Raw genomic sequence first — 72,089 nt, forward strand, 5'->3', positions numbered from 1 at the left:
GAATCCTAAGAGGGGCTGAGATATACTGGGTCCAAGTGTTTGTGTTGTGTGCTTCTACTTATGGACAAAGATTAACAAAGGAATACAAAATAACTCACTCAACTCAAGTCTTCAAGAGTCTACAAAGTCACCATTGATTTTTCCTCACTTTATTTGTATACATTTTTCCCTTTGAACCACTAAATCCAGTGGCCGCCAAAGAAGAGTCTGGACCCAAGAGTAAAGAGATCTGTGAGCTGGTTGCCTCTATCAATTGCATTTCTTTTACTTCATTTTACTTTCAATCTCTCACCACATCTCTTTCTCTGCCTTCTAATGTATTTTGCTGGGATTTGTTAAACACAGTAGCTCATTTTCCCCACTTGTACTTAGGTCTCTACAATCTCCAGCCCTCCTAATTTACCACTCAGACACTTCCCCAAACATATGGAGATTCACTACAAGGTGAATGTAAGGCTTTTGGAAAATGAAGGCAAGCTTCTCTTCATAAAAAGTTTATGTAAAATATAAAATTCTGTGCTCTAGGATTTCTTGCTTTATGTGATTGTATTAAGCTTTATAAATGTTATCGATTAAGATGTCTAGGAGGAAGTCAGATAATTGTATTAGAATTAATCAAGAAATATATATTAAGGGCATTCTATGACCTGAGTATGTTGCTGCTTGCTATGAGAGATAAGGATCTCATGTAGCTTACAATGTGTTTGGGTAAACAAGACTAACACTCAGCAAAGAAAAATACTGAAAAACACAAGACTGTATAGAATTTCCTGTGTGGTATGGACTTAAGTGACACTCTAAATACATATGTGGTCATGCCACTCTCTTTAAAATAATCTTGAGGGATAAAGTCCAGACCCCTTTACAGTTCTTGGATCCCTAAGAGCTTTGCAACCTGGCCCCAACTCACCCAGCCATGTCTCCATGCCAAGAAACTCTGTGTTCCAGTTTCACTAAACACACCTAAACCACTATTATGTCTGTTCAGGGATGAAGAAGCTAAAGGTAAATAACTTATATAAGATCACAAGGCATATTAATTACAGTTACTTGACACGTATGGTCCTTTCCAAATGTATTACCTTATTGCCTTTATCTTCCTTCGGTTTGGAATATCTTCCACCATTATCTCCAACTAGCAAATATCAGTGTCTCAAATCGTCCCAGAGCTGAATGAGTTATTTCTTCTCCTTAGCTCATATAGCAGTTGCTTCTACTTCACTGCATTTTAAGTTACCTCTTTAACATTCTCCCCCACTAGACCATGAGCTTTTTGAGGGCAAATACTGTGTTTGATTCACTCTGGATTCCCCAGTGCCTAGCACCAGAATGTTTTATGGGTGTTTTAAGGGTGAGTATATTCTCAGAAAGTGGCAGCATGTTCTCCTAAGTGAGTAGGGAGTGCAGCTACTTCATGAGGTCTGAGAGCTACTAAATAGAACCTTCACATTAAAATATTAAAATATCCCCCTTCATCCTGTCTCTGTAACAAGAGAATCCATGTTAACCCTTGGGGTTAAGGTTGCTGTGGTCCTGATCCAGTGATCTAGGGCACATTACTTACCCTTACTTTTATCATAGTATCTTGTATTGCCATTATCTGCATCATTTTCGGCAACTGCAGCAACAAGGCACATGTCTATGGGCCCCTGTGCCAGGTATATATAAGGATATTGTAGGTGCCAAATGAGTGAGTGATTCATACAGTGGTTGCTATAAGAATTGAGATGAAACCTCATTTAGGGTTTGTATGAATTGCGACAGCCTCCCAGTGGTTAAGAGCCAAACTTCAGCAGGACCTTCCCTATGACAGGATGGGCAAACACTTAACAATGGCCATGTATGTATTTGTATTAGAAGAGCCACAAGGAGAATAAAGCTCTGGGAATAATGCTGCAATTCACACACCCTAGATCCTGCTCCCCAGCCCTGAGGGTGCTCTGTGACCTGGAGAGGGAAGCACTGTCGCTGGACCTGGGTAAGTCTGGCTCCCTGCAGGGTCTTACCAGAGGGGTTTCCTTAGCAGGACTGATGTTACCGTAACCTCCTCTTAGGGACTGAGCTCTCACCTTGGATTTGAGTTCTGTTTTTCTTCTCACACTCAGGGACAATATACAGCTATTGCTGCAAGAGCCTGTGAAAGAATGGGACAGCCGACTTACACCGGAGCTGGACCCGGCAGGTAAGGAGGCTCCTCACCAGCTTGGGGACCTCAGAGGGCACAGTCGGCCCGCCTGCCTTCCGTGGGAGCCATCTTCCAATGCGCAGCCACCCCGAGAGCGCACGGAGGGCTGAGACCCTCTGGGCGCATGCGCCTTGGTGCCCACTTCCGGTCTCCTGGGCGCCCTCCAGTTGTCGCGAGAAGTGGATATGTTTTTCCGCGGGTCCTCCACCAGCAAGCGTCCTGGGTGAGTTCCCCGCTGCTGAAACCACTCTCTCCAGGTCTGCCTCTATCCAGTCCCTCTTCGACCTCCGTGTACTCCAGTTTGGAACTGCATCCTGTAATCGCAGAGGTGGTGAACCAACGGATGTCAACAAATTTTCCTCATGTCCGTTGCCCTTTCAACTAATTTTATATAGGGACAGAAGCTGTTCCCAGCCTGTGCTTAAATTTATCATAGGGGAAATGTTTGTAGAGATTTCTTGTTTCTTGGAAATCTTAGGAGTACCGATTTTCCCAGGGCGGTTTCTTTTCAGACCACTGAGTTCACTAGTCGCAGGGCTGCCCTCCCAGGGGTGTGCTTATCTCCCAGCCCTAGGCTGCCCCTTGCACAGACCTTAGTCCTTCAGAGGAGGGAGATGTCAGGTGGGGTAAAGAACTGTGGACTGAGAAAATGCACATCTCCACTGGTAGCTTTCTTGGCCCATAAGGCCTGCTTCCCAGGGAATTCCTCTCCAGACCGGTAGGTGGGATTTTTGGTCAGTAATTTATCCTGCGGGATCACATCATTTGTGCTGAATCACTGACTCTAACAATTTTTGGACAGGGCCTTCTATTTGTTTTCTGTTATTAAAACTAGTAGTGAGAAAAACAGAAGAGAAACATAGGGACACTACGATGTGGTCAACATTGCATGAAAGAGGTGTTAAATAACAGAAAAGAGGAAAATGGATACAATGTCGAGTTAGTTTTTGATAGAATAAAAATTAGTTGCATTTTAGGCAATTTTTTGCCTTCCACACACCGCCCCATCCACCTGAGCCTTGGAGCCTTTTTATTACCTTCCAAAGTAGTCTCCATCCACACTGCCCCATCCTCTGGTGAGAGCAGCAAGAGAAGACTGAGGAGATAGGATGGGTGGTCCTTTTAGATGAGGTTCATGTTCCATCCTTTATTCATCTATTTATCATAGACATAAAAAATATACCTGAAATCATAGAATATTAGAAACTTTCCTTATTATATATCCTTTTCTTTAAAAAAGATTTTACTTATTTATTTGACAGAGAGACAGCGAGACAGGGAACACAAGCAGGGGGAGTGGGAGAGGAAGAAGCAGGCTTCCCTCTGAACAGGAAGCCTGATGCGGCCTGGATCCCTGGACCCTGGGATCATGACCTGAGCCGAAGACAGATGTTTAATGACTGAGCCACCCATTAAATATCCTTTTTAAAAAGATGTTTTATTTATTAGTGAGAGAGAGACATCATGTGGGGAGACATCATGTTGAGTGGGGGGAATGTGTGGGGGGAAGGGCAGAGAGACAGAGAAGCAGACTTCCGCTGAGCAGGGAAACCCATGCAGGCTCGATCCCAGGACCCCAGGATCATGACCTGAGCCAAAGGCAGACGCTTAATGGACTGAACCACCCAGGTGGCCCCATATTATGTATCCTTCTACCTTCATTTCACAGACAAGGAACCAGGCATTTTAAAAAACGAAATGCCTTTTTAAGTTCATAGTGAGTTAGCTGTAGGACCAGAGCTAGCATTCAGCTTCCTGGCTTCTTTTTAGCCCATTACCCTGTACCCTGGTGACTCATGAGATAGAGAGGCAGTGACCTGTATGCATGGTCTTCTCCCAGGAGAACAGATTATTCTCTCCCTGTGGAATGCTATTCCCCCAACTTCTACCTAGCAGAATGTCTTCCTCATTTCCTGTGTTTAAGGTAAAATATGACTTCTTTGTAGAAAGTACTCCTTTAGCTCCAGGTTGCCTTCACACTTCTTTTAGAAGGACCTTGGCTTTCTTTGCCACATGTTATACTTTTGATTACCTGTTATCTGTCCGCCCTCCCTGCTCTACTGTGGGCTGCATATGGGTACAGTGCCTGACGCATAGTTTATGTTCAATGGTTGAATGAATAGATATGGATCAAGCCCTTAGGTAGGCCTATATGTTTCAGACATTTTCACAAAAACACACTGCATATAGCTTATGGGCATATTATTGTTCTTCTTCTTTTTTTTTTTTTTTAATTTGGTTTTTTTTTTGTTGTTGTTGCTCAGGCAACTCGGCTAACTAAAGCAAGAATGAAATTTAATGGAAGGATACAGCTAAGTCACAGAGAAGACCAAGAACTAGTCTTGGAAGAAGACAGGAACTAAGCCAGTTCTGGAGGAGCAGAAACAGTAATGACTGATACAGTCTCCTAGCAGGGAGAGCTGGGTCAGGGACTGTGGCTATAATCAGTGAATTCCTACTATTTAAAATCTCTTCCGTCATCATGAACAAGTTTCTGTCTCAGGGAAGGAACACCCAATTAGCATAAGGTTGAGTCTGCTTCTTGGCCCATTGTGGAAAGAGTTGATTTTTTAAAAGAAGATACTATTGGGAAAAAGGAATGAATGCTGAGCGAGTTGGGATGGAAAAACAAAATAAGACATGTGTCTACTCCATATATACATAGAAGAGCTGCCTCAAGTCTTTCTGTGCTTTCAGAGACTGGAAGAGGTGTTTCCCAGCATGTTGGGCACCCCTCACACAGGGGTACAATTCTGCCAAGATCTCTGCCTTCTCCTTGAGTGTGTGAGCTCTTGAGGCCTGGCATATAGTTGGCATATCATAAATGTATGCTGAATGAATGAAAGGATAAATTTTAAATAGGTGAGATGGTGATCATCAGAGACACCCCTCAGAAAGGATGCCAGAGACAGCGATATAACGTAGATATGGGCAATAATAAATATTCAGCTTCAGATGTATATTCAGTTCTTAGTTATTTCCCATAACAGTCTTGTGAAATAGGAAGGACAGTTATATTCCTTATGTCACTGATAAAGAAATTAGACTTAGAGTAAATGATTTATTCAGGGTCACAAAACTAATTATTTGCAAAGCTGGGATCAGAATATGGGTCACCTATCTCCCGCCCCAGTGCTTGATATAATGGTTGAGTAATTTTTTTCATGTTTTTATTCAAATGTTTGGTGATGGATGATAAATTAGAGATGAATATGGGGTTTTGTAAGGGAACAAAAGAAGCCTGAGGACATTTGAAAATAATGAGCAATCTTTGGAAGTGAAGCTAATGAGAAGTACCATGTTTATGTGTAAATAAGGTATGAGAGCAGAGTGAGGTATGAGAGCAGAGAGGGTATTGTATGTGTTTGTGTGTAAGGAAGAAGTTACAGGTAGAGATTCTCTTGGAAATAGGACTCTGCGAAAGGGAGTAAAGATATAAAAATGTGGAGTCTTTTTTTTTTTTTTTAATGTTGTGGAGTTTTTAAAAGTTCCATGTCATTGCTTCTATTTCTGAACATTAAGGGTTTTTTTTGTTGTTGCTATTGTCATTGGTGTTAAATTATTATATCTCAAGGAATTATTATTGAAATGGATGTCTTTGGTTTTAGTTTATATAACCCCAGCAACAACAGAAAATGAGCAGCAATTATTGAAAAGAGAAACTTGTGTTCTTGGAGAAATTTTTTTGTAAGGATTTTATTTATATGAGAGAGAGGGTGCAAGAGCTGGGGGAGGAGCAAAGGGAAAGGGACAAACAGACTCCATACTGAGTGCAGAGTCTGATGTGGGGCTTGATCTCATGCCCTGAGATCATGACCTGAACCGAAATCAAGAATTGGACTCTCAACCAGCTGAGCCACCCAGCACCCCTCGGAGAAACACATTATGAAAAGAGTGGACTCATAAAACACACATTCAAGATATTTTAGATTGAATATTCCTGTGATACACAGGCATTGCCATCTAATGAAAAGCCCCTTACAGAATACTTGTGAATACCCTGAATATGGACAGAAGACTTGCAGGGGCACCAGGAAAGTTTCTAATATGCCCACAGCACAGTTTGGGATCCTACAACTCTCCTGGATTGGGGCAAAGTGGATTTTTGCCTTAGAAGCTCATGTGGGTGGGTTATCTCCCCTCCTTTTGTTGTTAGCTGCTGTTGTGAAGATACCATGTTATGTAGAACTCTCACATCTGCCAGCTTTGGCAGGAAAAACAGAAAGCATTTCAGTTTAAAAGTTTATTTTCTAGCCAACTCATTCTCAACTCCTTGTTCTAGGTTAGACTTGTCATCTTCAAACATTATTCAAAAATCTAAATTCTTAGGCTACCTGTGATGATTAATGTAAAATGAAGAAGCAACAGTTGACACTTGCTTTTTCCTAGTCTTTTTCAGTAACTCCAACATGCATATCCATTTTGGTGAATTGACTTCTGTATGTAAAAGAGAAAGGGGGAATACTAGAGGAAAACAAGGATAGTGAGTAAGATTAGCCCTAATTCTTTAAGATCATAGGACAAGAGTATGGAGGTTTTTCAAAAAATTAAAAATGCAGCTACAAAAAAAAAAAAAAAAGATTTACTAATTTACTGTATGATCCCATAGTCCCACTTCTTGGTATATAAATGAAGGAGATGAAGGTAGTATCTTGAAGAGACAGCTGTATTCCCATGTTCATTGCAGCATTATTCACAATGGCTATGATACACAAACAACCTAAGTGTCTATTGAGGATGAATGGATAAAGGAAATGTGATACACACACACACACACACACACACACACATACACACACAAATATTCAATCTTAAAGAAGGAAATCCTGCTATTTATGAAAATATTGATGAGCATGGAGGACATTATGCTCAGTGAATTAAACTGGCACAGAAAGGCAGCTATTGCGTGGTCTTGCTTATTGTGGAATCTAAAAAAAGTCAAGACATTAAAAACAGGGAGTCGAATGGGCTGGGAGATGGGGGAGTTGGGGAGATGTAGGTCAAAGGATATAAAGGTTCAGTTATGTAAGATGGTTAAGTTCTGGATATCTAATGTATAGCATGATGACTGTAGTTAATACTGCATTATATATTTGAAATTTGCTAAGTTATTTGATATGAAATACTCTCACCAGGCACTTACAAAAATCATAACTGTCAGGTGATGGGTATGTTAATTAGCTTGATCATGATGCTTACCTTACAATGTATGCATATATTAAAACATCACATTGTATACCTGTATAATATATATAACTTTTATTTATCAAGTATACTTCAATAAAGCTAGAAAGAAAAAAATTGGAGCAAACTAATTCTCAGTTAAGATATTCCTAGACGCAAAAAGGTCAAGGAAAAGGCAAGAAAGAAAACCAGAGGCATATGGGGACCTCAGCATGAGGTGAACATGACCTGTAGGCAATAACCCTTGTTGGAGAAGGGACCCCAAAGAAATCTTCTGCCAGAACAGGAAAAGAAAATCACCATGTTCCATTGGATCCCTGAGAAACTCACCTTCTGATGACTCTGCTAGTTAAGGAAGGGGGTGTGGGAAGGAAAAAGAGGAGGAGAGAAAACGTTAGAATTCATTGCTGGCAGCATTTTGATAATGAGAGCAAAGATTCTATTCAGAGGTTCAACTTAAAAAGGGGGGGGGGGTTCTGTCACTGGCGGTACGTAAGTTTGGTAACTAGTATAAAGAAGGAAAAATCAACACCTGAAAGTGGTGTTTTACCTTCTCCCCTTGGTTCTTTTAGCCCTAGTTTTTCTGAGGCAGAAGAGGAAACTCCCATTTCCCCTAAAATTCTTGTAGACTGTAAATGTAAAGAGGAAAGGATTCCTGAAATGTATGTTTTGCCTTTCTATAGGGAGCAAAAATTAGCATTCAGCCTCCTTGTTACAAGTCCCATTTTGATCTTTTTTTAATTGCCAGGGAAAAAAGTAATGAATAGCAATTCTAATTTAGCCACAAAAATCGTACAAATGATAAAAAAAAAAAAAGGCCGAGCTGACAGGTGCACTGAAAATGGTCATGTCATTCCTCTCACTTTGAGGCTAACTACAGCTAATAATGGTCTGGAGTCATCCTTTGAACTGCTCATGGTGTCTTTCATCTGGAGAGTTCAAAGCCCTTTACAAACAGTAAATTAGATCTTACAAAAGTCCTCAAAGTAGGAACACGGGAATTACACCGTACCCATTTTACAGTTGAACAGTATGGATCACCCCTGGCCCAGAGCTGGCCACGAAACCCAATAGTCTCTGAGTCCTTTGCCCTGACTTCTCTCTCACATTGAGGGCCTCTCAGCCCCCCAAGAAAAGCCCATCTCAACATTCACATCTTTACCCTGTGCCAAGCCCACTGATGGAAGCACCTTACCTCCATCTCCTGTTTCCGATCTTCCCTCTCTTGTTTGCTTCTCAAATATTCATTGTCTCTGCTGCTTTGTGAGAAATATTATATCTCTGATGTACCCTGTACTTATGAATTAGAATAGGGCTTCTACTTCTTTTTAGGAAACAGTTAATGAGTAAGTGTTTCTTGGTTATCTCCTATGTCTGCAGCATTGGCCTGAGCACTGCAGGTGCTACCAAAGGAGCATAAAACATAGATCTGACCTTGTGGCTACTTCAGGCAGGTGAAGAGACAGGCCTGAGATTCAGGGTGCAGCAAGGAGCCAGGCCCTCCATCAAAGGCTTTACTGTGTGTTACTGAATCCTAGGGATCTAGGAATTCAGAAGGAAGGTCTGGGGAGTCAGATAGGCTTCTTGAAGGAGCTTAGGTTTGGTGGAAATTTTGGAGACTGGGTAAGTAGATTTAGGAAAGCTTTCTAGGTCCAGGGCCAAAAGGTGCCCTGATCAGCCGGGGAGATGGGTTGTTAGGGGATGATAACAGAAAAAATTAAGTTTTTCTGTAGAATGCAGCATAGGCCCTTGAACATGTTAGCTACTCAAGGAAATGGGGTGCATGACTGATAAGTGTAATAGTGACTATAGAGCTCAGCACAGCCCTGTTCACAGTGATTGGAAACTTAATCTAGTAACCTGCAAAGAGGAGATTTGCTTCCTATCAGACAAACTAAAGGTAACCTTCTTTTAATGAAATTGTTGATTCTCATTTTATTTTAATTTCAGTCTGATGCTTGGGATCTTGAATCTTGCTTCATGTATGTCAAAACAGAGGGAGGGCTCTGCTATATAGCAGCATCTCTAAATATAAAGCAGTCTAGGCCAGGGTTCATATATAAATGAAGTATCTAATATATATACTCATATATAAATGAGTAAGCAAGAGAATGTTTCTTTTCAAGGGGGCTTTGTTCAGTGGGGCTTCTGGGAGGAGATAAAGTACAGGCTGAGCTTGGGTAAGGACTGATAGCAGCAGGGCGTGGGTCCTGGGAAGAATGTAATAAGGATATGCACTGGGGCAATAGGGGGTAGTTATCTGTAGGAATATGCAGCATTTGTAGTTTTCAGAAGCTTTTTTTTTTTCCCTTTGATCCTTTTGACATCTTTGAGAAGTAGGCATGAGAAGTTTTATTATCCCATTTTATAGATGAAGAATGTGAGAATGGAAAGTTTAGGTTTTCCTTAAAGATGATATATCAGGCTAACAACAGTGTAGGTCTGAAATCTGACTTTGGTCTCTTAATCCAGGGTTCTTCCTGCTAGTAACCTGTGGCAGGCTTGGAGCAGAGTGGGGCAGTGCAAGGAGCTTGCACTAGTCAGGTGTCAGAGGTGTCAGATGATGTTTCTCTTTTGTCTCTGGAAAAGGAGAGATAACCAGAGAATCCAGGAGGCAAAGCTGGTCCAGGATCTGTTGGCTGAGACCTCTGCCTGAACTAGTATTTTAACAATATTTCCCTGTTAGACAGCGAACTTAGTGCAGGGCCACACACACAGTAGGTGTTCCATAAATATTTGTTGATGCTGTGGACTCAGTACAACTGGCTCACAGCAGGCCCACCATACCTAATCGCCTCAGAAAGAACTGGAAGACATTGAAAATAAAAATCTCATCAATAATAGAATCTGTTGTTTTCCCTTCTCTGCCCAGGGAGACTTTTGTTCCTCAGTTGAATTTCCAGTATTTTAAGATGGGAATAATTTTCACAGTGGCAGGTTCAGCTGGTGAGACGCTGTTTTAATACGAAGGAAAATGCTAGAATAGAATTTAAGAATATTAAGAAGGGATTTGGTTTCTGACAGAAATATTAGCTGTAAAGGCCGGTATGAAGATTTTAGAGAAATTTAATTAAAATTTAATCTTCTTTCTAATTAAAGTTTCCTTTAATTAAACTTAAAATTAAATTTGCTTTAATTGGAGGAATTTAAGGGGTATTACCTTTTGAGTGTCAATCATTTTGAAAGAAAAAAATTATGCTGCTTTGTCTAGTTTAAAATGAGGATTGGTGTCAAATTTCTAGAAAAAGTAATAAAAATATTGTGTTTAAATATAAATCAACCTTCCTTGGTGTTGGTTCCCCATTTGCCTAGTTCAGAAAAATTTGGCCTTATGTTGTGGCTTCCCTCTATGTGGGGTATCTCTGGAGAAGGTCAGGTTTGGACTCTCAGGTGCCCCAACATGACAGTTCTACATTTCTTTCTCCATTATTCAGACTCCCTGAGGAGCTACCTCCCTTCTGGCTGCATTGTTGTAAGCCTCCTTCATGACTTTTTTGGCAAAGCTGGTCAGTTGATAAGCCTGGGGGATGGTTACCTCCTGTTTTTCTCTGGGGCTCCAAACCCCTTTCATCCTCATTCCTTTCTCAAAGCGTTTTCTATGTAATATTGTGATTAATATTAGAGTATTTTCAAGCCCCAAATGTCATCCCTTCAAAACCTGAAGCTAAACTGAGTTAATTTCTTCTTCTAGGATGGCTCCCATTTATGACTTCACCATTTTCAACGATAGCATTCTCATCATTTGCTAAGACTTTCATTGTAGCCAATGGCCATAGCTTCAGTAGACTCTTTTCTCATTTCTGGATGGGTGAGAGCCATAGCTTCTAATAGATTTTCTCTGTTCTCTAGTCTCTCTCCCATCTATCCTGCATGCTTTTGTCATATCATTAGTCTAAAAATCTCTCTCCTTGTCTCCTAAGTAAACTCCAAACTTCTAACCCTGGCATTCAAGGACTCGAACAGCTTGGCTTCAATTTACCTTTTCCACATTCATCTCCCTCAACTTTGCTAACACATTTCTTTTTGTTAGAGAGAGGCAGAGGGGCAGAGGGAGAGGGAGATAGAGAATCCCAAACAGACTCCATTCCCAGCATGGAACTCAACTGGACTCAGGGCTCCATCTCACAACCCTGAGATCATGACCTGAGCCGAAATCAAGAGTTGGACACTCAACCAATTGAGCTACCCAGGTGCCCCTTTTACTTTTTTTTTTTTTTTTTTGAGAGAATGAAAGAGAGAGGACTTTGCTAACATACTTAGTCTGCTCCAGCCATGCTCGTTACTCACTGTTCCTTAAACATACCTCAGGCATTTTGGCTTCTGTGCTTTTTTCCACTCTTCCAGCCTGAAATGTTTTCTCTTTCTTTAAGATCCTGATGAAATTATAAATCATTCACAAAGCAACCCCTTACTAATTTGGCCTTGCATGATGGCTTATTGTTCTGTAGCTCTATAATGTTTATTCTGCATACTAATGTTTATATCCTTTATTAATATGTATCCTATATTTGACAATTTCTGAAGCTTGAAATGTGTTATCTTCCCATTTGATCTCTTGAGCCAGCTGTGACATATGTCTCAGAAGTATTATTATTTATATTTCATATCTGACCAATATGAGGCTCCAAAGGGCTTTGGTTTTCTTAAGATCTCCTAGCTAGTGAGTGATAGAGTGAAGATTAGAACTCAGGTTTTCTCCATCCATACAGTTTCTCAGCAAAATGGTTTTGGCTATTCTGTTCAAATAGTTTAAATGCTTCAGAAGAGAGGACAAAAGCCTTTTGAGAACTCAGATTTGAAAACTGTTAGGATTTGCTGAGCTAGTTATACAGATAATCTTTTGCTATTTTATTCAAACTAAGTATGACACAAAGATCTTTAAAAGAGGATATATGACTGACTTGTCATCACTAATGGAGAGAGAATACTATTAAGGGCATTTCTCTCTCAGTTTCCTTTCCTCCTTCCCTCCCTTCCTCCCTCCTTCACTTCCTCCACTTTCCTCCCTCTCCCCCCACTTCTTCCTTCCTTCCTTCTTTCCAAAAAGAACAAATGCAATTGCAGTAAAAGACACAGAATGCTATAGGAAAGATAAATGGTTAAAGTAGTAGATAAAATGAACGAGGCTTTTAGGACAGTTGTGTAGTTGTTGGAGTTTCTGCTTTGAGTGTTGAGCACCTCAGAAACTGCTTTCCTGATTTTGTCTGGGTCAAGGAATAGTCTCAGTCAAGGGCAGCCATGAAAAGGCGAAACGTACAGGAAGCTAGCCACTGCATCTTGTAGAATAAGGCATCAGTCCAACCAGATAGTTTCTCTTGGGGGAATGAATGCTGTGAGTGCACAGGGCTGGTGGCTTGTCTGAGGTCATGGAAAGTCCAGGAGTAGATGAACTGTTTTCTTTGGAAGTTGGAAGCCCTAGGACCCAGAATGACTATACTGCTCCTGAGGCAATTGCCTTGCTGTCCTGCTTCCCTTTGTGACCTTATAATAAATGATCATCACAGAAGACATCTGAAAATCTCTTAAATCTTAAGCACCTGGGATCCTGATTATGTCACTTTATGTCTCAAAATCCTTTAGAGTTCTGGATCCAGGACCTTTCAAATTATGATTGATCAGCCATTTTGAAAACTGCCTGTCACTTACATACATTCCTCTATTACTTCTCTAGATCAGGAGTCAGTAAGCCTTTTCTATAAAAGACAAGTCAGTAAACAGTTTAGGCTTTTCATAGTCTGTATTGTAACTACTCAGTTCTGAAAGTATCTACAGATAATACAAAATGAATGAACATGACTGTGTTCCAATAAAACCTTATTAATGAACACTGAAATTTTATTCAAAGTTTGTGGATTTCATATCATTTTCACTTATCCTGAAATACTCTTTTAGAAGTATTTTTCAATCACAAATGTAAAAACCATTCTTCAGTCACTGGCTGTACAAAATATGTGGTAGGTCAGATTTGGTCCCCCTCTTCCCCTCCCCCCGGGGAACTTTACCATCCCCACTGTCTCCGTAGATACTGTGCTCTTATCTCCCTGGGTCCCCTGGGGATACCTCTTATTTTCTCACTTCTGCATCTTTGTTGATGTTGGACTCTCAAACTGAAAAATCTTACCCTTATCCTGGGTTTGTTGAAATTCTGGCTATGTTCCAAATCTAGCTCAGATACAGAATTCAGATTATATTCTGGATTTCCTATTCTCAAGCTATACTAGGAATAGGAAGTGGTTAAGACTTTGAAATCACACTTCCCTAGGTCTGAATCCTGGTCTCACTGCTTACTAACTCCATCATCTTGGGCAGCCTAATCTTATTAAACCTCATCTGAAAAATGGAGATAATAACAGCACTCAATTCACAGTTCAGAGGGCTATTGTAAGGATAAAATATTATAAGCTAGTAAAGAGCTTAGCACCGTACCTGACCAGGATGAAGTAATCTGTTCATGTTAGCAGTTGTCAGCTCTTTGTCCTGGGTCCTGCACTTAATGGTATATTGTCCTTCTGCAGTTTCTAGAAGAAACAGTTTTGCCATGAGAACAAACTCTATGTAATATTCTCTGTTTTAGCAAATGTCTTCATTCTTACATGTACATTCTAATTTCTTCAACTTGGTTTAGAAATAACTTAAAGAAACAAATGTATTTTTTTCTTCCCTTGTCTGTACTCACTTCTACAAAGGAAATGTAATTTTCTCCTTTCTATTTTTTTTTAATTTTAGGTTTGTTATATGTGGTGATAGAATTAATGTAGTTTCTCCCTTTAACAAAAATTTATGCTCTCACAGTCTTATCCTACCACCACATCTTGGTTTGGATACTAGGACCATCAATTTATATCAACCCAGTTCCAGGAATAATGTTGGTTTATTAATTCTTTCTGTAGAGTATAGAAGCAGGAGGGCCAGGAAACTGTGGAAAGAATTTATTTCCTTTCACTTGCCTTTTGATAAAGTGTAAAGAACATCAGGTAATCAGGAGTAGGAGGGTAAGATTTTTCAAAAATTTAAACTTATGTTAAACCATGTCAGATACAAGTTGGAAACGAGTTTAAACTTTTTGAATTCAAGTGTAGTTTTTCATAATCAAGGATATTTACCTTCTGTGGTTACTTCATCTATCATTTCATTCATTCAGGGCATTTAATGAGCACTTAGAGATCACCTTAGCTAGGCTGTCTAGGGGAAAGAAGATAAATGAGGAATAATCATGATTAACTCAAGTAGCTTCCAGGCCACGAGAGTGCAGAGCCATACAAACAATGAACTATAACATCAGGCAGAGTAAAATGCCTGGGATAGGCACACAGCCACTATATGGTAGGAAGAAGTAGCTAATAGTGATGGTCCAAGATGAAAACAATCCAGAGAAGTTGGATATGTCTGAGGACTGGTTAAAGGTCTCCCCAGCTAATGGAACAGCATAATGTGAAGGTGTGTGGCAAGTTCAGGAAACAACAACAGTGGTTTGTATGTGAAGAGCAAATAAGGTGTACAGGGATATAAGGAGGGATGGAACTGAGAAATTGACACCCACCATTGAAAACCTCATTGCATCCTTAGAAGAAGACAAGGATACCCAACTGAAAGATGATAATTATCTTTTCAATTCAGAAAATGTTCAGAAAACATTATAAAACCAGATATGGAAATACTAAATTCCTAACTTTTCATTGGTGAACTGGGAATTGTGATTGTAATTGTGATCACCAAACGCAGTGACAAGCACACACATTTTGAAAAGCATTGCCTAGTTCTCTGTCTCTGCTTCAAGCCAAAGAATCGTAAAAGCTTGGAATAGGGGGTCACCTGGCTGGCGCAGGTCAGTAGAATGTGATTCTTGATCTTGGGGTCGTGGCTCAAGCCCCATGTTGGGTGTAGAGGCTTACAAAAAAAAAGTTTGGAATAGAAAGGAGCCGTAAATGGCCTCTGATCCAGTATATCCAGACATTTTCTATGTGAGGATCTCTTACAAATACCATAAAATTTCCTAGATTCTCCACATAATACCATACTCTATGATGAAAAAATTCATAATTACAAAAAGTAACTGTGAATTTAGTTGAATCTTATTCACCTTTGCATATATATTATGTTGAAGAAAAATTATCATGAAAGTGTATATATAAGCTATATTATTTATTCAGACTATAGCCATTGCTCGGGCCCAGTAGATTTGTGATGTTCTTGCATAACTTGAAGAAGTGTCTTCCCATATCCCAGGCCTCTAGGCCTGTCACCTCTGCTAAGTCTCCTAAAGTGACTTGTTGCCTGGTTAGCCAGTGGTACAGTTCAGGTTAGGACTTCAGAAAGATTCGGTTAAATTCAGCTTTTACTGGGTGCCTGGGTGGCTCAGTGGTTTAAAGCCTCTGCCTTCGGCTCAGGTCATGATCCCAGGGTCCTGGGATCGAGACCTGCATCGGGCTCTCTGCTCGGCAGGGAGCCTGCTTCCTCCTCTCTCTCAGCCTGCCTCTCTGCCTACTTGTGATCTCTCTCTCTCTGTCAAATAAATGAATAAAATCTTAAAAAAAAAAATTCAGCTTTTACTGATCAAACACTTCCCATGTGTTTAGTATTGTACCAAGACTCTAATGCACATGGAAGAGAGAGAAGGTGGGATGCTTGCCCTCAAGGAGTGTGTGGCTTGAGTGTTGATGCTCAGTGGTATCCCTTCTACAGTATATTACCTTTAAAATTTCTGTATGAGGATTAAATACTAATTAATGATGTAGATCAGTAACTGGCAAAAAAAAAATTGGAAAATAGGTTGGGTTTTTTTTTTTTTTTTTCTTTTGGAACCACAGCTTTAGCTTGTGAAACAGAATCTTCATACACAACACTTCAGTTTGCACATTCTCAAGGGTATAGCTCAGTGGTAGAGCATTTGACTGCAGTTTGCACTTTCTCTGGTCTTCCTCCTGTGCAAATGCCCTTCCCCAGACATCAGGGATACCTTCACTCTGGCTCACCACCAATATCTATAAGGGGTGTTTGGGCAGTAGTGTTACTTATTTTCCTCACCAAAGATCACTTTTAATGTTGGTATGTTGGAATTTAAACAGAGTATATGAGCAGTGTTGAATTATCTTGACGAGGTTGGGTCAAGTTTTTAAGGACTCAGCAACAGATGTTAAACAAGACTCAGTGGAAAATCACTTCTAAGTAATTACTGAATCAACAAATTATGCTGTGGTGGAAATGGCATGGGGCTAGGTGTTTGATAACCTAGATTTTCTTCTTGAATTTTAAGTTCTTTTATCTGAATGGTATTTCAAAGTGATAAAGAACATAGTGCCCATGAATGAGACAATGGGATGCAAATCCCAGCTTTGCTCCTTACTAGCTCTACATTCTTTGATTGTCTCTCTGTGTTGGTTTCCTCATCTGTAAATGGCTGTAGTTCATGTAGTAATATTGCTTGCATCGTAAGCTAGCTCATGTATCTTAAGCACGTAACCCAATGACTATTGCCTGATTTCCAAAAAAGTTAGCTATTACTATGTGCTACAACATAATAAAGGTGTTGGATTCTCTGACTTTTGGAGCCAGAACAGTGGCATTAGGTGGGTTTTAGTTCTAGCTCTGTGACTTGTTAACTGTTAAGTTTTTTAACCTTATTTCTCTAAACCTCAGTCTCTTCTATAAAATGGGGGAAATAATAAGTATTACAGTGCTCTGAAGATTAGGCCAATTTCTTATCACATTCTCTGATACATAAACAATGATTTGTACTCATTTCCATTTATACTAACATTTAATGATAGTGATTTTTGGACATGTTTGGCTACAATGTCAAAGGTCCAGTGCTAATAGTTTTGAGGAACAAAGTATCCTCTGACCTCAAAGAACTGACTAGCTAGCTAGGGAGGTAAGAAATACAAATCATCAAGGGCACCTGGGTGGCTCAGTCAATTAAGGATCTGCGTTCAGCTCAGATAGTGATCTCACGGTCCTGGGATGAAGTCCCATGGGGAGCTACCTTCCCCATGGGGAGTCTGCTTCTCCCTCTGCTCCTCCCCCTGCTCATGCTGTCTTTCTCTCTCTCTTTCTCCCTCTCTCTTTTTCTCTCTCAAATAAATGAAATCTTAAAAGAAATAAGTATAAATCATTAACAATAAAAATGGTATATATACCATGCAAAAGATGGGACAAAACATAATATGATTAACTTCAGTTGTCTTAGGAGTTCAAATAAAGCAATGAGGAGCAGAGACCTGTGATTATGTAATAAATGAAGACTCTTTCATAGAAATCCGTATCTGGGAGATGGCAGCAAGCAAGCCAGATTTTACCCCTTATGAGTCTTAGGGATTTTTCATCTTGTACATTCTTTGTAAGCACTGTATTGTAAGTGGAAAATGCAATGTCTTAAATAAAACTGTATTTAAAGTAGGCATCAAAAAATGTACAAAAAAATGAATAGCAGTTTTCCCCCTGCTCAAAATCTGAGACTGACAGATGTCCACATTGGGAAATCTGCTGTTACCATGTGCTAACCAAATTGGGCCCTGACCAAACTGAGCTCTTAGAATAGAATGTTACTTCCAGTTTATTTCAGGCACTTTGTGAGTTCGACTTTAATGACCCTGCTGCTGCCTCTCTTGCCATTCCCCACAGAAGCCATCCTGCCGTCTCCACTCTTATTTAGGATTTCTTCCCTTACAGTAGAGCATATATTTACTTTCTTTCAATCTCATTTTGTTGTTCTGACTCTTGGGTGACATAGAACTTTTTTTCACCTCTTTTGGTACTTGTGATCTTTCAATTCTCTCCCTAACACTATCCCATCTAGATAACTTAGCTCTGATATTAGTAAAATGTTCTCAATTTAAATGCTCAATCACTAGGTTATTTTTAAAGACTGTATGCCAGGAAAACTGAGGAGGGAACAAGAAAAGGCTGTTGATTTAGAGGAGAGGAATGCAAGTCTGTAGAGGTGAATGACTCTGTGTGTCTTGGTGAACTACCTGCCATGTTCCTCGGCTGGTGAAGAGGGGAGAAGTGGCAGTAGTCAACAAGAGACCAATTAAAGTCTGACCTCTTCACTGGCACAGGTCCTAGCTGTGGGTGTCTGGGCCAGGGGGTGGCCTCTAACTACCTCTCAACCTACGCAACTGGTTTAGAAGCTTCTATTCTGAGATTAGATGAAGGTTGGGGTGGAGGGGCATGCTGTAAAGACACCGTGGCTTGGGAATGGTTTTCAATAACATGGTCCCCTTTGGAAGCAGACAGTGAAGATGAGTAAAACCTTCAGGGAAAAAAGCAAGCAGAAGGTACTAGGAGGAAAAAGTGCAAAGAAGCAGAGTAGGCATTGCTGGTTTGTTTTAGAGAACAAGAGGCAAGAATTTTCAAGGACAAAGGGTGAAGAGCAAAAGAGGAAACAAATACACACCACACACACACACACACACACACACACACACACACACACACACACATTCCAGGGGGTTCTCTGAAGTTCTGTGCAGCAGGATTGACAGGTCCTTGTCTGCAGGCTGTCTTTGTCATCCAGAATCTATCAAACAGGCAGTTGCGAGAAGGCACTTTTCTGGGATGACAGTGTTAATGATTAAGGACTTTCTTGTTGAGTTTAGTTTTCCTGACAAACTGGTGTTATCATAATTAAATTCACAAACCTCCCTCCTACCTTTCAAATTACCATTGCATGAGGTTATTTTTTTATTTTTTTATTTTTTTCTGTTTGCTTCAGTTGCTCTTGGCACCTCTCCCCTTGAACTCCTTCCTCTGAAAAAAATTTCTACAGGCTTCGGGACTTTTTTTTTCCCTGAGAAACTACCTTGCTTTCTTAATCTGGCTGAATAGAAGTTGGTTTGCTAAATATTTCCAACACTATTGTGCTAGAAATTTCTCAGGCTGGCCAAGCGACCTGGTGTCAAAGGTGAACATCATGCAAGGCCACTACCAAATTTTCTGAAATCATATGCCTTGACTCTAAGAGCTTCAACCTTAATCATTAATTAGTTCTGCATTTTGACCCTATTGAGTAGGCATGTTATAGCATAAATTAGTAAGAATGATTGATGTTTTAATTTTAAAACAAGGACCTTACCTTCTAGATTTATTTCTAAAGACTTCAGATTTATATCCGAGTACCTTCCAACATGTTCCTTTTGATAGAATGAGGATGGTTTCTGTGAAGTCCAAACATCTGGGCTCCTGGCCTCTGCTCATTGTAGTTCTCTGCTTTCACTAAGTTTGTCCCAATTCCACCCTCTCTCAAGTACCAAATCAAGGTCTACCTCTTCTTCCTTTTTTTTTTTTTTTCCCTTTTCAAGATTTATTTATTTATTTGAGAGAAAGGGTGTGAGTGAGCATAAGGGGCAGAGGGGGAGAATCTTTAAGCATACTTCCTGCAGAGCAGGGAGCCCTTCTTGGGGGATCTAATTCATGACCCATGGGATCATAACCTGAGTCAAAACCAAGAGTCTGACACTTAACTGAGCCAGGTGCCCCAAAGTCTACCTCTTCTAAGACATTTTCTGTGACTTTGCCTAATTTTGACAGGTCATTTTAGATGAATTCCTATCTATTTATCTATCATGGTCTCTTTACCAATTAAATAGAGTTTTTTTTTTTTAATAGCACTTTTAGATTCACAGCAAAATTGATTGGAAGGTACAGAGAATTCCCATATACACCTTGTCTTCACACATGCACCCCATTTATTTTTCATTTATTCAGAACATTCTTATATTTTTATAGCCTTTTTGTATATATATAACTTTCATCTTCCTGTTAGGGAGGGTAGGAGTCCTGTCTTCTCTCAGAGTGTCCTGGGTATTTCTAGTGCTCAAAAATGGCATATTGGTTAGTAATGCTATTATTTTTTCTTAGTCGTAGAAAATGTAGAAATTTATGGTGTTTCTTTTGTTATATCTTGCTTTTCAATGTTTATATTGTTTTCATAATACACTAGAAATATAAACACATGGCTAAATGTTCATAATGTACCATATTTCTATCCAGATTTAGTGTTGGGGAGACACCAACCTGGTCTCAGCTAATCATTTGAAATAAAGAGCTGTTTGTCACAAAAGCACCTATTGCCCAAAAAACTGTAGTTGGTTCTCTTCAGATCCATCTGTCCTTTCCCATCTTCTGGAGAAGGAACATCAACTGATGTTCCACTCATGTTAGATGATGCCTTTGTATACCAATGATTATGCCAAATGAAATGAAAAGTTTCAGAAAGTCTTCTTGATCTCTGCTTCCTCACCTGAACAGGTCTCTTTAATCTATTTATGCCCAGAATAGAGGAAAACTCACTCATCTAAGAACCTATGACTAAGGGTATTGAAAGGAAACTTCAATAATATGATGCCCTCACAAGGGTAGGATCAGAAATGAACTAATTTTTGAATCTTATGCTCCTAATGGGGTAAAAAAAGAAATTCTCTATGCAGACAGCTCTGTTTTTTTTTTCAGAGCAGGAGTTCGTGAAGTAAGTCCTTAAAATCACATCTGTTCACCTTATGTGACGGGAAGGAGAGGCGACTTCTGAAGCAGGGTGATTGAAATGGAAATACATTCAAATAAATGGACTCTGGAGCTCCACTTTGTTCTAAATAACCTCTACTGTAAGTGATCAGCTTATTTGAAAGTATGATGGGTGGGCTATCGGGGCAAGGCTGTATCTGATTTTTTTTTTTTTTTTAATCATTAGTCTATCTTCCCTTTTTATTCAACCTTTTGGAATAAGGTCTTACACTCAGGGCAGAATAGGGGGTGGGGAGCTGAGCCTTCAAAGGATACTCTGCACATGTTTCTAATGGGTTTTCAAGTGCATTCTTCTCCCCTTGGACTATGTCTCTTTCACAACACCTAGATTTGAAATTTGCTGTATTATCTCTAGGTGGTCAGAAACCAAGGAATGCCTCTAAGTACTGATTTGTATATAAGAGGAGAAGAAATTAGATTTTTTTTAATCAAGAAAGCCATGTGCTCAACACCCTGCAGCACTAACAATTGCACCTTGCATAGCACAACTGGGTACCATGGTTGAGTGTATCTGAGCTGCATGGGAACAAAGGATCAGTTACAATAATATGTACATATTTGCATATGATCAGCTCAGATTTTTCCTTTGTAACCTCTGACTATACCTTAAATTAGCCTCAAGTTTTATTTAGCTAGTTCTGTATGTTGTCTCTGTCACCTGAATTGCCTCTTCTATATTTTTGCTCACTTGAGTGTTCTTTTTTCCATTTTATCAAGCAGAAAGGTAAAGAAAACTTTCCCCTTTATTGAAAACATTGTATACTTTAAGCATTATATTTAGGACTACAATCTGCATCTTATTTTATCCTTTCAGCAACCCTAAAAAATACAGTATTATCCTCATTTTATAGTCAGGAAATTTGAATGAATTGTCCAAGTTTATATAGCTTATAAGTGGTAGTATTTAGATTCCAATTCTTTATTAAGGCTCAATCTTTTTTCCTAAATCTGACCTATGCTTTTTTTTTTTTAAATCTATGTTTTATATATTCACAGATTTAGCTAGATTTTCAGTTCCTAGACAAAGCTGTTTGTCTACCCTTCCTCCTTTTGTGCTTTCTTCCCTTCCTCTTCCCTTGCCCTTTAAATCAGGTGCTTGTGGCATAAAATGCAAACAATCTAGATATACAGAGAGTGAATTTCAAGTCTCTTTTTCTCCTTTCCTATTCTTTTTCCCATCTCTTGAGGCAGCATTTGCAACATACTGTGTGTCTCTCTAGACAATTGTCCTTACGCTTAGGCATATACAAAAACATATGCGTATGTATTTATAGTAACATGCATATATTTTTCTATATTTGCACATACATTTACAGTTTGGATTGATATTTTTCTGTAAATGGAATTATACTGCCTATATTGTCATGAGACCTGATATCTTTCATGTAAGATATCTGTTCCAGTATTTGGTGCCATAATAAATTACCCCAGAACTTCGTGGCATAAAACAACTATTTATTATGATCATGGATTCTGTGGGTCAGAAATTTAGAAAGAACATAGTGTGGAAGATGTGTCTCTACTTCCCAATGTCTGGGGCCTAGAGGACTTGAAAGTTGGAAGCTGTAGTTATCTGAAGGTTTATTTAGTCATGTGTCTGAAGGTTGATATGGCTGTTGGTTGGGGGCCTTAGTTCCCCTCTACATGGGCTTCTCCGTCTGATCTCTCTGTGCGGTGCAGTTTAGGCTCCCCCACAGAATGGTGTTGGCTTCCTCCAGAATAGGTGTACCCCAAAGTAGTGAGAGCCAGGAGGATGCTGTGTCTTCTTATATGACCTTGTCTGGGAGGTCACACAGCATCACTTCCACTCAACACTGTAGTCGTAATTCTACCCAAAGAGAGGGAACATAGCCCCATTTCTTGGTAGGAAGAAAAGTCAGTGTCATTGTGAGAAAAGTATGTGGGATGGTAGATGTCCTTAACTTCCTGTAGGAAAGAAATAACAAAACAAATAATCTGCTACAATAGCTTAGATGTATTTCCATATCAGTCTGGAGTCCTGTATAGTGTTTTTAAATGGCTGCATAGTATTCTGTGTTATACAGGTACTAAAATTTATTTGACCTTCTGCCTATTAGTGAACATTCAGATGGCCTCCTTTTTTTTTTTTTAAAGATTTTATTTATTTATTTGACACAGAGAGAGAGAGCACAAGTAGGGGAAGCAATAGGCAGAGGGAGAGGGAGAAGCAGGCTCCCCGCGAAGCAGGGAGCTCAACATAGGGCTCGATCTCAGGATCCTGGGATCATGATCTGAGCCAAAGGCAGTCACTTAATTACTGAGCCATCCAGGTGCCCCGGCCTCCTTTTTTTCTTAACATAAAAAAATGCTGTAGTAAATATCTTTGTTAATGTAATTTTGGGCATCTGTGTATTTCTGTAGATATGTATCTTAGAGATAGAAATTTGGGGCCGAAATGTGTACACATCAGATAGTGCAAAATTGCCCTCTTTTGAAAGCTGTTCTAAGCTTTGTCTCAACAGGGTATAGATGGCCTATTTCCCTGTATCCTTATGAGGAAAAATAGTGATTTTTGCATATATATATATAGTACAAAACAGATTCTATAGGTTGTTTTTAATTTTTAATTTGCATTTTTAGAGAGATTAAATATTTTCTTCTAACTTTGTGATTATTTTGTGAATTGTCTATTAATATATTTTGGCCATTTTTTAAATTGTAGATAGAAATAATTTTTATATATTACAGATATTAATCCCTTCTTTGTTATATGTGTTGTACTTGACTCTAAGTCTCTTACTTTTCTTCCCCTAATATCTTAAGGGAGTTTATGAGTTGTGCAGTCATGTAAGTTGTGATGTTCTCCTCTATGCTTTCTGAGTTTACTCCTACAAAGGAAAATCTTTCCTACCCCAGTATTCTTCTGTATATTCTTCCAGTGTTATATATGGCTTTGTTTTTATATTTTTATATATATATTTAAAGATTTTATTTATTTATTTGACAGACAGAGATCACAAGTAGGCAGAGAGGCAGGCAGAGAGAGAGAGGAGGAAGCAGGCTCTCTGCTGAGCAGAGATGCGGGGCTCGATCCCAGGACCCCGGGATCATAACCCGAGCTGAAGGCAGAGGCTTTAACCCACTGAGCCATCCAGGCACCCCATATATTTTTATATTTGATTCTTAACCCATTTGCATCATATATAAGTGGGGAAAGTAAGTAATCAGAAAAGACCTCAAGCTTGTACCTACTGGTACATGTTTTCTCTCGAGTCATAAATGCTTAAAAGCTTCACACCTAAGTTCTTGCTCATTTAATACTTATTTTTCTTTTCTTCTCAGAAAATAAATTTAGTGGTTAGAGTGGGAAATGCTTTCGGTGATGTTTTTAAAGGTTAGGGATGTTGGCATTTTTATTTTGAACATGCATATTGTTATTTTTTAAATTTTTTAAATTTTTATTTAAGTTCCATTTAGTTAACATACAGTGTAATATTAGTTTCAGATGTTCAGTGTTGTGATTTAACACTTCCATACATCATGTAGGGCTCATCACAAGTGCACTCTTTAATCCCCATCACTTATTTCACTCATCCCCCCACCCACCTCCCCTCTGGTGACCAGCAGTTTGTAGAACATGCAGATCTTTATAAGAAGCTGGCTGAAGAGGGTGTGGTATTTGAGTAAGGAAGACACTTACTAGCACAACAGTAATACCTCTGCCCATCAACCATATGCTTTAGGTCTGAATTATCTTTTACCAGTTTGTGCTAGGAATAGAATGTCCTAATTTCTATTCTGGAGTCCCATTTCACTGTTCTGAGTTATCCTTTCAGTTTTTTTGTTGACATCAATAGGCCCTTGAGAGAATCACAAAAAATCTCTAATAAGGGCTAAAATCTCTTTATAATCAGGACCTTTAACATTGTTTTCCATCAGGGAAATAAGAACTCTGTTTTGTTGAATGTGAATGTCATTTTAACAAACATCTTCTGAGCAATGTTGTTGTCCTTGCATCATCATGGGAAAGGTGGTTTTTCCTTCATAAGCCATACTCATTCCCTAGTGAGGCTCAGACTGCTTCTCCTGAGGGAAGTTAGAAGGCTAAGTGGTAATCATAGCTATGGATCTCTTAGTACATGCCTGATGTTTCACATATACCTCTACCACCTTTCTAAAGTTGCCATTAATATCCTTATTTTCAGTCATGGGTAAATAAGCCTTTCATGAGTAAGGCTCTGAAGCTTAAATAGTGTGACCTAAGACATGTAGTGAGAAAATATCAGAGGTAAAACTCCAAGTCAGCTCACTGTATTACATATTGCCTCTCCTACTCATGGACTTGGAAATTGTTATCTCATGCCTATAAAAATGAAAATGATATAGAATAGCTACTGAACACACTATTTTAAACTTTTTACATACAATAACTCAGTCAGTTTTTGTAAGATAACCACATGAGGTTGTCATTATCTTCATTTGCAGATGTGGAGCCAGAAATTAAGCAGCTAGCCTAAATTTTCTTAGCTATTAAGTAGTAGAGTGGGATTGCAAGATAATATGGTTCAAAAATATAAACGTATTTAATGGAGTGGGTTAATTCATGAATTACAGCTCTGTAAACTATTATTACAGGGATGTTGATCTTGAGGTTATGCTGTTACACTGTGTAATTGTTGTAGTGCCCCTCCACATGCCCCACAGTGCTGCTCTTGGAGGCAGAGTTCTGGCCTGGATGGATCCAGTATGTCAAATGTGCATTATTCAGTTCTGAAGTTAATCATAAATCTGAACAGAGGAGTCTACTTAACTCACCCACAAATCTGCTTCAACTCGAGCAGCAGGATTCTCACCCCTTCTGAAGCATCTAATTAATCTGCCTAGTCTTCTCACTGTGGCCAGATGAACACAGCCTTGGCAGAGCAGAGAACCACCTCTAGCCTCTTGGAATGTGGGAAGGAGACAGGGCACCCTGGAAAGGACTTGTTTTGGAGGTCAGCAGAATTATTGGCAAGCAATTTCTCTAACAGAGGGAGGGAATTTGGAATTCAAAAGTTTCTCCATTCTAAGACTGCACACATTACAAGGAGGTAATGTCCAGTCAGGGCTGATGGTTCAGATACCCCATTTATAGCCTCAGCATGGGAAAGGCCCTGAGGCAACACTACTGCTGTCAACTCAACTTGTGAAAGAAGGTGTGGAGGAGCAGTTACAGGATGTTGCTTCTGGGGAAATATCTCCAACTGCAGACATCTGGTTCCAGAATGAGTGCCCATAGAAGAAGAACAGTGAGTCAAGGCAGTGACAGGAGCCATTATTCTGTGGCTTCAGCCCCACATTCTTAGAATCATAGCCTTTCAAAGCCAGAGTGGCTGTTGTCCAGAAATCTCCACCTGGTGAGGAGGAGAAGTTCTGAAAAAGCAGAAGTTCAAAAAAACCCGAACAGGTTGCATAAGTTTGTATAGGAATTAAGTGTAAAAGTAGACAAGGGACCCACCAGGTGCTCAATAAGTACTTGATTAAACCACCAGTTTTAACAAAAGCTTCCTGAAGGATCAACTCTGTTCTGCATCAGTCTTCCATTGTTTAAAAAAATTTGAACCCTGCTAATTATAGCATAACACATATTGGTATTTAAAATCATGGCCCTGGGGCACCTGGGTGGCTCAGTGGGTTAAGCCGCTGCCTTCAGCTCAGGTCATGATCTCAGGGTCCTGGGATTGAGTCCCACATTGGGCTTTCCGCTCAGCTGGGAGCCTGCTTCCCTCTCTCTCTCTCTGCCTGCCTCTCTGCCTACTTGTGATCTCTGTCAATTAAATACATAAAATCTTTTAAAAAAATAAAAAAAATCATGGCCCTGTGTTATAACAAGGCTGTTAAATATTATCAGATTTGTTAAAGATTAAATTATATCCAGCAGAATCTCTGGGTCAAAATACTTTTTTTTTCCTAAAGATTTGTAATCCCTATAGAGCACAAAATAATTCAGTTAATCAAAGTCTGATGACTAAAACAGTCCATTCCAAGCAAATTGTGCAGACAGTGAAGTTTGTTAAATTTAACCTGCATTTGGGATCCTCTGCTAGATGACATATACACAAGATGGAATAAATCTGGACACCTTTTACCATATTCTTTCTTAAAAAGAGACCTTCTTCAGGTATAACCATTGATATTTAAAAAGTAGTACATATGGCTTAATTGGTTTTGATATAAATTTAGTTCTAACAATGGCCCAAAATAAAATTGAGTAAAAGTATATAGAAATCAGTTTCTCCTGTGCATGAAGGGCCAAGCTGGTCTAAAGGTTTTAAATGCCCGTAAAATTATAAGGTGCCTAGAAAGGTTGAGAAAAGTCCTTATAATAGAGCTATATTATTGGGAAAGATTCTTTGCTCCTCTCACCTACAACATGTATCCTTCATCCACATATTTCAAGCCAGCTTTCTATATTTTCATTACTTCCACAGGAAGAGACTTTACCCTTTTCTTGAGGGCACAACCCAGAAGTTGCCAACGTCAGTTGTTAGTATTCCATTGATGAGAACCTTGCCATGTGGTTGGGAAAGGTAGTCCTAGTTAGATGGCCAGTTGCCCTGCTGAAAATTCAACTGTCATGTAAGAAGGAGAGAATAGATAATGAGAGATGATTGGCAGTCTTCCCCATGAGACTCTATTAAATAAAAGTTATGGGTATTATTTCTTTCTTCGTGTCACTGACAGCTTCTGAGTATAGGCCATAGAGCTGTCTGTTAGCATAATAGAGATATCTGTGCAACTGGCCCTTGTTCTGATTCCATGGCATTGAATTCAAAATGTACTTGGAATAGACTATACTATCCTAGAGGCTGAGAGAAATACATGAAAAACTGTGGTTGAGGGTCTGTATAGTCCTGCATTGAACCCTGTAGTCATGGTGTATAGGCATGATCCATGATTGCTGCATGTATCTGACCCAGATGATGTGATCTGTTTGTATCTATCTGCTCCTACTGAGAGTCTGGTGGGACTCTTTTACTGACTCAGATGTCACTATTCATGGTTGTGTACCCTGTTAGTTGAAGTTCTGAAACCTTATACTTCATGTATGTTGCTGAACTTTCTGCTCTGGGTCTTGAAAATGGTTACTTCCTCCTGTGTCCTTTGGTTAAGTGTATTACTCCGGATTCTCCAGAGAAACAGAACCAATGGGATATCTATATAGATATATAGAAAGAGATTAGGTATACAGATAGATGAAGATATATAGAGAGAGGACAAGTCCCATGAACGGCCATCTGCCAGCTGGAAGCTCGAGAAAGTGGGTTGTCTTGTTAGGTCCTAACCTAAAGTCCTTAGAACCAGGGGAGCCAATGGTGTATGTCCTGGTCTGAGTCTAGAGGCCCCAAGAGCCATGAGTAGAGATGTCCAAAGGCAGGAAAAGATGGATAGCCAGCTCAAGCCAAGAAAATTTTGCCCTTATTCTGCCTTTTTGTTTTATTTAGGCTTTCAAACAATTGGATGATACCCACTTACATTTGTTGAGGGTATCTTCTTTAGTAAGCGTATCCACTGAAGTGCTAATTTCTCCTGGAAACACTCTCACAAACACACCCAGAAATACTTTTTTACCAGTTATCTGGGCATCCCTTAGCTCAGTCAAATTGACACATAAAATTAACCATCACATTAAGTAAATCTGTTCTGACCCAAGTGGTGTCTGTCAAATGTCAGTCTCATTTGTCAAGACTTTTTATGTTCATTTGCACAGGTTTTTGTTCTTACAAAAGAGTTGGTGGGAGGGAGCTCACAGTGTGACTTTCTAAGTACAACTCTGAGTCAGGTGATCCTAGGGTTCTTTCTTTTAGTTTCTCTGTGGAGCAGACTTCTGTATAAACTCTAAGGACAGGAGCAAGTCTGCCTGTCCCAGCCTGCATTTAATACAGGATCTGCCATAAAGTAGAAGCACAGGAAATATTTGTTTATTGAATTTGTAGTACTCAAATATAAGAACATTAGAGAAGTTACCCTGGAGCAGTATTAATGCCCTTTTAATACAGCTTTTTGTTTCTGAACAAGAATTTGACTTCATAGACCCTAACATTCCTTTAACATGGATGTTAGATTTATCCCTTATCTGTCTAAACTTTGCCAGAAGCCTATTTATACAGGTAAGGATTTTTAGTGTGTTTTGTTTGAAAAACAATGCTGATTAACCCAGTGCTCTTCTTACCCCAGCATTTTGACAGTGATGATATTTGAACTCTCTGTAAATAAGTCAGAATTCTACCAACTGATACATTCTAATCAATGAATTTTTACTGAGAAAGATTTTTGAGAGTGACCTCAAAACAATTTAATACCTTGGTCAGTTTTCTATGGAGTACAGCTAAGCCATTTACTTTTTCCTTATTTTTCTAGTTCTGTTTTATTAAAATTATTTTCTTCAGGAACAATTTTCTATGCATAAAGTTTATAATAATGATTTGCTTCATCAGTCATCTATTAAAAAAAATCTTGCAATAATGCTTTTGCCAGTCTGAATTTTCTTTATGGCAGTTATTTCTACCATGTCCAATTTTCCTGGATCAGATTCTTCAGATCAAAATTTGGGAAAGAAAATTATATTCTTCTGTCAATTTTTAGTCAATAACACACTTTTCTGTAATGTAGTTACGGCCTTGTCAGTTTTATTTTGCAATGATTTTTTCTACTAAGTCCAATTTTTCTTGGTCAATTTAGCAGTTTGGAACTTATTAACATGGTGGGATTTTAGAAGATTACAAAATAAGGATTCATGTGGGCAAGTGCTAATTTTCTTTTAATTTTGTTGTGTGCAGTGTTAGCCTTTTTCAATTTTAACTTTGTTGTTGTTGTTGCTTTTTTAGTATTTATTTTTGGAACAAAAATCCATGATAGGTGAAAGGAATTATATGGTGTAGTCAAATGATGGGGTTAAAATGGTAGCATTCTACCTCACCTAGAAACACCTCCAGCTCTGATGGAGAAATAGGGGTGGTCTTTCTTACACAAGGCTCAGGGTAATTATTACTTTATGAGTTTCTGTGTAGCTATCCCTGAAGATAGAACTGGAAATGTTCAGACTAAGAAGGTGATTTTATTTCAAAATAAGAAAAAAAATGTCTATCAACTAAAATGGTGCAAGTTGAAATGGAGTTGGTGAGCTTTCCCCTAGTACTCAAAAATTTGGGTAACAGTCTTTCAGAGATGTCATTTCTGTATTTTCTTAAAAAGCTCACATGAAATAATATCTTATCAATTTATACTGCATGTAGTTTAAGGGCAGATTTGAGTTTTCTCACCTTTTAGCCTCCATCTTTTTAAATTGTAGACAACTAATTGGTTTAATCTAGGTCTTTTATGATAGGTTCTTGTTTTCTCTTCTGCTCCACTTCATCTCGCCCCAACCCAAACCCAGATCCTGTCCCTGGATCTTTGAGAATGTCGCAACTTCTACTTCTACTTCTCTGTCTGCTTCTACCCCGCCTTCCCTTGGCCCTTCTGTCCTTGGCCTTCAGAATTCTGTTCACCTCTCAGTAGCTCTGAGCAGGCTGTCCACTCCGGCCTTCTGAAGGCAGGCTAGGTACTCTTTCAGTGTTACTCAGATGTTTAGCAACAAATGGCATTGGATCATCTGGATGACTGACTGATTTTCCTCAGTTTTATTATGAATGTATTGATGAGATCCAAGCAGACAGGTATGACATACTATGCCAGAATTACACAAAGAATTTCGTGTGGCTTAAGTGAGGCCTGGTATGCAGTCCTTCTGTAAGGGCTCCCATGCTTGTTGAGGAATCAAATAAATCTTTGTAAACATTTAGAAAAATTATAGGACACTGATTATCCAAGTACTCCATGGGTGTTATAATAAAATTGCTATAGAAGTTTACAAAATAAGGATTCATGTGGTTAAGTGTTATAAAAGAAGGTTTAGTGGAAGAGGTAGAATTATTAATTATTTATAGGCAGCTTTGATATTTGTGCTGTATTTACCACAAAGAGAATTATTGTTCAGGAAGTCTTGCCAGTGTTTTGCTTTAAAATTTATTTTAGTTATAACAGAGTAAGCTGTTAAGTTTTCTGATGGCCTTTGGAGTGTGTGACAATCACACACACATACAAATCCTCTTTTTGTAAAAGAGATATTAGAAAGTCTGTATTATAAAGAAGGAAATTGAGAAACTGTGGCTAGAACTCTGGTCCAGAGCAATAGTGGTTGAATCCTAAATTTCCTAGGGGAGCTCAAAAAACAATAATGAAGAGAAATCCCAGCATAGGATTCATTCATTCATTCCTGTCACAAAGATTCGCTGAGTATCTGTGATGTGTCAGGTGCTGTCCTAATTATTGGGGAGGAAGAAATGGACTAGACAGAATGTAGTAGGGACTTTTCATGATTCTAAGTGGAAGAAACATCCACATTTCCCCCTGCTCCCATTGCCTATGTATAATACTCATTCTGCCTCCAGCTCTGCCTTGCATGTAAAATGTTATTTTGTCATGAAAGAACAAGTGAAGTGGCCTAGGGGAAGGGTAATGGGCCTTATAACCTCTCAATGTCCCATCTAGCTTGAGCAATCCATGATGCTCTCCAGCTCTTCATGAGCAATAAATCTGGAGGGCTGGTCATCTTTCCCTGGTCTTCTCCATGTTATATTGGAGCTGCAGCTGTTCCCCTGCAAGGCTTGCAGTTGACCATCATTTAATAATGCCCCTTTGCTCTGAACCTGTGATTGCTCACTTAAAAAAAAAATGGATCTGAAAACCCATATGGGGGATTATTCTCACTTTATATGTATATATTTTCCCTCGAAGGTGGTAACATATGGAGGAATAATTACAGCAAGATTTTCTTCTGTCATTATCGTATTTAACAATTTTTTCCCCACATGGAATATTCATTTTTAAAATCCTTGGCCAAAACTCAATGTTGTCCTTTTAAATGACTAAACCTTTGTTGAGTTCTCATGTACTGTGTAATATAGGCTTAGCTAATCAGCCTCACCCGGCTCATATATCATAGCAAAGTGTTTCTCAGAGCAGCTCAATTTGGTGGCAGTGATGATGAAACTGTTGAATTTAACAGGCCCATTTCAGATGTTCCCTTTCAAACTGCAGCTGTGATGTCTGGGACACTAAGCAACTTCCCCTTCCACTCTTTTTCCTTCCTCCTGTATACCAATTTTTCTTTCTCTTCTTCATCCTCCTCTTCCTTCTTCCTACTTCCTCCTTTTTCTCTTCTTCTTCCCTCTTTGCCACAACACAAAGTAGGCAGATAATACATCCTTGCTGATAACGGTCTTTAACTCATAAAGTGTGGTACATTATGTAAATTCCCTGCTTCTAACCGTCTGAACTCGAGTCAACTTTCCCTAAGAGCTATGGTATTATCCCACAGGAAGGTTGGGACCAAATGGGAAGAGTTTCCCACCCTCTCTTATGATTTAATCCTGGTTTACTTCTTCTGTTTTGCAGAATTTTTCCTTACTGCTACAAATGGACTGGCCTTCTCAAAATCTGCAGCCTGAATGTGGTGCTTGCTTAGCTGGTTCTTGCCATGTTCCGTACTGTTATTAATCAGCTTTCTCATGGATAAAGTTTAACCTTCCTAAGGAATAAAAAGAAAGGTAGCTCATGGTTTTGAACTTCTGTTGTAAGCCAGGCAGTGTCAGAAATCATCATGTACATAAGTTACCTCTTTTAATGTGAACAACAACCTGATAAGGTGGGTTTCATAATTCCCTTTCTGAGTTGAAAAAACTAAAGTTCAGTAGGATTTGAAACCTTCGGATATTGCAATTTGGACTTGAACTAGGGTTTATTGACTTCAGAGGAAATGCTTGTGTTTCTAAATAAGTTTGTTCCCAGCCATGTTACCTGAAGACATAGACTTTTTCTTTTGAATTACTTATATAGCATAGCCCATTTATTTAGGAAGTATCTAAACATTATTGTAACTACTGTATTCTCCAATATCCCAGTAATCTCAAAACAGGTGCCCTCCCCAAATAAATATTGATTAATTAACCCCCTGATTGATTTTTGCATAATCTTTAAATATTCCTAGATATCGTAAATTTTTTTTAAAGATTTTATTTATTTGACAGACAGAGATCAAAAGTAGGCAGAGAGGCAGGCAGAGAAAGAGGAAGGGAAGCAGGCTCCTTGTTGAGCCAAGAGCCCAATGAGGGGCTCAATCTCAGGACCCTGGGATCATGACCTAAGCCGAAGGCAGAGGCTTTAACCCACTGAGCCACCCAGGCGCCCTGTAGATAATCAAAAATTTTTCAGATACATGTACTGATTATCCATAAAATCACCATGTTCTACCTATTATTTATCAAAAAAATATTATTTGTTATCATGCCTCTTTCTGGGTTTCTTTATATTAACTTTCTCCATTTCTATATTTTTAACACTGATCTTATATTTTATAAATCTGATTTCAGTCCTTATCACTGTTAGGGATTGGGGGGTGGTTTGTGCCTCATTATACCTCTAAACTCTCCTCCCTCTGGGATTATTGCAGGAGATAGATACACACAATTAACCAAGTAAAAATGCAAGACAAACTATTATTCTGCTGATAATTGTGCTACTATTTCCAAATTTCCAGTGCAGTGCTCTAAGGAAAGCTGCACATGACTTGGATCAGGGTAGTCTATGCTACTTCTCTCCTCTCCTCTGAATCTCAGATAGTCAGGGATTGCCAAAGTGGTTTTGAATGCAGAATGCTTCCCAGTCTGTTCTTCCTTGCCCTAGTTATAGCATATGGAGTGAAGGAAGTTAGAGAAGAGTAGAATGGTGGTTTCTAGGAAGCAGGCCCTAAATACTCCTGCTTGGCATATTAACCATGTAGGGAGTCAGAAAGGCAGACAAGATGCAGGATGGCTGGGTAGGTCCAAAGAAACAGATCCTGCCCTGGAGGTTTAGCATGTGGGGCAGAAGTGGGAGCTCTGTCCCCAACTGGGGCATTGATGTGTAACAGGCAGTGATCTTGATCACTAGTAAGAAAAAAAAATGGCTTTATGTTTCTGACTCTTAGCAATCAGATGAGAGCTGTTCTTCCTTGTTAGAAATTAATGAGGATGATAGAAAGAGGCCTGAGTGAAAATTTCCTTTACAGTAAGCACTAATCCCAGTGTTCTCTGTATGCTCACAGAGATTCTTCAAGAGTTGGGTATTTTAGAGGACAGCTGCCTTGTTCTCCTTTATAGAGCAAACTGCATTTATTTGTTTTTATCTGTTTGCTTTTGAGTAGGGGATGGAGAGAGCAATAGTTATGCACTGATCCTTCAGGTGTAGTAGCACAGTGAACTGTAACAGTGGGGATTTTCCTGTTCAGCAATGGCCAGGTCATTCCAGTCTGCTGTCCTTTAGTAAAGCCCGGAAGGCTAATCCTTGTTTATGTGTGTCATTATAATACTGTATTATAGGTGGATATTATTCTTCAACAGTGGATTAAACCGTGACTAGAGAAATAAGCCAGATCGAAGTCGAGGAGAGATGGCTATGTAGATTTGGAGCTGTGACTTCAAGAATTTGTGGCACGACTGAGGTTCAGGACAGCCACTCCTTGATTTCTCTTGTATCCAGGCCTTGGCTTATGCCATTTGCCTTATGTTCTTTGTCCCTCCTGCTGGCTATCTTGAACTCAGTAGCCCACATTCCCCTCTTGAGTCTTTCCTGAGCATCTCTTTTTCTGCTGCTTCATAACTTATCCAGGCTGGACTGGGGAACTCCCACTGTGTCCTTCTGAAGTCCCTTTCTCATCTCTAGCTTGTAACTGCTTATTTAATTGCATTCCCCCCACCCCAACCTCCCTTGGCTGTGAGCCCGCTAGGGCACCTCCTGGAATGGGGATTAAGGTTTATAGAATACCTTCAGCTTGCCAGACATTGTGCCAGACGTATCCTATCTATTATCTTAATAAATCTCTATACCCTGCCCTGTGAGGTTGATTTTATTATCTTTATTTTATGGATGGGTAAATGGTGGCTTAGAGATATTAAGTAGCTTGCCCAAGGCCATTAAGTGGTAGAGCTGAGATTGGAAACCGGTTTCCTCTGACACTCCAGCCCGTGCTTTTCTGGTGTCACCCTTCAGATCCAATGGTAAGAGTTCATGGGCCCCACTGATTCGTTCATCCACAGCTGGATCAATTAGTGTTGCTGTCTTTATTTCCCTTTTCTGACCCATCAGGGGCACCTCCAGCCACAGCTGAACCTGTTGACACTTCCCTTTCTTGTATCAGCTTCTGGGTTTCTCCTGCTGACTAGAAGATTTGCAATTCGAGTGACAGAGAGTGACTGATATCATCCCTACTCATTTCGCTCTCAAGGGTTGGGCCTGTCAGCAGTTGGTGAATAATATGCTGGCGATGGGCACTGATCATAAATCCTTCCCCATTAGCTGTCATGGTCATACTCACCTCCCCAAGTTGTAGAGTTCCAGATGGGCCATGTCCTGCACTTAGGCTTTAAAAAAACCCTTCACTGCTTGGTCATTTGATTTTTCACTCTGATCCCCTACTGATTTGCATTCCTGTATTCTAGGAGGAAAATGTGGACCATTCATAATGGAGCACGTATTCCTTTCTATGCTTATCATGAATTGACAGTCATCAGATTAGAAAAGCAATTAGCAGCTTTCTTTTTCTAGATATTGAGTCAGAAAAGAGACCCTGTTTCTGCTTGTTTGTTTTTCTTGCTCTTCTCTGTTTCCTTTTTTTTTTAAATCCTTTATCAATCACTCTTTTGCCAAATCTGTTGTAACAATAATTTATGCTCATTGAGTGTTTCAGAGGTATCTGGCTCTGGTGGAAGAGCCTTAGGCAGATCAACTCATGTAATTCTCGTTCCAGCCCTGTGTGGTAGGAGCACTGTTATCATCTGGCACTATTACCATCTCCATTTTAAAGAAGGGAAAATGGAGAAGCAGAGTTCAGTAATGTGTTGCCTCACACTGCTTTGGGTAGTGCATGCTGGGTTCAGACTGGGGCAGCCTGGCTTCAGAGTCCACCTGCTTCCCTCATTGTACTGGTTCTTTTATTCTCTGGGTCACACTAGAGCCTAGGAAACCAAAACTTTTGTTTGGTGACATATTCTGGGTAACTTAGAATAATAAAATATTTGTTTTGCTTTAATAAACATCTTTGAGAATCTTTCTAAAATGACTTACTTGACTCTGCTCTAATGAGTTAAGTCCTCAGGAAACTGTATTTTTATCAGTGTGAGTGAGGGTCCTGCAGATGCATAGATTCATTCTGAAACTCTACTTAGAGTTCAGAGGAATTTCCAGGTAGATGGAGAAAGTACTGGAGATTCAAAGAGTTTCTCCATAAAACTGGATCTAATTTAGACATCTGACTTTAAAAATTAATTTCATATTTCCATGTACAAACTTTAATGGGCCCACTAAAATAATAGATTTCTTTATTTTGACAGATTAGTTTGTAGCTGGCCACAGAGTTGATTTGATAGCACTTTTACTCCAAATTACCTTTCAATATGAATTAAATAAGTATATATACTCTAATGGTGGGATAGAAACATTTTCTAAAAAGCCATTAATTGATTATAGTACTTCAGGGTACCTTAGATGTCCTATATTTTAGCCGAAATTAAAAATCGCTTTACCACTTATGTGCATTTAAAAAAAATTTATTTAAATTCAGTTTAGTTAACACATAGTATATTACCAGTTTCAGGGATAGAAGTTAGTGATTCGTCAGTTGCATATAACACCCAGTGCTCAATACATCAAGTGCCCTCCTTCATGCCATCACCCAATTACCCCACCCCGCTTCACCTCCAGCTACCCTCTGTTCATTTCCTATAGTTAAGAATCTCTTGTGGTTTGCCTCCCTCTCTGTTTTTATTTTATTTTTCGTTCCCTTCCCCTATGTTCATCTGTCTTGCTCCTTAATTTCCATATAAAATCATACGGTATTTGTCTTTCTCTGATTAACTTACTTTACACATGCAAAATTGATCAGTTGCACTTTTTTTTTTTGAAGATTTTATATATTTATTTGACAGACAGAGATCACAAGTAGGCAGAGAAGCAGGCAGAGAGAGACGAAAGCAGGCTCCCGCCAAGCAGAGAGCCCAATGCAGGGCTCAATCCCAGGCCCAAGCTGAAGGCAGAGGCCTTAACCCACTGAGCCACCCAGGTGCCTCTGATCAGTTGCTTTAAAAGTACTTGTGTGCCTTTTTCTCTTGGGGTCTGATGCAGCATGGGTCATGACTGTAAATATCTGCTCTCATAACTTAACACCATTCTTTCTCTATGTCTTCAAAATATCAAGCACCTATGTCATGGAGGCTTGTAGATCGAACACTGTGGAAGCCAGAGGCAAGCAGTGCTTTGGAGTATGGGAAGGATTTGAGCAGAGAAAGGATATAGTTAAGATAAAAGACAAATTAAGTAGCTTGTCAGATCTTCTCTAAGAAGGCATTGATACAGTTAATTTCTGCAGTAGAGCTGGGGTCCATTTCTTACTGCTCTTCAGGTTCCACATCATGATTCTGGAGGTACACACAAAGTGCCATGGTGGCTAGGGAAATTTTATAATATTAAGCAATTTATATTATTTTCAAATTAGTATGTATATAGTTTTAGTTATATGTAACAAACATGAAGAGTAATACTGATTCTTTACCTTGACAGTTAGACAGACATTGAAAGCTAGTAGTGAATATTTTTAATAAATATTTAGTATATCTTACTGTATTTTCAAATTATTAGATCAATTAGCTTATGAAGATAATAGTTCCAAAAGTTTTATACACTAATTATTACTGATATTGTACCTTTTAATTTTTAATACTTTAGGAGAAAACTTTAGAAAATAGACATGAAAATATTTTTATGTTATATTTATATTTGGTCAAAATATATTAAAATGTATATACTTTGAATACATTTACATTTAAAATGTATAGATCATTATGTTCAATAAAATCCAAATTATGTGAAAATATTGGTAACAATAAGATTAGTAATTTTATTAAAATGAAGTCAAGAAATACATTTGGTGTAATAAATATGTAACTTATGAATTATTAACATAATTTTAAATATCACAGGTCTATCCATAGAACATTCAGACCTATAATTATAATTATTAATAATAAACTCAGCCATCTTTTATATGTTGCCAAATTTTAGTCATAAAAAAGTACATATATTTTTGACATTGTGGTTTGAAGATACATTTTCCAAGGGAGGAGGGAGTTTAAATATGGAGCTCTAACTGTTTGTTGCTTGATTTATAACTTTTAAATATTATTTAGTCATAAGGTATGTGGGCCTTTAGTTGCATTCTTGTCCTGAGTCCTGCAAATGTGATACCCTAGGGCCAAGGATTAATCTCTGGAGGGCTCAGTCTGCTGTTTATAATCTAGAGACAGTGATCTCTGGTGGCTGTGGTGAGAATTGATATGCACATCATGGCACTTTGTAAATCCCAAGGCACCATTCCCATATTTAAATTATTATTGTCTGAAATCACTGACTAAAAACACTTTTTTAATGAATGAAAATCTATTTCCACGTAACGTGGAATGACAGAATCTTCAAGTGGAAAGAAACCTTTCAGATAATATAGAACACTTCTCTTTTCTTCCCTCTGCACTTTCTGAGACAGCCCATCTTATTCTTTGATAGCTCAGTTTTTAGCGAGTTGAAACGTACCCTCCTTTCATCTTTGTAATCTGCCCTTATCAGAAGCATCATTACTGCTACACCTTTTTCTTGCATGTTACCTCTCGCCTGCCTTGAAAATTGAGATAATTTTCAAAGACATAATAAATTGCAATTTAAAGACACTTCCAACTCTTGTGAGTCTTACTTCCTTTAAAAAGCACTCACCAGGGCACCATATCTCTATTTTCCTTGACATCACATTCTCTTCCAAAATACACATATCCAAGTGCTCCTCTCTTTAATGTTATGAATTCCAGGTTGACACGATCACTTTCTTTCCTTCCTTATTTCTTTTTAAAAATTTTTTTTCATTTTATTTTATTTTATTTCTTTTCAGTGTTCCAAAATTCATTGTTTATGCACCACACCCACTGATCCTGCCTTATTTCTAAACTATTACTTTATTATTTTTTATCTGTCAGAATTAAACCCAGAATAACAACTTTCCTATTCGCTTCTTCCTCCTTCAGAGCAACCACATTCATCAGTAAGACAAGCTGAAGGTGTATCAGATACTATACGTGTAACATAACTATATCATTTCTTTTGTTGATGAAGATTGTGCATATATATAAGCAGCCTATGTGGGGGAATTACTGAAATGCTGCATTAGTTTTCATTTCATATAACTGTGAAATCATCCGTATTCCAGTCTAGCAGATGTCCTGAGCAAAGAGAATTGAATGTAGTAGGAGTAATGGTGGGAGTCCTATGATGAGTTAGAGAGATTTCTAAATATTTGTTTTAGTAAAATTCCTGCCCAAACTTTGAAATACTGTTTTTTTTTTTCCCCTACAGAACATTGTATCCAAACATCTCCGTGAAATAAAGAAAAGTACGATTGTATTATATAGCTGACAGTGTGTATATAACATTAACTGCGTGGGATAGCATTGAAGCAGTTTAGAGTGAAGTTATGGAAGCTCATATCCTCCTCCTCCTGCCTCCCTTCCACATTATCAAGTGATAGATCATTTGAAGTCAAAAGTAAACCCTGTTGAGTTTCTGTATCCAACTTAGGGTTGTACCAGAATTAATTATACCTTCTGCTACTTTGCAAAGGATTGTCATCAATAAATTCTAATAAACAGGAGTAGAAAGATTTTATTCATGCCATTCCAAAGAAATTAGAACATAGTAGCGTTATTTAGCAATGCAGATGTTATATTACTGTGTTGTTCATATGAAAATGGATATGACATGGAGAAGTATATCAGAGGAGTAGGAGAGAGATTTGAACTGGGCTACTCTTTTGATTTTGCATATTTATTCATAATGCAGAAGTTGCTCTATGGAACCTCTTCTCCTAAAATGGATTACATATATTTGGGGCCATATTCTATTTTTTTAAAATACTTAAATACTTTTAAAAGTATTTTTTAAATACTTAGGTGTGTCAGTACCACCCTGGTACAATATTTATGAATACTTTCTTTAAATTGTGCCTTAATTGGTTTAGTCTCCAGAATTGTAAGACATGATGCTAATACCTGGTGTCCAAGTGAGCAGGGGAGATAATGATGTGGTGCTGTTGGTTGGCTGCTGGGGAATGGGCCCAATATACATGGTCTGAAAACAGTAATTACACTGTGACTCTGATTTGTTGTTTTGGGTATAATGTTGTTTTACCAGTAGATCACCTCATTTTCTATTATGATTACTCTGTCAGGACCATATCCCGGTGCACATATTTTATTTTATGTACTCACTAGCAGTATGCCAAAAAAAGATCGATGTTAACCAACTGACTAAAGAAGTAAAACAATTAGATGACCTCGATGCATGCATGTGTGTGCACACACACACACACACACACCCCATCTCTCTCTTTTCCCCCCACTCTCTTTCTGTGTGTGTTTCTTGCTTGAAATATTCATCGCATTATGGTCAAAGTGATTTAGGGAGTACTTTGAATTATCAATATCATGAGCCAGTATGATGATTCTTTCTTTAGTGGAATAGTCAGACCCAAGTATTTTATATGTTTTGAAAAGAAAGATAAAGAGTAATAAGTTTTTATGGATGGAGAAGTTAATATCTTCTAAGTTAATAGGATCAAAAAAAGAAAGGGATGCCTGTAGTAACTTTGCAGTTCATTTTCAACTTGGCACAATAATTATATCCATCTTCAGAATTGGTACAGGTCCTACACACTTTCCACAAAACCTTATAACTTTATACTCTAAGCTCATCCCCACTTTACATTATTCCTCATCTCATCAAGCTCAGAACATGACATGTCAGTTTCAAGTTTTTCTAGTTCCATCACACTTGATTCCAATATGCTGATTCTTCCAGACCAGTCCTCCCATCTAGTCCCTGCCTATTTTTCTATCTCCACAATGTCCAAGGACTATTTTATAGGTTATAGATCCAGTGGCAGTTCTCCCATGTGTCTCTTCTATGATTGATTATACCTAGCAACAAGGACAACCAAATATTGTATAACATTTTATTTCTGTGTCAAAATATTTTAAAAATTTCTACAGTCTCTAAACAGGTGAGAGAAAGTAGGAACTTTGTTGAAAGATATACTCTACAATTTCAACCCCTTAATGACAGCTGTAACCAGTCAAAACAATGCATAGAGACCAAGAGCCTCTCCTGCTATCTCCAGATTCTCTCAAGACTGTGGTTCATCTTACTGTGGGCAGGCAGCAGGCAGCATTTCTCCTTGTGTGTCCCCGTGATTGTGGTTGTCAAGCCGATAGTGACCACTTTGTCAAGATACCCTGAGGAGGAGATGCAGCATCTGCCTTTTCATGAAGTTTCTGAGGGTGTATCTGTGATTTTTACAGATTTTACCAGCAGTTGTGCCCAGGTGGCTCACTTTTTTGACAATGGAATCATTCTAATTAAAGATTCAGGGTCACCTTGTATCATTGTAAAGATATGATAGAAAGTCTGAAATTTCTGCAATTAAGCCTTCAATTAATTTAGTCAGTGGGATGGTAGCCACCATCCAAAGGGGTCTTGTTATACAGTTAATAAAAGCCAAGAGCATGGGAAAACTCCAAGGCTGGAGAGATTTTCTTCTGGCTGTGTTTTTGTTACTTTGAGTCCCAAATTCCATCTTCTCCCTGATGCCTACACTGACCATTTCAACTTGCCTACTTGAAGCTTTAAAATCATGTACTGCCACTCAGTGATTTTGCCCTTCTTACATATTGCACATATGCCTAGTTACCTAAATAATTTCTGGTATATCTTTGTCTTTTCCTCTCCCTTAAGATGTAAGTAACTTGAATGAAGGAGATTATTATAATTCTTTTTATTCTATAAAGTCACCCAAACTGTGACTTAGCGAATATTGAACCACAGTTCCTAGGGGAAATTGATCAGAAATGTTAAGTAACTTGCCTGAGACCAACATTAATAGGTGCCAGAGTTGTGATTCAAACCCCTTCCACTGGTCTCAGAGCTGGAGCTTCTTGTATTACACTGTGTTGCTTCCTACTGTCTCCATCCTCTGGTCATTTCTGTATAAGAGCTGGAACAAGATGGCAGAGCTTTGTTTTATTTGACCTCAACTGGGAAATGCACGTTGGAGTCTTGAATTTTTCACTGCTCTGGGCATGTCCATGCATGTCTGCAAATTATCTGAAAGCCAGTGAGCATTGATTTTAGGATTACAAATCAATTATAGCAGTAGGTGAATTTGCAAATGCGGAATCCATGAATAATGAAGATTGATTGTATTTGTCATATTTCTTTTGATGCCCCAAACACTGAATATAGCCCTTTGCTGGTAGTGATTGCTCAATAAAGGTTTGTTCAGTGGTAGGTTGGGTGAGTGAGGGAGTCAACAGCCCCAGAATCAAAGAGCTAGGTTTATTTGTCATTCTTTTTTTTTTTTTTTAATATTTTATTTATTTATTTGACCGACAGAGTTCACAAGTAGGCAGAGAGGCAGGCAGAAAGAGAGAGGAGGAAGCAGGCTCCCCGATGAGCAGAGTCTGATGCTCTTGATCCCAGGACCCCGGGATCATGACCTGAGCTGAAGGCAGAGGCTTTAACCCACTGAACCACCCAGGTGTCCCTTTCTCATTCTTTCGTAGTATATCTTCCATGGAGCCATGAGTTTTGGATTTGAGTTCTAACTCTGCCATTACAACCACTCTTGTGACATTGGGCCTCAGTTTCTTCATTTATAAAATGGGAGATAATAATAGTATTGATCTTAGGAGGTTGTTGTAAGAATTAAATGAGTTGATATTCAAAAACAACTTAGAAAGTGCCTATACAAAGCGCTATATAAGTGTTTGGTAAAATAAAAAACAGAAACAAACCCCAAAGCAAACCCCAATACCATGTTCTAAATACCTAACATTGCAATTAACTATTTTTACCATATTTCTAAAAATCAATATAAGTTTCCATTTCCCTATCCTTATTGTAGGTAATAACATCCAACTGCTTTCTTCATAAGAAGACAGGAAAGTATAATGAAAACTATATGGAGAAGGATAAACTTAAAGAAATACAAAATACTACTGTGAAAGTCTGGCTTCTTCAAAACCAGGATGTGGTCTCTTGGGTCTGTCTTGGTGCTATTCTGAAACTTGTACTTTGTGGTGCCCCCAGTATATGGACAGGTAGCAATTTTGTTGTGACTTTCTCACACTAATGTCTTTGAATTAGCTGACAGAGCTCACTGCTGCACTGCCAGAAATAACTGCTTAGGGTGGAACTGTATACAGTTCTTCCCTTTTCCACCAATCAACAGGTTGCAACTTAAGATAGAAATGAGGCCCCTGAGTTCATGCTGGAAATGGGGGGAAAAAAGTAAGAAATGATAGGTTGTCAGCTACCCTGAAAAGGTGCAAGGCATCAGAACTGAAAATAAAGACTTTATTGCCTTGCAAAGAAGGCTTGGTAGCATTCAGATATTACCTACATCTGCTTTAATGATTCCATTTAAGCTGTCATTTTCTGCATTTACCTTGCAGCATTCAAAAGCAACTATACTTACATGTTCACAGCCAATGCATTGCCAGCATTACGAAAGTGGGGAGGTGGGGAGAGTTTAGAAAATGGTATATGGTATATTTCAAAGAACAGTTTCCTTGTAGAAAATTAGCAGTAATTTTGAGTCTACTCTTAAAAAGGAATAAAGTTTCTTTGGAGATAAAAAATGCTGACACTGAACAGAGGAGAAGGAAGTTGGAGGACTAAATTCACTCTTTTGTACTTTCTCTCTCTACCCTTTTGCTGTTTGCTGGACACCTGGTCAAGTAATTTAGTGGGGACTGCCAGGAAGTGGAGGATGAGGTCACCCTGGTTTTATTCCCAGCATGACCAGTCCTGATTGATACGGGGATGAAATAAAACTGGTTTTCCTGGAGAGTAACTTGGCTGCTTCTGGAATAGGGGTAATGGTAGCAATGAAGAAGGTCTCAAGTTTTTCCACAATGCTCCTTGGAAGTCCGACAGTGATTTATAGTCAAGATATGCAAATCATCTTGAATATGGCAATTTTGTTATGGCTGGTCAAATATTCTTAATCAAACAGTGCAATTTCTTTTCTATGTAGGCTTCATTTTTCAAGTTCCAGCTTAAATCCCACCACCACTACTTCTGATGCCTCTCACACCCAGAAGTCTCTTCCTCCTTTTGGTTGCTGTGGTTTTGGTTAACCTGACTCCAGGTCTGTACTTTGAGTGCTGAACTAGGGCATTTGTTTGTGTGCTTGTTTCTGTATCTGTGTTTATTTTCTTAGCCCTGCAACTAAATTTTAATTTTATGAGTTAAGAGTTATACTTTTTGGGGTCACTCATGACTCCTGCATGGCACATTGCAGAGAATAGGCACTTGAAACAATAATAGTCTGTTGCTAATTTTTCCTTAAGGTGAGCTCCAAATCCACAATTTATATGATTATGTCTGTTTACTTTTTGGACTCCTTCTCTTGTCTGTTTTGCCTGTTAGGGGATTCTACCCACATTAGGCTTCCAAATGGCTTCAAATTCATTAAGTTAGTGCTTTAAACAGACTTGAGCAGACAATTTAGATCAAGCAAACTAGGGTTCATAGAACACTTAGGACTAAGCTGATCGGGCCCATCTATCCATGATTCTATTAACTATAAGCCTCTCCAGAACCAGCTAATGGTGAAGGCATCTGTGTGGTCTTAGTATTGAGAACACTTAGTACTCATGACTATACAAAGTGGAACTTCATAAATTTCTTTTTAATAAATGAATTCACTAATTAATAAACAAATTCAGCATTCTTGCGCAATTTACTTAGTCCCCTTTATGTCCTCTATATTCATGAGGATAATGCTTAGTGTCCTTTTAATCTGATACATAATTCAACAGATTTATGCGTAATTGTTGAAAGAAATTTTTAATCTTTTTTTGAAGGAGTGAATACTTTAAAAGAGAAAATTAGGGATTCTGAAATAGATGGTAGGATCAGAAAGAGAAGCAAAGAGAGGAAATGTGTTAACTCCAACAGTATTTTATTTTGTGGAAGGTGAGAGAACCCTAGAAAATGTGGCCTAGAGTTCGGTTAAAAATTTTAATTATTTTCTTTCTTGACTGTGGGAAGAGGTCTTGTCTTAATTTGCTTTTGCCTTCAAGTGCCAAGCACAATGTCTAGAATATGGTAAGTGTTCAATAATTATGAAGGGTAGGCCCAGTGGATGGAAGTTGACAGCCTAATGGAGAACATTTTATCTGTGTTTCTGCCTCTTCTTTTTCCAGATACACTTCCACATGAGAGTGGGAAAGAGAACGGAGTAAAGTTTTTATTGCTGCCATTTTTATTCCATATCTCTGCCGGGCCCTGGCACTAATTCCTTATGTTTGTAATTCAGAAAGGGACTGTACACCTCACTCCATACCCACCTTTTCACTTCCCATGAACTCAGCTCTTTTGAGGAGAGAATTTAAAGAAATAATTGCCATGAAAGTGCTAATAATTGAATGCAAATTGTTTAGTTTTTCCAGATATTTGGCTTTACCAGTAAACAAATTCTGATACCAAGGATCTCATGTCTAACAGAATTCAAGGTAAGATTTACGAAAGATAATTAATCAGTAATTTAAAAAATATGCATGCATATATTCTTTCTGAGGTCCAAATAAGTTTGAAAAGGATGGCTTAAACACAGTTAAACAGATTGGACTTCCCAGTTTTCTGTCTTTAATATACAAAAGAAAAGCCCATGTGAATCTCCACATTTCTCAGTTATTTTCCTATGGAACTTTGTTTTTTTGTTTTTTTTTTTTTTTCCATAGTGTGTTTTGAGATATTAGCATTCTATGCAGAATTGTTTGTAAAATTTATAATAAGTCACCTCCCAGAGCTCATTCACAGAGTGAGGGCTATCAGCTTCAATCTGGAAACAAGCTGAGATGAAATAATTTTCTGATTCATTTTTTTCCATTTTGGAATTCACACAGCATTATTCATCTCAAGCTACAAAAATGTTGAGCACTACTTCCTCTTCATCAAAACAAGAGAAAATATAGGTTAGTGCAAGAAATTTTGCAATAAAATCACCTGCCCCACATAACGACTGGTTTAGTTATTGATAAGGCTGGGTAAGATAACTCTCTGAATCCTGTGCTGTGACATTTCTCATAAGCCATATCTCCCAAGTTTTTCAGCTGCTTCAAAACCATTAATTAGTGAAGAAGTGTATCCTGAATGCAGTAATTTCCCAATGAAAACCACATGTATCAGACTGAATGGATGCAAGCTGATCAAAATACAATGTTGTGTTTCCCATAATCATGGCAGATTATTTGGTTAGTATTGAAACTTAAACTTTAATTTTCTTCCATGACCAAAAGGAAATTTCAGCCAAATGTGGCAGAAACTCAGGAGGCTCTGCTTGCCACAGGTGTTTAATCATCAGGGATGCTCTGGGGAATAGCATTGATGACTGGCAGGCCAGTGTCTACAGATGGGGAAAATCTAGTGGGGGGTGGGGTATAGGGGGCTTAGAAGACTATCACAATCTGGACAAGCTCCAAAGAAAATCTCATCTCTCATTTCACACCTTTGCTATTTGCTGTCAGTCTCTCCACAGAAAGCGTTATTACTTTGCAGTGCTCAACAGGGGTTGATGGGCAACCCTGATGTTTCCCCTTGGCTTCACTGCCTCACGGATGGACTTCTTCATTAAAGCCGGCACCACACTTCTCCTGGTTTAATGGGGATAAATATATCTACTCAAAGAGGGAAAACACTTTCCTATCCATGAAGATATTATATCCAAGAGACAAAAGGAAAACCTGTTAATTGAGAATCTCACTTTGGTTTAATTACACAGATGCTAAAATAATGTAACTGAAGATCCTTAAAAATATAATTATCCACTATGCAATGCTTGAGAGCATGTTTTATCTTTCTGCCTTTAATGCACATGATCAAGAAAGAGACAACAAAAGAATTATTCCTGGGTAATTTGGGAAACTGGGACATGTTTGGGTTTGAGAGATGTTTTAGAAAATATCTTGCTTTTGGAAGAAATCATCAAAGGTATTTTGTGAGTAACTACACATAAAATCCTTCTTTACCTGGATGTTCTTCAAAGGCATCTGGGATTAAAATAAATAATAAATTTTAAGGTAGCTTGAAACTGTATCCAGTTATCTTCTCCGGTATAGTAAAGAGTGAGGACTGCTGTACATTTGAAAAAGCATGCAGTGTTTGTGGTGTGACTTGAAGAAGGTCTAGAAAGTGCTTTTGACTGTCTAAATATTCTTTCCCCCTTTCATTCTCCAACCTTAAGCCCCATCCTCTTGAATTTATTGTTAAAACAATACTGACTTATTATATATTCTTCCAAAGTATTTGCATAGAATGCTAATATCTCAAAATACTATTAAACATAAACCTGATTATGTATTGTTTTCTGTTGCTGTTAACTTTGTATTTTTACATATGGTACTTTACGGTTTTTTTTTTTTTGTGATTTTATTTATTTATTTGACAGAGAGATTGGCAGCAAGAGAGGGAATACAGGCAGGGGGAGTGGGAGAGGGAGAAACAGGCTTCCCGTTGAGCAAGAAGCCCCATGTGGGGCTCAATCCCAGGACCCTGGGATCACGACCTGAGCAGAACAAAGGCAGATGCTTAACGACTGAACCACCCCAGTGCCCCATGTATGGTACTTTGTGTTTTGATGTTTGTTTTATTTTCCTTGTAGATTCTATTTCTATAGGTAGCATTTGACATGGGTTGTATATAGTTAACACTGCCTGATTGATGCTAACATTGCGCATTTATGACTAACCTGGAGGGCATTGCGTACTATTGCTATCCTTCTAAGAAAGATTCTCAGCCAGAAATGTATAGCCAGTTAGCAAAGGGGGTGCTGATAAAGCAGATACAGCTGCTACAGTAACATAGAGATGGTACTAAAATCATTTGTAGACCTCATTTGGTCTAACCTTCAAGAGGTCAGAAACTTCTAGACGTTGGAAGGAGATGTGTGTAGCCCTGAGAGGAGGAGGAAGTAAGCAGGGGATGGAATACGTGGAGCTTCTAAGGCCAATATGAGGAGGAGAACTGAGGATGGTGTGGAACATCCACAAACCATCTTGATTAGCCTCTTGATAAATAAGCTTCAGAGGTGGGAATATGACAGGGAGGGAACGGAGCCTGGTTTTAGCTAGGTTTAAGCTGAGGGAGGGGTCCAGCCTCCCTCCCCAATGAGGCCATAGAGCTATGGAGAGCACAGGAAGAAAGCTCAGGCTCCGGAGTGTGAATGCGTGGATCCTAATCCTGTCTTCATCTGTCACTAGCTGTGGAGCCTCCGAAAAGTGACCCATCTGTCTAATCCTCAGCTTCTTCTTTTGTAAAATAAAGTTAAAGTACCCACTAAGTTGAGTTGATATGATAATTAAGTGAAATAATCCAAATGACACACTTAAAAGAGTACCTAGCCTGTTTGAACACTCAGAAAATTAGCTGGCATCAGTTCTCCAAAGCCCAAGAGAATTCTGCTTTGACAAACCATGTATACATTTCAAACACCATATGTGTGAACACTCAGAAGGTGGTCTGTAGCTCTCAGAACTTTGGAGAAGAAAGAGGAATTCCTCAAAGTTTGAGGAATCTTGGATTTTAATCCAGTGTCAAGCCAGTCTGTCTGCTACATCCTTGTTCTGCTAGGAGAAGAAAAGCCTCCTAGCTAGGAAATGGAGCTAGAGCTACACTGGATAGTTAGCGTGTTGGATACTCACAGATGTGTTTACATTTACATCTAGAGGCTACATGGCTCATTACTTCCGGGTGAGAGACTGCTGCCTACATGTGCATCTATTAATGATTCTTGACCTGCCCCAGCAGACTGCCTAGACAGTTACATTTTTTTGGATGATGTGTTTTTGAGTGGAATGAGGAAAGAAGAAAGAGAGGTATTTTTTTAGTTGCTTAACATCTTGAATAGTCAGTCTTTCCAGTTAGTTTTTCCCTAAGTTTTGTATTGATAGAATTAGTAATAATGGACAACATTTATAGAATGTTTTATATGTATTATGTTTATTATAAAAGAAATCAGAAGCATTAGTGAAATCTTAAAGGTGTATTTGTAAGCTCATGTTAATAATTTTACTTATTATTTTGCCACTGTTTGATATTGGAAATTTCTTGATAAACTTTTCTTACCAAGGTTGGTTTGTACCCTTCCAGTCTTGAACCACATGAGAATTCACTGTAAAGAAGGAGGTGTGGGGTGCCTGGGTGTTTCATTCGGTTAAGTGTCTGTCTTTGGCTCAGGTCATAATCTCAGGGTCCTGGGATTGAGCCCTGCATCAGGCTTCCTGCTCAGCGGGGATCTGCTTCTCCCTTTCCCTCTGTGATTGTGCTCTCTCTTGTTCTCACTCTCTCTCAACTAACTAAATAAAAAATTTTTAAAAAGGAAGAAGTGCAATAGTATAAAGAAATTTGGGGCTTAAATGGACCTGGGTTGAATCTTGGCTCTACTGCTTGTTACCTGTGTGACCTTGAACAAATCAGGTTCTCTGAGTCTCAGTTTCCTCATCTCTGGTATGGAAATATTAATACCTTTGGCCTTAGAAGCTCCATGCATTCCATCTCCTGCTTCCTTCCTCCTCATCTCAGGGGTACACACATCTCTTATCAGTGTCTAGAAGTTTCTGTCCTTTTTAAGAGTTAGAACTAATATATGTAAAATGCCTAAAATATAGCAGACACTTAAAAAAAACTACTTGGTAGTTTTAATTTTGATCCTTTATTATAGTAACTCTCAAGCCAGACACTAAGGATGCCTGTTAAATCCTACCAGTATGGTCCTTCTATCCCAAAATTACTCTCCAGCAGCAAACAGAATTATAAGCAAGTAATGGAGCAAGTTTATCAGTGTTTATTTTGGCTTCAAAAATCTATCTCAGACCTGTTTGCTTCTCTCTTTCTCCACTGTCCTATCCAAGGTCAGGCCACTATCACCTCAAATCTCTGCTTCTCAGTAGCCTTCCAGCTGGTCTCCCACTTGCAGTTCAGTTCTCTCCAATATGTTCCCTACCAGTGATCATAGAGTCCCATTTATTTATTTATTCATTTTTAAAGATTTTATTTATTTGATAGAGAGAGAACACAATGAGAGAGGGAACACAAACAGCAAGCGCGAGAAGGAGAAGCAGGCTTCCTGCTGAGCAGGGAGCTTGATCCTAGGACCCTAGGATCATGACCAGAGCTGAAAGCAGTTGCTAATGAGTGAGCCACCCAGGTGCCCCAGAGCATTCCTTTTAAATTTAAGTCAAACTTTGTCATTTCCTTGCTGAAGACCTGTCGTCAGGTGCCTGTTACTCTTGGAGATCTGGATTCTAATGGGAGGTACTTTCCCAAGTATCTCCAACTGAATGTTACTTTTTTTTTTCCATGTATGAAATAAGTAATTTGGCCCAGGTGATCTCCAAAGGATGTTCATTTCCAAGATTTTAGAATTCCACTCTGATTGTTTTTAGTATCAGTCACACTGCCAGAACTAAAACTACCAGATTTTTATTAGTTAATGTGATTAATTCTAGCTGCTGTAACCTTCATTCCTTAGAGTCTTAACTAGTGGTGTGGTAGTAAAATTTAATAACAGACCATCCAGACAAAAGGGAGGGAAAAAAAAAAGTCTTGGTTTGTAGCATTTACTATTTCCATGGGGTCAGTATACCCACCATGGCCAATGTTAATCAAGATTTCAGTTAACAGTGATTTGTCATTATATGTGGAATTAGGAAGATATGCTTGTTGGCTCTTCTGAGCTGCTATGAGCCATCTCCAACACACTGTTGGGCTTGAGTCAGTAAGGTTTATTTCTCACTTTTGTGTCGGTTCAGTGTGATCAGTGGGGATTCACTGTAAGGCTTTGCTAATCACTTGACAGAGGCTCTGCTGTGTTCATTGTGCTGCTCCTTAGGTCATGGAGGGTGTTGACATGTGGCTGCATGGCAGAGGATGAGCGAGAGGATCATGGCATCTTTGGCTACCAAACCTAGAAGTGGCAGTGATACTTCTCCCATTTTCCTTTGACTAGAGTTAATCATATAGCCATGCAACTGCAGGGGAGACCGGGAAATGTAGTCTTGCTCTGTGCCTAGAAGTAAAGAAATATAGCATTGTCCATGACAGAGAGTGGCCTCTGGTAACAAGCCTGCCCACGTGTTTCATTGTTTTCCTACACTAAAGCATACTTTTGTCTTAAGAGGTAGGTATATTCTACCTAAGACTGGTCTACTGCTAGCTGACTATATCTTCCATAACAAAGTATAACAAACTGGGTTACCTTAAATGAGAGATATTTTTCTTATAGTTCTTATAGTCCAAAATCAAGTTATTGCTAGATCTGGTAGACCTCCCTCTCAAGGTTTTAGGGAAGAACACCTCTTGGTCTTTTCTGGCTTCTGGTGCTTGTTGATAATCCTTGGCATCAGCTAGCTTGTAGGTGCATCATTTCAACCTCTGTCTCCATCTGTGCCTTCCTTCTCCTCTGTGTCTGTTTCCCTGTGTCCAAATTCCCCTCTCATAAGGGCACCAGTAATTTGATTAGCACCTACCCTATTTTACTATGACCTTACTATAACGTGATTATACCTACAAAGACTGTATTTTGGGAAAAGTTCACATTTGCAAGTGAACATATAGTTTTGGGGGACACATTTCAACCTATAACACTGACCTTCCCCCAAAAGAGTTTTACTTTTGTAAATCTGTATAGACCTAATGCAGTCAATCTTGGTAAATTCCAAGGCTTAGAACCTAAAAACCACAGTCACTCCAAAGGAGGGACTAGAATTTCCTCAACTATGAAAGTCAGGCCTGTAGGAAAGGGCTGGGGACATTTCTGGCATGTCATTTTATAATTGTTTATTGTCTCCTGATCCCTCTGGGGGAAGATCTTGTGTTTCCCATGGTCTGACTTATACTTCTGCTAGATCTCTGTGCTGTCTTATAATGAAGGGCCTACAGAGGACCTGCACACCTACCAGGGACTTTGTCTTTGGGAGGTTTGCCAGTTAGTAGTGTTTGAGGGTGCAGCTGTGGTAACCGTTTGGGCATGTGTTCTGTTTGCGTGACACCTTTTCTTAAAAGAAGCAACTCAAAATCCTGTTTAGTCACTGCTACCAGAACTGACTGCCCGGTTATGCCCATTGAGTGTTGATGTGATTCTTTAGGCTGTGCGTGAGAAGAAAAAACTATCCATATGCCTCCCAAATCAAATATATATACAGTGGTTGGGTAAGGACAAGGTTATATGAATTAAAATTCCCATTTGGAAAAAGAAGGATAGAAAACATATAGATATCATTAGTCCATAGTAAATTGAAATGTTGTAGGTCAAGCGTTGTCAAGTTCAGTGGGGGAACTTCCTGATGAGCCTGGTTTATCCTCTGGGAGTATTTTCTTTTATCTCCTTGGCTCTTGGCACTATTCCATGGTGGAAGGGCTTCTTTCTGTTCACTATCCTCCCTGTAACATTTGGGGTGATCAGAGTTCTCCAGAGAGACAGAACTGATAGGATATAAAGGAGATTTATTATCAGGGATTGGCTGAGGGATGCAGTTATGAAGCTGAGAAGTCCTATAATCTGCTGTCTGTAATCTGGAGACCCAGAAAAGTTGGTGGTGTATTTTAGTTGGAGCCTTTAGGGCTGAGAACCAGGGGTGTTGATGACATAAATTCCATTTTGAGGGGCAGTATGTCCCAGCCCAAGCAATTAGGCAGAACAAAGGAGACAAATTCCTTTTGTTTCAGCCTTCTTGTTTTGTGTAGGCGCTTAGCTGATTAGAAGATGCTAACCCACATTGGGGAGGGCAATCAGCTTTACTCAGTCCTCCAATTCAAATGCTAACTTCTTCCAGAAACATCGTCACAGACACACCCAGAAATCATGGTAACCATATCTGGGCATCTCCTGATTTAGTCAAATTGACAGATAAAATTAACTATCATTCAGCACTGGGATGTATGCCCTTCTTGGGGCTGTGGTGTTTTCAGATTCCATTTAGAAAGCTGAGGTCACAAGGATTTTTCATATGGTTTCACTTACTTGTGGAGCATAAGGAATAACACAGAGGACATTGGGAGAAGGAGAGAAGTGAGTTGGGGGAAATTGGAAGGGGAGATGAAACATGAGAGACTGTGGACTCTGAGAAACAAACAGGGTTTTGGAGGGGAGAGAGTGGGGCATTGGGTGAGCCTGGTGGTGGGTATTAAGGAGGGCACGTATTGCATGGAGCACTGGGTGTGGTGCATAAAAAATGAATCTTGGAATACTGAAAAAATAAAATAAAAAAAAAGTCCTGAATGGTAAAGAGATTGTACTATTCTTGTAGCTTACCTTCTAATGGTATACTCTAGTAACACACTTCTCGAAAAACTAAGTAGGCTGCTGATCTATTTGCTTTAAGTCAATCTCACATGTTAGTAACTGAGGCACCCAAGTCCAGATCTGCCTTATTTCTTTGCTTCCTCTCAGTCATGTTTTCCTCTTTCAGCTTAATGGCAGCTACCTTGAGGCTGTTGGGTTATCTTTAATCTGATTTTTTTCCAGAAAGCTGGTTCCTAGTGGGATTCTGTTGCTCAAAGCCTTATTTGATCTTTTTTCCTGTTCCTTGGAGCCCACGAAATAGTCAATATTTATAATCCAAGGTCCCATATTACTGGACTCTCTCTATTCCCTTTTCTTTTTGCAAGCTGATCAGTTTTCTCTTGAACTTACCACTTTATTATAATTTCTAACCAAATACAGCAATAATTGTAAACACATACTAACACCCTACTTTCCTTCCAGCTGCTTTAGTAGGTGTGAAATCTTCCTGTCAGGTTATTGCATGTGTGGTCTTTGTGTAATGAAAATCGCCATATTTCCAGACTGTAATGTCATCTTCCCTTTTATCTGCCACCTGACTTCTAAGTCAGTGCCCTGCATTTTTGGCCTTTGTTATAATAGCACTCCGTTTCAAAGTATCCATTTCCATACCAAATTAACTAATGCTACCTATTGAGGGGGGGGGGAAAAACCCCAAACAAACCAAATAAACCTCTCCAATTCTTAGTGAATTAATACTTTAAACATTTTATTTCTTACTCTGACTGGCAGGGGAAGGGGAGGTATGGGGCTCTGCTCCCCATGGTTAGTCAGGAATTCAAGATCCTTCCATCTTTAGCTACTGCCCTCTTCAGCATGTGGCTTTTCAAGCTCCGCACTGAAGGAGTAGAGAAGACCCACCTGCTCTTAGCCATCACAGTCTGTAAGTCACAAGTTTTCCTTACATTCCTCTGGCTCCAGTTGAGACACAGGGAACAGGGAAATGTAGTTTTGCTGTGTATTCAGAAAGAGGGAAATGCATTTGGTGAGCATCTAGAATGGTATCTGCCAGTGATCTAATTGTTATTTCACTTTTTAAAAAGTAGTTTTGTCCTTTGTCATTTCTGAAGAAGGCAGCATTAGGAAAAAAAAGTGAGAAGTGTTGCCCAGATAAAAAGAGCCTAAATCAGAACGACCCACACGATTCAATGCAACCAGCATTTATACTTTTTCTGTAATTCTTGTCTGGGTAGCTTTGATTTTACTGAGTCACTTCTAGTACAGCATCTCTAAATATCAGCTAGAGACTAAACGTGCAAGACACTTAATGATTGTGCCACTTGGTGTTCTTTTGTGTTTTTTGAGTGTAGAAATAAATCTTACCAAGGTGTTAGGCTAATATTTTTTTATCACAAAGGAAATTTCTCCATTGATTCTTTATTTGCTGATTCATTTGGCTATTAACCCAAAATGTAAGAGAAGAAACAAATATTATTTATAAATTAAATTCCTTTTAGGCTCAGTGATCTCAGTTTCTTGTCCTGCAACATAGCCACATAATGTCCAGGTATGGGGGCATTCTCATAACTCCCTGGTTGGAGCTGAGCTGAATAATGCATTAGCACAGCATCATGCCTTACCCTCCCCACTCTCATCTAGTGAAGTGCTTTGTTTTTAAAAACCTCCTTTGGGAGTCTTCACAAACAACTGCTATTTAGCTCCTAGATTTCAAAGATGATAGACAGAGGCCTTTCCCTGCAGGCATAGATAGCTTACCTTCTGATGGTAGAAATCTGATTATTACACCCTCCCTGCAAATGACCCTGTCCAAAATCAAACAAAAATCTGAGATATTCAAAACCAAGTGAGAAAAGACTGAGAGTCTAGCAAAATTCAAATTAATGCTGACCTCCACTAGCAGAATATATAAAATGGTATATTTATTAAGAGGTGCATTTGAGCCATTTGGGGTTGAGAACTTTGTGTTGCTGATTTTAAAAGAAAGGGGAGAGGGGGGTAAAAAAAAAGCAAACCCAGGCAGCTGCCCTAGTTTCTAGTTGGACATGAGAGTATTTACTCAGCACAGAACCAGTTGGAGCTAATGGTTCTGAGTGCCTCTAATGGGCCTCAGGGTTGGGCAGAGCCAATTTTGGCAAAAACAGAGGTGGATGGCCATTTGAGAGTGGGCATATCTCCTCAGGTGGGACTTAGACCACCTTCTCTTTCCCTCCACCCTCTCTCTGGAGCTTTTAGATGCTCCCCACAGAGTGCATGTGAATGCTTCCAAAGCACAAGAGTTTGGATCAATACCTAAAAGTTTGGAAGTTTATGAAATCTTCCAAATTGGAATGAAAACATCTCCCTGGGTATTCCGCAGTGCTGGTAATTGGAAATGAAACATCTGAGTGAAGGCAAAGCATTCCCTAGACCTTCATCTTATTTCCACTCAGATGTAATCCAAAATTAACACTTGCTCCAGACACCCAGCCTATTAGCACCCGGAACGATTCCTCAGTTTCAACAAGAAGGGCAGAGGCTGGGGGCCTGAGTGAGTGGTGAGGGGCTCCCCCACTTGGAATTCCACCCTGGTAACCCAACAAGAGACACACATTACCATTTAATTATAATGACGGAACAGATGTGATAACAAGGTTGTCTTCTCTGGCTCTGTTCCTGATGTCACCACAAGGGTTTCCAGTTGTTGCTCTTTCTCATTTTGCGCTTCCTCATTAATCTCAGCTTCTCCAGCTGCCTCCTGCTCTCCTCCCTGACATGTCTGGTTGGCCTTTGTGCCAGGCGATCACAGCCTTTCAGAGAACTGGCTGTGTGGGGCTGGGTCTTTGCTTAGTTTGCTTCCAGCCATCTGTGCCTTCCTGCAGGCCGCCTCATGCTCTGCTCGAAGCCCTGTGACTTCATCTTCACCAAATTATTGCATTTAAAAAAAGATATTTCAAACCCAAATGATTCCTTTGTGGTACCCATAAAAGGCCATTTTCTTTGTATTCTGTGACTGTTATTTGGAATTTGTTCCTCATTAGGTTCCTGACCGTCTCAAATATTCCTCCTTACTCTTTTGTCTGTTTTCCTAAATCCCAACTTGAATATAGTTATAATCATCTAATTTCCCTCAAAGTCCAGGCTTACTAGACCCCAAATCACGAAGAAATTAATGGATTCATTAGTCTGACATAAGCTGGAAATCTATATGTCTTCCTGTGAGAGTGAAATCTGAGAATGAGATTGATTTTGGTAAAGTTTTTTATAAATACTTAACAAAATGTATAATATTTGATATTTTGAACACAACTAGGCTTACGTATATTTTCCAGCTTTGAGTTTCCTGGCCCTTGTGGGACAGACAAATGGTGAGCTACTATAGCAAATATAAAATAATAGGATATATATATAAGCTCTTTGTTGAGAGAAGACATGTCTTTTTCTTGTGTTATTTCCAGCACTTGGCATAGGATGACCAGTTCTACAGTGAATAATAATATTCTTTTGTATTTTTTTTTGAGCAGTTAGTATATACTGTTACTCAGCACAGAATAATACTGTATATATTACTAATACTGTACTAAGCTTTTTACGCGTAGAATCTCATGACAGCTCAGTAAAGCAGGGACTGTTCTACCATTCACATTTTACAGATGGAAAAACTGAGGCACTGGAGAATTAAGGCTTGCCAAAGTTATAGAAAAGGTATTGTTGGAGGCTGACTGGGAACCCAGGCAAGATTATTTCAAGACCTGATATCTTGGTCATTATACATTTTTTTTTTCGTAAAAAGCAAAATAGCTATCTGTGAAGCTTCTAACCATGGAAGCAGTGCTCAAGCACAGTAGCTGAGAAGTCTGTCTGTGATGTAGATGACCACAGCTATAAGGATCCGGAGACACAAATGCACGTGTTTTTCAGTCTCTTAGAGGAGAATAGATGCGGGGAGAGAGAATACTGTACAGATAGGGTAACACCTGATGGAAGCACAGGGAAGGGCCTTTGACTGCAGAGGGAGGGAATGGGATTGCAGTTCCTGTGCCTACCTGTGGCTCTGTGCAGGGAGTCAGACTCCTGGACTTTTCTGAAGACATGTTAAAGCAATGGAGAGAGCCACAGATTTGAGGACTAGATTATTATTGAGAGACTTTATTATTGCTGCCCATTTGATAGACTTGTGCTGTATGTGTGGTTAAAGTCTAAATGCAGTGGTGTCTCCCAGGTGGTGAACCAAGGAGAGGAGCTAGAAGTCCTTCACATTCACAGGTGAGCTTTTCTTCTTCAAATCCTCTGCTTGCTCTTTAAGCTAGAGCTGCAGTTTTACCCAGCAGGCACACTGGGCTGATCTGATTCTAGCTGTCTTCTTGATCGATCCCGGCTAGATCAATACAGAATGCTCATATCAGAGGTCATTCCTTAAAGATTAAATTTTAAGCATTCCTTAAAGCTGCAAGTTTAGGTCAAATAAAAGAAACATTATTACACATAAAAATGGAGAACTTACAGATTTTTAGAAATAATTACATCATCGCAAAGTTGAAAAATATGAAGAATTTCAAGGAGTGAAATATATTTAGAGATACATAAACTTAGATAGTTAATATCAGCTCCTTCTAGAGAGTGTTATCCAAAGATGCAGTCAATTTGGTGATGATAAATCAAGGTCAGGTGTAATGGTGTTCTTTCTTTTGGGGCCCAGGTATGCAAGTATCTGTGATTACATATCCAGGGAGCTGTACGGTTTCAGGACAATCCATGGAGAGATGTGGGAGAGAGCCAGAAACAAAACCACTTAACCCATTTCAAGTTTATTGTTGTTCCGGTGGTGTGGCTCTTAGTAATTTACGAGACTGTCTGTGGGGTTCAGGAGCTCTTGAGACCTCCCGTCTAATAAAATAGCCATGTCGTTTTTCCTGAGTGAAGGGACCGACATATATCAAGAAGTGCAATTTGTTTGATATCCTTTTGTACAGGAAAAGGAAAGGTTGTGGCATTTGTAGGTTAGTAAAAAGAGGAAGGGAGTTAAGGTATATAGGTATGTTGAGAAAAACTTTGCAGTTGAAAGTACATAAAGGTCCTTTTGTATTTAACATCTTGGGGGCATACTAAAGTTTGAAGTTGGAGCTGTCAGGTTAAAGTCTTAAATGTAGTCCATTGCATATTCCAACAGGTTTTAAAGATAGTAAAACACCTATTTCTTTCTAATAATTGGTTAAGTCACCCCTAACCTGAAGAGGCAGGCCACTTTGCTTTCCTTATTTGCAATAAAAACTATAATCCTGACTATGAAGGAAGGCATATGGACCAGTCTTTATTCCCTGAGTTGTCCTTTTATAATGAATTCCCAGAAGAGGGGTTTTGTAATTACATATTGAATCATTTGATCTGAAGACTATGTCATTGAATGAGGAGTCTGACTCGCCACACAGCTATCCCAGAAAGTGTGGATCCATTTAGTCTCTTGTTTAATTTATAAAATTATGATTTTTACTGACAAAAAATAAGCCTGTGCTACATAAATTAATGACACAAATATTGAATTATCTATGATCCTAGGCAACAGCTAGGCCTGGATAATTTGACACAGGCCATAAAACTAGAAGTATGTGTCAGTATGCTTGTGGGGTATATGTGTGTGCATATGTACATATGCATGTGTATGCAAGTACCTAAATGAGATAGTAAGATCATAAAGCTGAGGACTCAGGCTAGTACTGGTGGCACTGGAACTACCAATTTGGCATATGGGATTCTAATTAGGAAAGTTGAGATTTTGTGACTAAAAACTAGGAGTTTTTGTGGGCAGGACATAAATGCACAAATGAATGTATTGAACCATGGGCTTTTATAACAGCTTATTGATGACAGTAGTGTCACACATTCAATACACACCTTTTCATGGCAGGATATAGGATAGCTTTCTTCTTCAAAAGGTATTTTTTGTCTGGCTAGAGCTTCTCTCAGTAGTGCTGAATGTTCAGTTAAGGCACAGTTCAGAGTAAGGAAATCTGGCTCTTAAAGCTCTTTTTTTAGTAGAAATCATTTAGTCAGTTCCTTTGAGGTGGTCTCTGGTAATAAGAATATTGAGTCACAGGGGAGTGGTTATGGGAGGAGCCTGGTTGCATTCCTCTTGGGGGGTCCCTAAGAATAGGTATTCCTGGCATTGGGCAGAGTAGTAGCCAGTAACTTACATGAAGCTCAGGAACCTTTGCAATAACTCTTCTAACTGTCTGACTCAATAGCAGCCCTTGGAAGGGTATTTTTTATCTATGACAGTTGCAGCTTTCAATCCTAGATTGGATTTCTCCCTGTCCTCCCAGAAGATGTTTTAGTGATGTACCAGCTTTAGCATATGATTGGTAAGGCCTTGAAATAAATCCGTAGCTAAAAGAGAGGCATGGTAGGGTAGGGTGGAAAAGGGCGTTCAAATTCACTAGTAAATCTAATACCCTGCTAACACCATTTTTAAGAAAGGAGGGGCTTGTTCTTCATTTCTATATCATTTCTAAGTTTCTTAACTCTTCTCTTTTTATTGTCATTTCTCTGTAGAATGAATTAATCAGATCAGTTGTCACTATTTTGAAACTTGTGGTGGCTGGTTGCTGCCAGGAAATTGATTTTTACATCTGACATGGTTCTTGGGACCAGTCAGTGACAAGGTCTTCATGGGGGTTAAATGACCTCCTTCTCATTGGTACTTACTTGCTGTGGCCTTGGACAAATACCTTTTCTGCTAGGGCCTGAGTTCTCTTTATCCTGAAAACAAAACAAAACAAAACAAAACTGGTTTTGTTCCTAAACCACCTGCCTCCCAGGAAGAAAGGAGACTGAGAAATCAGACTCGGAGAATAATGAATGGATGAGGAGACCTAGAGTGAGAAAATTATATGCAAGGCCATGATCAGTCCTTGGAAGCCCACAGAGAAAAGCAAAAGGAGAGGCAGAATAGGAAGTGCTGGGATATTCAGAAGGAAACAGAAGATGCATTGAGGCAAAGGAGAAAGAGAGCAAGTTGGTAGAAAAGAGAATGGGTACCAGAGTTGCAGAGAAGGATGAAAAGCAAAATTTTCTTCAGGAGGGCCTTTTGAAGCTACCTGGGACCATGGGACTTCTATAGAGCACAAAGTGGCAGCCTGGCCAATGTGCCATACACAGACAAGGCCACTTCTTCTAGTGGCTGGAGTCTGCAGGGTAAGATGTGAGTGAATGTTTTTAGGACAATTCTGCCTTTTAAAGATGTCTTCCCATGGTCTCCTGGAAGGTCTGATTCTTTGAACAGGGGTATTAGGTAAGGGCAGGAACAGTATCTCCTCATGATTTCACAAAAATCCAGACTACTTACTGAGAATCCGCAGAATTTTCCTAATAAAACTCTGGTGCTGCTCCAGTGATCAGCTTGGTACAGTGTGGGTGGAAGGCCGTTGGGTGATGTGCCCTGCCTTTGCAGAGTTAGAGCAGGGGAAGGCAAACATAGACACAGGGCAAAGGTGGTAGAGGGGTATGTGTGTGTGTGTGTGTGTGTGTGTGTGTGTGTGTGTGCGTGTGTGTGCATGCATGTGTGTGTATGTGCATGTGTGCGCATGTGTACCCATAAATGCTTTTTTAAGTAGGTGGCTTAAAAACTAAAGAGACAGCTATGGACTTGAAAAACCAGAGCTATTTTCAGAGAGGAGATGGAACATGAGAAACAATATGGGCAATTTGGAATAAATGGAGAGGTATGAGGTGGAGGATTCCTTCTGATGAGAAAGATGAGGGCACCCTCATTTACATAGAAAATCATGGCATATATAGATGACAATTAAGACACCCTGCTTATATCAAAATAGAGTAAATAGGTTCTCATGAGGAAAGGACTTAAATATCAGGGTAAAATGTGGCATCCTAAGCAAACAGGATAAAAGTAGCCTATGATTCAGTAATAGGTTAAAAGATATAGAGCCTATATTTTCTCTTAGTACAGTTTGCTTTGTATTTTAAAACATTTTTTTTTTTTTTTAATTTGACAGAGAGAGATCACAAGTAGACAAAGCAGCAGGTGGAGAGGGAGAGAGGGAAGCAGGCTCCCTGCTGATCAAAGAGCCCGATTCGGGACTCGATCCCAGGACCCTGAGATCATGACCTGAGCCGAAGGCAGCGGCTTAACTCACTGAGCCACCCAGGCGCCCCTGCTTTGTATTTTACAAACAGTTTTTAATTCATTTCTGGGTATGGAAAAAAGTCAGTTTTCTGGATGTGTAGATTACCATTATATTGATGTTGAGATCTGTAGGTGATGGCTACTCAGACTCCAAATTGTTGTGAATTTTTAAGATTTAGTTAATTATATTGTATCAATGAAGATTGTATTTACCTACAAGTAATACAAACCTGATTACAGATTCTTTTTTTAAAAAAACATTTATTGGGGCGCCTGGGTGGCTCAGTGGGTTAAAACCTCTGCCTTCGGCTCAGGTCATGATCCCAGGGTCCTGGGATTGAGCCCTGCATCAGGCTTTCTGCTCAGCGGGGAGCCTGCTTCCTCCCCTCTCTCTCTGCCTGCCTCTCTGCCTCTTTGTGATTTCTGTCTGTCAAATAAATAAATAAATCTTAAAAAAAAATAAAAAATAAAAAAACATTTATTTATTTCAGAGAGAGTGCATGTAGAGTGAGGGGCAAAGGGAGAGGAGAAGCAGACTCCCTGCTAAATGTGAGCCCTATGTAGGCTAGATATAGAGTTTGATCTTCCCATCAGGGGATCATGACCTGACCTGAGTGGAAGTCATGGTCAGATACTCAACCAGCTGAGCCACTATCCATGATTACAGATTCTTATTATGCAAACAGCTTTATTTTTCTCACATAACAGACGTTCTCAAGGTCAGTAGTTACTGGATTGGGTCTGTGGTTTGGTGATGTCAGGGCTCAGCTCTCTGTGAGTCTTCTGACTTTTCCCTTATTGTCTGAAGATGGTTCTAGCCATTACATACACAATCAGGTCAGAAAGAAAAGAGAAAACAGAAGACCTAAATTGGATCACATATTCTCTTAGTCAAAGAGAAAGCCGAGAAAGGTGATTCTTGGCTTTGCAGGCAATTCAGTGAGGTGCAGAAATGAAGAAGAGATGGGAATAGTTTTTCATTGCCATAAACAACCTACCATGATCATCTAGGGATTTAGTGATTAAACGCTTTGTTGTATCTTCTAAATATGAAATCACTTGCACAAACAAAGTGTGTGGTGGCTCTCAGTGTCCAGATGTTTTTTGTTTATTTGTTTCAGGTTTTTGTTTAAATTCTGTTTAGTTAACATGTAGTGTAATATGGGCTTCAGGAGTAGAATTTAGTGTTCATCACTTACAGACAACACCTAGTGCTCATCACAACAAGTACCCTCTGTAATACCCATCACCCATTTAGCCCATCCCCTGCCCACCTCCCCTCCAACAACCATCAAGTCTGTTCTCTGTAGTGAAGAGTCTCTTAGAGTTTGCTTCTCCTCTTTTCCTCCCTTCTCCTATGCTCATCTGTTTTGTTTCTTTTTTTTTTAAAGATTTCATTTATTTATTTGAGAAAGAGACAATGAGAGAGAGCATGAGCAAGGAGAAGGTCAGAGGGAGAAGCAGACTCCCCATGGAGCTGGGAGCCCGATGCGGGACTCGATCCTGGAACTCCGGGATCATGACCCGAGCCAAAGGCAGTCGTCCAACCAACTGAGCCACCCAGGCGTCCCTCTGTTTTGTTTCTTAAATTCCACATGTGAGTGAAATCATATGTCTCAATGTCTATATATTATTACTATGTAGTAAACAACTGGAGTTTTCAACTTTCATGTAAGAATTATAATTTATGGGCGCCTGGGTGGCTCAGTGGGTTGAGCCGCTGCCTTCGGCTCAGGTCATGATCTCAGGGTCCTGGGATCGAGTCCCACATCGGGCTCTCTGCTCAGCAGGGAGCCTGCTTCCCTCTCTCTCGCTCTCTGCCTGCCTCTCTGTCTACTTGTGATCTCTCTCTGTCAAATAAATAAATAAAATCTTAAAAAAAAAATAAATAAATAAATAAAAAGAATTATAATTTCTAATAGCTTTATCAATGTTATTCACTTTGCTCCCTATTTTCTGGTAGATAATTTCCATGCCAAATTTAAGATTTCTTCCAAAATGCTAACCAGTTTTTCAGCAGTTTTCTGCTTTAAATTATGACCATGATCATCTTCCTTATTGTCAACATTTATTGTGTCCTTGTATGTGAGGTCTTTTTATTTGTAATTCTCATTTTAATGATACTTCAAAGTAGTTGTTGTTATTCCTATTTTATAAATAAGGAAAGTGAAACTCAGATAAAAGTAAAGTGAGTTGCTCAAGGGCATGTGGCTAGAATGTGACAGAATGACCTAAAAGCTAATTCCTTCAATTCCAAAACTGTTTCATTTTGTTTATTTGTTTTGGTTTGTTTGCTTTCAAACCGTGTGCTGACTTCCTGTGCCATTTGAGGGAGTTTGCAGATATTTGTTTCCCAGATCCCACCTGGGTTAAATCTATAATTATGAATTCAGGGATAATTTTTCTTACTCTAAGTCAAACTTAGGTGCGGATTACCTGGAGTCAGAATAAAAAGGACCAACTCCAAAGGCTGCAAAAATCACAGCTGTTATAGAGATAAGTCTTGGTTCAGTTATTAGGCAGAAGATAATGATTAGGTTTTTAATAACGTTAATCTTTTCCTGTCCTGTTTCTAGCTGCTTCATTTTGAAGGTACAGTTTTTGTTCTTGATGAGAGTCTCCATCAAGAGCTTTGGATTTGGGTCTTGCTTGAAAGGGACTGGTGGAAAGTATTTCTGTCAGTGAAGTTCCATGATATGTCTGGAACTGTGGTTCCCACACACATATTAGAATCACCTTGGAAACCTGAAAACATATAGTCTCTGCACCAGCCTCTAGAGATTCTGATATCAGTGGTGTGGAGTGAAGTCCAGGCATCATTATTTATTATGATGTTTGTTGTTGTGGTTTTTTTTTTTTTTTAATCTCCCCAGGTGATTTTAATGCTCAGCTTGAGGAGAAAACCACTGGCCTAGATGATTAATAGAGGTACTAATGAAGGAGAGGGAAGAGAAAACCACAGAGTGAGTGGTCCCGAAACCTTTTGGTCTATGGACCATTTTATGGGGATGTAGAAAGAAATGGGCCTCTTTAGAATAAGTAGAGATAATTGCTTGGCTTTTGATGAGACACTGATGAGTGAAAGAATAAGTAAATGACTAACGAGAGAGAAGTTACATGTAGAGAGTAACTTCATCATGTGTTTCCATGATGCTTTTATAATTTTTAAAATATCATCATCCAAATTTACTAGTGAAAAAACTAAAATCTTTTGGGATAAATAAATTAAAGAGACTATATAGTTTTAGTGTGTGGCAAAACTTGAATTAGAATTTTGGTCTGCTAAGACTTAGTCCAGATTCTTTCTTATGCTGGAGATCTTGGAGAACACCCTAATGGTGAAATCACCCTTTATGAACACCCCTGGGAGATTTCATAGAATCTATTCATGGAATACATAGATTTGTATTCTGGGGGTGGGGGGGTGGAGAGGGAGAATAATTGATCTGATTTGGTCACCAAAATTCATTTTGCAGGAGCTCTGTTCTGAACAATTTTCTCAACAGCAGTGAAAGAAGCCTGTTGTGTACTTAAACACAACACTTTGTCAGCATAGTTGTTTGCCATGGCTATTTTCAGTTCCCTAGGTCTAGTGTATTTCCTTTCTGTTTAGTGGCAGATGCCCCTTTGTTTCCCAAAGCCCATTTCTTAACTTTTTTTTTTTCCCGTTTTCAAGTTTGATCCATCTGAAATCTATACATTATTTCACAGACATCAGTGGCTTTTTTCCAGGTTAAACTATTTAATGGCATTGTTTCATTGAAAGCTTCAGATTAGCTGCTGACACTTATTGGCAGAAAGAAACACGTTTTTCCATTGGGATAAAACATATTTTGTATCAGAGAAAAGAGCAACTGAATTGAGTTTCTGTCTTCTAAATCTTAGCTGTGGCAAATGAAGACATCTGGTGCTTTAAATGACAATTTACCTTTGTATCAAAATTAAGCATTAGTCACCCAACCTATATTTTCTCTTTCTCCCTCCTTCCCTCTTGCCATTTCACCCTCCTGCTTTCTCTCTTCTTCTCTTTCCTTCATTTCCCTACCTCTGCCCCTCTCTTGCCCTAGATCCCAACTCCTCCATGAGCTCCCTCCTTCTTTCTGTCCACCTCTCCACCCCTCCTTCTCCCACCTTATTCATTTTCTCTTCTCTTTCTGCCCTTGCTTCCCCCTCTTTTGCCTGTTCTAACCTACTCTACTTTTGTTAGCTTATCTTCTCATCTTTGGAGTCTTTATTCCTCTGGGTTTGGAGGTTTTAATTCGAAATGTCATTCATTTTGTGGAGTGAATAACTCAGGCATTTGAAAGGAAAGAGGAAAAAATACGAGGTTTAATTTCATTTCTCTTTCTTTCTCTGCCAAGCACTTTCCTTGGGAATTTTACAGAAACAAATGGAAAGAACATAAACTTTGCCTGTTTTACTATCCAGGTGAGAAATGGGGTTGAGGACGTCAGCAGCTTATCTGGGTGTTCTTACCTCCTCAGCACAGAAGCATGTACCTGCAGTTAGGCATCTATTTTCCTGTCCTTTCTAGACACCTATCTGCCTGGAATGCCAGGCACTGCATTGGTATAACATTAGTATACCAAAATAACTTTGTAGCTACGATCTGACCATTTATCATCACAATAACCTCTCTATGCAATATATGCCCATTTTCCAGATCAGGTCAGTGTTCTAAGTGTTGGTAGCATGAATCTTCAGCCGTTAGGGAGGAGAGCAGTACTATATATTGCAGAGCCTGGTAACTAGGGAAAAAATTAGCAGTCTGGAATAGCATCATTTTGGACGCCAAATCGAAATGGAGCCAAATGAATTGAGGGAGGGCAAAGCTGAGGGTGTTTGGAATGTGCTACTCAAGGAAGGATGGGGCAGGAGGAGAAAGAAACAGGAATTTTCTCATATCAGCGTCACAGTGTTGGAGACTCCTAAAGCTTTCTGTGAGCCTGCATGTGGAAGAGGGTAGGTTAACAAAGGACAACCAGACAAGATCACAGACCACCAACTGTGGTGGGATCACGTGTGCCTCGAACAGATGCTCGCAAGGGGCTGAATGAGGCTGAGCTCAAGCCACTCTCGGCTCTCCGAGGTGGGCTATAGTTATAGAGGGAGAAGGGCCTTTGTCTTAGCAGAAAGGTCATTTAGGCTTACCTAATCTGACATTGCACCTTGAACTCAGGTAACTTACTTGGGTTACAGTTAGGGTTTCCTAGTACATAAAAGTGGGGCCCAAGACCAGGAGTTGGGACCCTTGACATTTAGGCTGACTTCCTGTGTTTCTTCCACCGGCTGCTGTTAGCTAGATAGCACTTGTGTATTATAATTGCAAAAAGGATGAAATGCAAAAGGTGGTAAGCTTTTCTTTTCAAAATGGTTCGAGAGGACAACCTCAGAAATTTTTAGAGAAGAATGTAGCAATCTTGTGGAGAGCAGGCATTTTGTGCACCTGATTTAACCAAACACTTTTCAGCCACACTGTTCTAAAGACAGCACTTGACTGCTATGTTCCAGCCTCTTAGTCTTAATGGTACTGCCACCTCCACTTCACTGGGATTCTTCAGAACTTGGTTAGCCATGGATGTAGTAATTGGAATCAATTATTCATTCCCAATAAATGAGCTGAGTAACTGGGAGTACATGGGGTAGAAGTGGGGGTCATCACCTCAGCACTGACAGGCAAGAAAATAGCTGAAAGCCTTCTTGAATATAAGAAAAAGCAAGAGTATTTCAGGGAATGATGAGTGGTCCTAGTTTTGGATACCTTATTCCATCTAAAGAGAAAATAAAGAAGAGACGAGTGATTGGGGAGATGGAAGGAAGGGGAGCTGGCAAGAAACAAACCAGAAGCATTTTTCATAATATCTGTTTAGCACAATGAATTGAGGTCAGATTAACAGCTAAGAAATAGTCATTACAAATGTTGAGTTGGATTCTGGAATTAGGAGTTCTGTAACCCCCTAGCTGGGTCTACTTTGGAGATGTCAGCTTCCTCATCGGTAATATAATGTGTGATGTGTGTGTGGAGCTACAGCTGTGGAAAGGAATGATACCTATCTGGCTGCCTTGCAGTCATCATGAGACTCAGTAAAGAAAATACATTCAAAATCATATTGGAAAATATAGTAAACCATTGTGCAAATAAAGGCATTTTTATAATTTTAGAAATGCCTTTTTTATTCCTGAACTCTTTCTAAATCCATTAGTCCTATGCCCTCTGTCCAGCTTTCTGTATTTTCTCCCTTTATCTAAGGACTACGGTTATCTGATTTGAGGAGTCAGTGTTTGGCAGATAGATAGCAGAGCTCTTACACATGGCATGCTCATCAGGAGAAGAAAATGAGAGGACAATTTGGACCAGCTTCTTTGAGGAAAGAGGAAAGAGGAAATCCATTCACTTATTAATACATATACTTATTCATCATATATTTGCAGAGGGTCCACTGTATCACAGGTACTACACTAGACACTTAGGATGTGGCAGTGAATAATGCCTAACATACTCTTGAAAATGTCAGAGTCTAGTACTTTCTTGGAGGTCTTCCTGGAAAAATTCATGTACTTTCTAAGAAAAGTCCAGGAATTTGCTAGACTATATGGGTATCTTCTAAGCAGAGTATTTGCATTTTTTTGGAGGAATAGAATTTCCCTCACCAGATGTAAAAGCGACTGTATATGTTGGGAGTAAGTTTTGTATTTACTGCCTCTTTCTCTCACGGAATGAAAATACTGATAAATCATGCACCTAGGGAGTGAACCCATGGTTTTTCTTATTCTGTTTGGAAGCCAAACAGTCGCTGTGTTAGGCCAAACTGGATAGACAAAACTGTTGCCAGAAAGCTAGCCAGGTTAGAAGCAACCTAATTACATGTCAAGGCAAGAATGCAAGGATGGAATAAGTATAAAGTCAGCCAGGAAGGGATATGGGTGAATGGAGTGAGGAAGGAAAGATCTTATAGTAGCGGTTGAGGTAGGGAGTTTAGGAAATGGAGAGGAGCCTGTGTTAGGATACTGATGAATCTGCTATAGCTGGGGTGACTGAAAAGTTACCAAACATGACATTTAGTAAATGCATACTGAGCCAAATTACACCATTCAGAAGAACTCAGAATAAGAGTCTAATATCTATACCAAAAGGAAAATATTTTCAGTTACTTTATCTGAGTTTCTACCTAGATTTTCCATAAAATCTCTTCCATACCCATCTTCTACCCATCTCTTCCATAAATAGGTTAATCAATATCAAGTTGAATTAACAAATGTTTTTTGGGAACTTCTCTATATAAGAGTTTTGGGGTTCAGAGATAAAAAGATTTGGGGTTTTTCAAAGATGAATCAAAGCCTTGGGGCAGATACTGCCTTTGGGGAATTTACACAGTGACGGAGCAAATATGACATACACAACAGTGACTTTGCAGAATTTGAGAAGCCATGAGAGAGCTATGTCCAATAATCTCTGGGAGTTCAAAGAAAGCAGTGATCACTTCAGTTGAGAATCTCAGGGAGAATTAGGAAGGGCACATGAGGAATTAATGTTTGACCAGGGAAGTTACGAAATAATGAGAAAATGAATGTTTCGTATGAAAGAAACAAATTGAACCAGGAAATTGAAGGGAATGTGGCACATAAATAGAAAACAGTGAGCTCTGTGAGGGCAATAGGGGGAAATTAAAGTTGGAAAGGTCATTCTGGGCTCAGTTATAAAGTATAGAATGACTTAAAAGTTGTAAGTCTCATACTTTACAGCCAACAAGGAGCCAGTCACAATTTTTTGTCTATAATGATAATGTTATAACCAGAATTACATGTCAGAAATACTAATTCAGTTATCAATCAACAGTTATTTATTAGGTATCTACTCATTGCAAGGTACTATGCCAAATGTTGATGAGAATGCAAAAGAAATATATCACATGACCCTTGATCCAAAGGTCTTGTACTCTGAGTAAGGAAATAAATGCCATATTCAGATAAAAGTGACTAATTATTGAGTTACTTTACAATCATACTGGAGAAATAGTGATACTTCTAACACTATTCTGGTTTCCACTGAGCGTAATCTGGAATCTTCCATGTTGAAATTGTTACAAGGTTATCTCATTGTTCTCAGTTTGTAATCTGCTAGTTGATTCTAAACTGCTGCTTATAGAAGGGAAATTAACATAGCAAATTTGAGTGCTGCAAACCCACTACCCTGAGCGGATTTGTAAAGAAAATCTCCCTAAGCCCCCTTCTCCCCCAAGCTGTGAAGTGCATTTAGCTGAATGGAGATTCTTTGTTTGTCTCAATGATTAATTGTATCTTGCACTGTCCTAGAACCTGATATTTAATTATCCTAAAATGCTTTATGAATATAGATTATGTGTCTCCAGGATCATGTGAGTGGGCCAGGGATGTTTGCTGAGTGATCTTTTCTCTAGTCAGTTTAAATTTTGTAAGAGACAGGCGGTGACTTCTTCATTGTCTGACTTTGAGCCATTGCTACATCTGGAAAGAAGGACATACCACCAAAGGGTGCCATTTATCTCAGGCCACAACTGGAACCTGGATATTTGCACCAGTCTCAGCTATTAATTCTGGCCTATTTCCTTGTCAGGCATGTGCACGTATGCATGCATGAGTGTGCATACACACACACACACACATCTATACAAAATTGTTGATGATATAGACAGCATAAAATGAGTTTTGTTTTTGTTTTTGATTTGTGTTTTGCTTGTTTTATTTATTTCTTTATTTTGGGGTAAGGAACAAGAAAATCACTTGCCCTTTTCTAGTAGAAATCTTGCGGAAGATCTTTGTTTTTGTTAACATGGTCATCGTCACCTCTGTCATCATGACAGCATTGTCAGTCAGATCTCATCATCGAAACTTTACGAAGTACTGCCCATGAGTTGGGTTCTGTGTTTGGCTATTTTATTTGCTATGAAAGAGTTGCATTTAGAATCCTTTATGGAAAAGAGATGCCACCATTATATCCATATCAATGAACTGTTCTGTCAGGCAGTAGAATCAGATTGTGCTCTTGCCCAGGTAACTTTGTAAGATGACTAACTGGGCTATGGAGCTTAGCCTGAGGCCACAGGATATAACATGTGTAAAGTTAGGACCTATACTTTTATATGGGTTAGATCTCATAACGCTCTGCGCAGAATCCAGAGGGCTAATTGCCTGCAGGCAAATATGGAACTGAGAGTTAATGTTTTAGGTGTTGATGAAGGCACTGATGTCTTCTCAAAATAGCTGCTTCAGTCAAAACTTTTTTTTTCATATTTTTTTCTCCTAATGGGAAGTCCTTCCTTGTCTCTTCCAGCCAAACACTAAATCAGTCTTAAAATTGGCATAGACACAGGCCCTCATCTGGAAGATATTAGTCTGCCCAAAGGGATTCAGACTGTGAACTGGTAAGAATCTAAATAAAATATTTGAAAATTAGGTTCATTCCTTTACTCTCATGTTTCTACAGGTATTTACATTTTCTGGGTTAGCAGCCACATCACTCAATATTGTTGAGTGTGGAAAGGGTTTGTGAAATCATTGTGGGCTGACAGATGTTTTGAACCTCTCTGTCTCCCCAGCTGCACCAGATCTAACAGCCTGAAAGTGATTTCCCTTTATGATATTTCATACCACATTGCAAATCTAAATTGAGGCCTGTTTCCTAAATACATTTAAATATTAGCTGAATATAAAAATGTGAATACAGCCAACAATCCATGAATACGCAAATGTATTTCAAAACATTCTTCACCCTGAGAATCAGAAAATGGCATATCTGGGACAAGTGAAGATGGATACAAAAGACCAAAATGGAAACATGCCTATCTGTGTATCTAACAGTTACTATTGTGTCTATCACCATAGTGCCTGGGCCTTTTGTTGAGAAACATTTCTTCTCCTTAATGATGATAAACTCAGGAATATGCAAGAACAAGAGAGCTAATTTATAAATAACGTGAATCTCATCTATAATGGCCAGTACGGGAGGCCATTATGTAGATATATCCAGATCATTAAGTGGCAAGGTTGGCAATATTACAAATTCTTTATCCATGTGCAGAGTCTGGGAGAGAGTGGTAGGAAGAGTGGGGTAAAAGGCAGGTGTTTTCTTTTGGTTTTGGAAATCCAAAATAAAATGGGAACCTCTCAACTTCAGATTTTAGCATTGTTTGCACCTATAATGGTTTGCTGCCCTTAGTTTATAGACTTGCTGATCAAGTGTATGCCTTCTTTGTGAAATTTCTAGGAAAGAAATGTCTTGATGGATTACATAAAAAAGCACATTACCATGCCGTGGCTTTGTTTGTATTATGGGTTACATAAAATTTCCCATTTACATAGTTACTAATGATGCAGCTAAATCCATGATGATATGTTTTATAAGAAATGTATAGATAATCATCATGACTGATAACTGGGCCAAGAGTGAGTCCAGTTCCATAATATTCACTTCAGCTTTTTCCTAGAAAATCTTTGTCTCCTATTTTTTTTCTGAGGCTGTTCTCAGTGTACCCTACAAAGAATAAGGGTTCTTTTTTATCTGCCCCTGGTATAGAGCAGATACTTGTCAATGAACTAATTTTTTTTTTTTAAAGATTTTATTTATTTAT

At 39.1% G+C, this 72,089-nt stretch overlaps 1 long non-coding RNA gene across 1 annotated transcript; it reads left to right on the top strand.

Annotated features, from left to right (window-relative positions):
• Positions 1 to 4,454: 4,454 nt before the first annotated feature.
• On the top strand, positions 4,455 to 46,920 carry LOC125082481 (uncharacterized). The gene is made up of 6 exons (XR_007121984.1): positions 4,455 to 4,572; positions 20,824 to 20,970; positions 42,963 to 43,158; positions 45,508 to 45,579; positions 46,172 to 46,320; positions 46,594 to 46,920. It is a non-coding gene; the product is annotated as an uncharacterized LOC125082481 (long non-coding RNA).
• Positions 46,921 to 72,089: the final 25,169 nt, after the last annotated feature.

Source organism: Lutra lutra, chromosome 12 (genome assembly GCF_902655055.1).
Source record: "Lutra lutra chromosome 12, mLutLut1.2, whole genome shotgun sequence".
Lineage (NCBI taxonomy): Eukaryota > Metazoa > Chordata > Mammalia > Carnivora > Mustelidae > Lutra > Lutra lutra.